Genomic DNA, 72,089 nt, shown 5'->3' with positions numbered 1-72,089 from the left:
ACATGCTTAATGAGTCTGGTTCCATTACTGATCCAAAAATTCATAATGTCCTGGGTTTTCTCCAGTCAGGCCTAGACCTATCTAACGGTCGGCTCTCTCCGAGTCCAAGTCTCAGCCATCTCTGCCTTCACAGGGACTGCATGGGCAAAACATCCTCTGGTTTGCCAGTTTTTCAGAGGTGCTACTAGACTGAGACCTCCTAGGAAGCCTAGGTTCCCCAAATGGGACCTTCCGTTAGTCCTTGATTTTCTTTCATCAACGGTTTTGGAGCATGAAGATTCCCTCTTCCTTACAAATCTTTGTATGAAGACGGCGTTTCTGGTGGCAATTACATCAGCTAAACGTGTTTCTGAAATCAGTGTTTTGGGTTGTAAGGAACCGTTCCTGACATTCTTCCACGATCGGGTCATTCTGGTGCCTATGCTGGGATCCAATCCAAAGGTAACATCAGTCTTTCATGTCAACCAAGAAATTGTTTTACCTACATTCAGATCTCAGGATGACCCGAGTACCCATCCATTGGATGTGGGTGAAGCCCTTCATTTGTACCTGAGGATCACAGCTCCTTTTGGCCAATCAGACCATCTATTCGTTCTCTTCTACGGGAAAAACAAAGGCAAGCGTGCTTCTTCTAGATCTATAGCGAGTTGGATAGTTCAGACCATCCAATGGGCATATAGATAGAAAATTTTCAGTTTTTGTAATTACATTTTTTTTTTTTTTTACGATTTTCTTTTTACATTTTGTGATCACAGCATCATAGTGCTCAATAGTAATACTACTACTCTGGGGATTTTTTTTTTTTTTTTTTTTTTACACATGATCACTTACAACTGTGATTATTTCTGTTATAAACAAACATTTGTTGTGAATTAACCCATTCATATCAGTGTGTATTGTTGTGATTAGCTGTGATTGGCCACAGCTAATCACATGATACAGAATGGCTGTGATTGGCCCTGTCTGTACCATGTGATTACTGTGATGAATCACAACAAGCAGCACAATAGTACCCACTGAGTGGCTATGAATGGAAGACATTGATTGTGTACAATTGCCATGTCATCTGGTGTGATTGGTCACAGCGATCACATGATACTGACAGACTGTCAGTGTCAGCTGTCTGCTCCTACCTCATACGAGCAGACAGTTACTGAATGGCAGCAGCCATTAATGAACTACCTTGAGTGCTCAACAGCACCCTGGTAGTTCATAGAGAACTGCAACCCAACATCTGCAAGGACAGTTGGTAGTTGTAGTTCTCCCATTCACAGAACTCTGTGAATGAATGATGCAGCTAGTCCGCCACATAGCCAAGTTTTTTTTTGTGGCAGCGAGATCAGGGAGAAGGTCCCCGGCTTGCTGTCACTACAGGCGGCAGATTGAGGAGACATTGCAGCAGTGGGAACATGTTACATGTTCCACCCCAAAAACTAGTGGAACATGTAACATGTTCCCAAAGGTGAACTTATCCTTTCATAGAGTGTCAGTTCTTTTTGTTCGCATTCTTAACGTTTTTTTTAATAAGTCTACTGTATGTTTGTGTGTTTGTTTGTTTTTTTGGAATGTTGGGTTGGAGAGCAAAATTGGGGGGGGATCAAGAAAATGTTTGCCCATAGTCTAATTCTAATAAAGATGGCCCTGCTCCCCCCCCCCCGTATTTCATGATTTATGTTCATGTCATTGCGCCTGTTTCAATTAATCTCTACATAATTCATCAATTTATAACCAGCACAGTCACAATGCACCTGGTGAGAATGTGCCTTCAGCACAATCGGTTGGCATCACTGGTTCCTGCTTAAACCAGCTGCTGCAAGAGTCTTTGGTCCCACGCCTGCCTAGCTCATAGAAGAATCTTCTTCCTCCAGTTAGAAATTACAACCATGGATCTCATTTACCCTTACAATCATAGCTTTAATATTTCATGGGAATGCAGGCTGCACCTTATTCCCTCACTCAAATACAAAAAATAACCACTGAAATATTGGCCGCGGCACATATGGAGTGGATTTATTAAATAAATTAACATATTTTAAAATTCACTTCAATCATTAATAAATTATATTTAATTTTAAACTTCAAAACTTTACAACATAATAGCTCAGTCATAAAGGACTCGAGCTCCAATAAATTAAATACAACACAAGTCCACCCTTACATAGAAGGGTGACAATACCACATAAAGTGCCTGCGACAGGGAAGGGGGGGGGGGGAGGTATCTGGGCTGACAATAGACCAACTGGCACAATTTTCTCTTTGAGGGGCCTTTATATAATAAGCCCCCCGGATTCTAGAATATTTCAACATACCATGTGACATTCCAGAATTTTCTCCTATGTCACATGGTACATTTTCCCTACTAAACTATACTTAAATCACCCTTAAAGTAACAGTAACTGTATTTAAATTCTTAAAGCGACAGTACCGCTACGTCTGAGAAAAAATTATTATTATTTATTTATTTATTCATTTATTTATTTTGAGGGCCACATGCCCATGTAATCTGCCCTACTTATTTATTCTTTCCTATTTTACTTACAGCTGACATATATTTGGCATCCTAACTAGCTCACAGTCTTTTTTTCATCTTAAAGGTAACTAACAAACATTCATTTGCTACGCTGAATAGTCTTTTGCAGCTATTGGGATTGATTTACTAAAACTGGCGAGTGCAAAATCTGGTGCAGCTCTGCATGGTAGCCAATCAGCTTCTAACTTCAGCGTGTTCAGTTAAGCTCTGAAAAAATAACCTGAAAGCTGATTGGTTTGAATGCAGAGCTGCACTAGATTTTGCACTCTCTAGTTTTTGTAAATCAACCCTATTGTTTTTAATACTCATTTATTATACATTGAATTTTTCATGTCGTTTTATACCTTTTTCATACCTTACCATAATTTACAGAAAAAAAAAAATAAAAAAAAAAAAAAATATATATACACGTAAAAAGAAGAAAAAAAAAAAAAAAAATATATATATATATATATATATATATATATATATATGTGTGTGTACAGTACATATATATATATATATATATATATATATATATATATATATATATATATTTTTTTTTCTTTTTACGTGTACCACACATTCTGTACCTATTTAATTTTTATGTATACAAATACAGTATGACAGGCCTACCACCCTATTAGAATCATATGGAATATTCATATATTTTGTAGTGTATTGGTGTATGTGTTGTATCATGGTGTCTCAGAGGGAGCCTGGAAAGGTCCTGTTTAGGGTTTACACATTTCCCAGGTTTCTCTCATAGACTTTTAGAGATCTCTGATTTTCTGTCCAATTCTGGTTTTGTTCCTCTCCCTGTGGCAATTTAGACTCTCTGGAACATGCAGGCAGTGCTCGAGAGCCTTGGGGAACAGACAGGTTGTATCTATTAGAGCTACAAGGTTGGTGAAAAGCAAACAAGCTGTAGACATGTGCGGTTAGTTTTGTTCCGAAAAAATATTTGGACTAATTTTTCATTATTCGGAGATTTAGATATAGCTGAATAACCGAATTACAGTATAAACTAAATTAACCAAATGCTCCAAACATTGAAACAAAATTCATCCGAATTTCAGGAATTCGAATTGAAGTTTGAATCAAATTGTATATCAAGTTCCATTCAAATTCAAACTGTAAACTAATTTATGAAATCAAAGAGTGTGTGTTATTAGAGTACCATTTCGAAATAATGCTGTAATGCCAAAGGTGATTTAAAGAGTCATTGTAATCATTTGTCGAGGTTTATCTTTTGTTTGTTCACTTTGCCACATTCAAGTAAAAAAAAATAAACATTTTAGTTTGATTCAATAGATTCAAAATCTATTGATTCGAACATATTGAATAGAATTTTTTTTTAAAAAAATCATAAAACGAATTCCCAATACAAATTCCGAATATGAATCCCGAATACTAATTGAATGAATCAACTGAATTTAACAAAATTAAACATCTAGATTAACAATTCGAAATGAAATAAAACACATTTTTTTCGTCATGCACATGTCTAACAAGCTGTGTATGTGGAGTCTGACAAGACTTGGACACACTGGGAGTCAGGATTTTTTTGTGCAGTTAGTGCCGCAACATAGCTAGGATTTTATTTTGGAAGTTTTTGAACTCTTTCTCGTTTACCTCACTGTACAACACTTGTAAATAGATTTGTAAATAGCACCAATAAGCACACCACTGTTTACCACTACTCATCTGGACTGGTATTGGTGCCTGAAAGTGTGCTCACCTCCAGGGATCATTTGTACCTGCTACCTATCCACATTCATATTTTCATATAACCGCAGTAAGGACTTTGCAGTGCATTTTTATTTTTATAGCAGACTTTCTATAAATTATATTTCATTAATAACTATTGATTTTTGTTTCCAAATTCATTAGTATTAGAATTTTTTCAAATTATATATTTTATTGAACAGGTCATATCTCCATAAAAATACAGTTTACCAGTTTTAAAGGTTTAAGATTAGCAATGTCACATCCTTCTCCTTTTGCATAGCCATCAGACTTTTTTTCGAAAATAGTTTACTTGTTCCCTCAAGGAAGATCAACTTTGCTTTACTGAGAGCAATATAGATATGAGGATCTATGATACAGCTGACACTACCGCATATTGCCATCTCACAATCTCATGTGAAAGGAAAGAACCATTTTCAGATGCTGTAAAGATAAAGTACAAATGTACAAAAACAGTATTTTTCTATTCTAGTGCTAGAATTATTGCTCTCGCTCTAGCGATTGCGGCGATACCTCACATGTGTGGTTTAAACACCGTATACATATGCGGGAGCAACATGCGTAATCGTATGTGTTTGCTTCAGCATGCGAGAGACGGGGCGCTTAAAATTTTTTTTTTTCTTAACCACCTTAAGACCGGGCCTATTTTTGACACTTGGTGTTTACAAGTTAAATCAGTTTTTTTGCTACAAAAATACTTAGAACCCCCAAATATTATATTTTTTTTTAGCAATCAAAAAATTTTAGATATTCAAAATGTGGATGGTATAAATACAAATTCAAATGTTTAAATTCATATACTAAAAGAGAGAAAGTGCTGTTACACACTATTGGCCGGGAATATATCTCCCTCCCCTCAAAAGATGGGTGTAGTGGAGGGTCTAAACCATAAAACAAAATAAAACTAATAAATTCTTATACTTATAATAATACATAAAAGGTACAGTATATGTAAAAAACCTAGCACTCTTGCACCAATAGTATTATATGTTCTATGGTCCAGCACATTTACCCATATGCATATATTTCCCTGACAAAATAGGATCAACACAAACCGTGCAGTTTTGACACAATTCCACATGTATAACTCTCCGTAAAGGAATAATCTTATGTGCCCATTTTAAAGCAATAAGTCGACATATGATTATTAATGACAAACATGAATATCCAGTGAGTGTAATATCTATCAGATGGTAAATGCTCCAAATGGATTATTAAAATTACAAAAATTACAAATACAAAATTTGTGAAGAATATATAAAGTCCAGTGTGAATTTATTTCCGTGCTTGCTGTAAATAATCCTAGTGCTCCACCATGTGCAAATGTGAAACCGCAATGCACTCACCAAAGGCCCCAGGCCCCCAGGGACCATTAGGCGTTTAAACAACTGAAACAGTGCTCCTATAGATGACTGCGTCCACTCATCAAGTCAATTGAACATGGAAAACAAATGGCATACTAATAGTGCAACACCCTTTATTTTAAATCAATAACAAATCCAAACTCTGCAGTAGTTGCTCTTACGTAAAAAGTGCCCTGACCTGCACCAGCTCTGTACGCCAATAACTGTCATATAGGGCCTAATTCATAGTACCGCAATTTGGCTAACACCGGGATTTTTGCGAACCGGCGAATCTGAACGCATGAAATCGGTATTCAAAGTACAGCGGGCGGCCAATAACGTCTAGTGTTAGATTCATTAAGATGCTACAAGGTCAGAGCGCGACTTAAAAACAGGTCAGCTAAAAGCTCGACTAATGTTTTGCCAAATTTTTTGTAGTACCCCCAAAAATCCCAAATCACTGTGGAAGGTGTGGGAGATCATTTGGAGATGAATAGCTTTTAAACTGTGTCAAAAACTGACCTAGAAAGAGAGATATCTGCAAAAGTGTAGAAAGTAAAAATAGATCCTCAAGTCCCGAGCTGCAAGAGAGCTCATGTGTGCATGCGCAACGCCAACTAGGCTCAAAAAGTTCAGTTTTCACCAATTTGAGCACGCGGTTTGTTGAATGCGAACAAAAAATCCGCTGTATCGCCCATGTAAAATGGAAAGAACTGGCGGATTTGAAAAACATGCACATAGTTCATACTTCTACCAAGTGATTCCTTAGTAAACACCATCACATTACCACGTTCTATACACCTTTCCTGCTCAATCATATTTCACTATAACAATATTATATATAGTTATTAAATCGAAACTCCACATTATCTAGGGTATCCCACAAAATATTCAATTGGGAAACACGTACCCACATGGAAGAAAAATAGATTAAAAACAAATTTAAAAAAAATAATTTTAACATTTACCAAATATATAGGAAATGTTACAATTTTGCCCATATTCAATGTATTTCAAATTATTTTTACTCTAATTATATTGGAAATACATTTTCATCCATATGGGTATGGCCAAGCGTTAGCATTTTAGTACACATTTTACTGCAGGTATATCCCCATACTTGGCTATTTAGCAAAGTATGGGCAACAAACAAATATAGCTTTATCTCTCAATATTGCTAGATATTGACTTTTTTGTGGCATCTTTGTATTTAGTTCATGTCTTTATATTAAGAGTTTGGTGATACACATGCCTGAAACAAGAGCAAAAGTATTGATGCTAACATTTGGAGGGTTGGAGACCTCCAATTGTTGCCCATACAGAGGGCGCATTCTGGATTCGCACTCACAAACCGACAGCAGGAAGGCAGACTCCCTAATCATTGTGCTATTTCTCAGTCCTTACTGCCAAAAAAGAAGCTCATGTCCTCTTTTGAGCGTTGGGCGTTTTGCTCACGGCGTCAAAATGCTCAGATGTGAACAGGGGCCATTGAAATTAATAGGATTTGTCTTTTTGGGCGTGTTGTGAGCTTATCCTAGAGCTGAAAAAATCCCCAAAAGCACCCCAAAACGAGCTATGTGCTTTTGGGGATTTTTTCATCAATTGGGAAGTAAGTATTCTACATGTGTTTGTGTGTTCAATGTGTCCTGGTAAATATAAGGGCTGTAATATATATATTTTGCCATTGGGGTTATGTAGCAGCTGACATTGAGGATGTTTGTTGTGGAGGACTGGGGAAGAGGGGCCGCTGCTTACCCAGTCCACTGTAACTACTACCTTCAATGTTTAGGGACTACTTTCTGTGTGCCTTTATAAAATAGCTGTTGTTCAAGGATTGTATTCTTGTCTTTGTGTTTCTAGGATCTCCAACACCATCACCCTATGAAGGGTCTCCCCGATCCTCACCCACTCCAGGGGTGGAGGATGATTCCTCCACATTTGTGGCCGGCTCCCCTGAACTAGACAGTAAGTACATTAAATGTGATTATCACATGTATTGTGTGTGCTAGGATGATGTGTATCTGTGATAATCTAAGTTGTAGTCAAAGCAAGTGCAGTTTTGCTACATGTGACAGGAAGGTTGATAATGAAACACTATTGCCTAACCTTCATGTTTGGAAGGTGGTATTGGGGAGCATTACTGGACAGGTTAGTATTTCTAAGCTTTCTCAAGCCACCCTCCTCTAAATTTGTGTTAGTTTCCCTACATTGGAAATGGTGTGTTTTGGACCTCTAAATTCTTTGGGGCCATGTTAATTAACTCATGTCCTGATTTAGTCAACACTTAAAATGCGTGTGGCTTGGCTTGAACATTGTGTGTGTTTCACAACTTTTAATAAATGCTCTTCCCCGGTAATGTCCCACATTCTAGTTCACAATTTGTGTTATTTTTGTGCAGCTTCTCATGACCAAATGCCATCTGGCTCTGTGGGCCCAAAAAACCTTGTTGATGGTAAGTTATTTGTGCTTTTGCTGTAATGTGTCTACTTAGTAAGTGGAGAAATGCTACATGTGTATGTCCCCGATCAGGCTTCAAGTAGTTCGAAAGGCAGCAGGTTCTTTATGTGAATGCATTCTATCCATTAGTATTCCAAGTGATTGGTGTGCATATTCCCCCTTAGACTTACCAGGCCCATTTTCTTACTGGACAAATTTTCCCCCAAACACTTGTCTGGTCCGGACTCCCCCTCCTCCTTAACTGAGGTGAGAGCATGCCAAGATTGCCTCCTGATGCTGTCACTCCAAATCATTGAGACCATCGGAAGGGAGGGGGGCCAGGCTGGCTCACAGCCTAGTGCCTGGACAGGCACAGGGTGCTTGGCTTCATCTCATGTGCCTTCATAGCAAGCTGCCTGCTGTGGGGTCAATCAACAGGAGGGAGGTGCCTAGAGGGGTGTACAGGGGCCATTTTAAGAGGAGGATCATGACTGCTCTCATCCCAAAAAAAGCTAGAGCGGGTAAGTCTAAACTGATTTGTTTTGCCCAGCCATACAAAAAGGAGATGTTCCCAACACTTTGAACAGGCAGGGCTTAGGCAGAAACAACATCTGAGAAACACAATCAGCACAAAAGCATGGAGTACGTATCCTTAAGGCTACAAGCTTCACCCAGAAGCATGAAGCTTTCACTATACAAATCAGCCTCACCACCATATAAATGTCTAAATAAAACTTTCAGGGAAGTGTGGAGGGGGAAGGAGTGGGTGTTAAAGTGTTTTCATGACTGCCTAACCTACAGTTAGCGTGAATCCATTCCTTGAGAAACTTTTTATTCTCTCTTAACACAGCTGGGATGGAGCAAAGGGGATCTGGGGAGGAGAGGGATCAACCCCTGCCATCAGTCGTCGTCAAACTTCCAAGGGGTGAGTCTCTACTATGTGTATGTTTCAATCTATAGACAGTAAGAGGGAGAGAGAACTCTACACAAATTCCGATGGTGATAGAGATAGATGTGTGTACATGTATCGTGTTGACCAATTGAACACAACACCTTACATTCTTCAAAATTATTGGTTGTGTTGACATGAAAAGCCTTTTACTTAGCTTTGGTGGAACTGCTACTAACATTCCAAGCCATCTTGTGTAACCTTTTGAACAATTTGCTGTGGAAGTTTGAGTTCAAGGTTTACAACAGCAATTTATCATATTTGCTTCAGAGTGTTGAGAAAAGCCACCCAATAGACTCCAAAGCATATTTGTTGAGGCACATTAATTACAATCTTTGTTTGCGTCATTTTGCATCAAACTAATTATCCTGTCTTTTTCTACCCAGGGCACACCCACCTCACCGTGGAGGTGGCCAGTAGACATCTACGGTGGTGTGCGGCTCGGATAGCCCTCTTGGAGTGGCGATTGGGGGTTGATCCTGACCCTGAAGAGCCCTTTCTTCGTGATTGCACCTCATTGAACTGATGTTTTGTCCATGTTTTTTTTTCTTTATGTTGCCCGTTGAAACCCACGTTTCTAGAGTTTTATATATTGAAATAATATATTTTTAACGTACAAATTTTTATATACCAAAATTTTGGAGGAAAATAAATATTTAGGTTTTCTTACAAAATTAATTTGTTTGGTGTACACATCGAATCTCTTGTGTGTTGTATTTGTTTAGTCGATTCAGAGTGGTGTGGTCTGTAATTGTTAGCATGTTGGCTTTGGTTTATGTTATGCATGAGACTTGTTTTGAGGCTACATTTGAAGGGAGACCTTTTATTGGGTCATTATGTGAACATTGAGTTTAGAAAATGGAAATGAAACCATATGTTTGGAGATAGATAAGCACGTGTGTAGAAACGCCTACATTAACCAGGGCTCTTACTTGGCCACCAACACTCCCAAAATACCAAAGATCGAACACAAACTAATTATTTTCAAGATAATTGTATTGCATCACAAAAAAAAAAAAAAAAAAATCATATCCTGCCACCCTCAAATTTTAAAGAAAAATGGCCCCACAATTTGGCCAATGGTCACATGTATAAATCACTAATATATAACAAAAATATCACAAAACACTAAAACAAATATAAAATTAAGGTGGTGGTTGATGAGGTGTGGTTGACCCTGGAAAATTTTCTGAAAGCAATTGTTGTGAATTTGTGAAATTTGTGCCATTTGAACAAGGTGCTGGTGTTGTAGCTGTGGCTGAGGCTGTTGCTGCGGCTCTGGCTGTGGCTGCTGCTGTGGCTGCTGCACCCAGGCTGTGTGGGGACTTGTGCTGGATTGTTTGACGGTGTGGTCCACGGTGCGGGGGAAAGAGAGATGTCTGGTGACAAATAAGGGGGATGGCCTGGGGAGGAGTGAATCGAGAAAGGTGTGGAGGGAGTGTAGTCTCTTGGAAGGGGTATTGTGGAACCAGTTCGCAATAATGTTGTGCAGGAGGATTGCTCATTGAGGGGTGTGAGATTCCGAAGGGACTGTGAAGTGCTGGGAGTGGCTACAGGAGGAATTGTCCCCTCCCCAGCTGCCTGCCAAGTGGCCAACACTGGCATCTCCCTCCCACTACCACAACCTGCAGTGGCAGGTGATTGTGATGTTTGGGAGGGCTCTGCCAATGGGGCATTTTCAGCTCCAACCAGGCGTTTGCGTGTGGCCAGCACCTGAGTGTCGACACTTTGCAGATCCCGTTGATGCTGGTCTGCTAACCTTAGCAAGCAGTCACGCATATCCTGTTGAACCTGTACCAAAGTTGTCTGATTTCTGGCCATCGTTGCTACAGATTCCTGTATGAGCCCTAGCAACTGTACTACCTCACTAGATTGATCAACAGGCCTCCTTGACTCATTTTGGAGCCAATACTCGGCAAGCAGCATTTGGGCCACATCCAGCAGAGATGGACGAGGTGGGGTAGGTGACAATCCCGCTGCATCCAATGCTGCCTGAAATCAGAAGAAAAATACCAAATATTTAGAAAACATCATTACAAAAGAGTTCAGATTAGTTTGACTACTTAACACCCCAAGCAGAACTTAGAACAGTTGGATGTGCTTCTAATAAGTACTTGTTCATTGTAATGTTATCCAAGCTAGCAACACTTCTGATAATGGGTACATATTATGTTTGTATTACTAATATGACAATGGCAAAACAGTTTCGACATGAAGCTGTTCACAATTAACCCTGGTCTGGTAGGTTGATTCTGGTTTTGTTAAGTCTGTTACTACACCAATGACTTTCAACATCTACGTAAGTTGTCTAAAATCTCGCCATAAATAGGCTACAGGACAACCCAACAAAATGATACACATGAATTTGGACATGGAAAATCAAAGACTGGCCGGACTTTAAAGGTCCAGGATGTTTTCACAACGTTTGTGGCCCCTGAAATTATACAATAATTCCCTGATGTTCAGGATCTAATTCTTGTGGTGCTGGTGCATTGTCAGACTGTCCTTGCACAAATTTAACACAGACAATGTAAGCCACATCTAGCCCAAAAACAGTACTACCATTGAAATGTTACATTTGCACCTTGTTCCCTTATATCACATACCCCAGCATTGGATGTAGAATCATCGCCAGCTCCTGATCCAACTCCAGCTGCTCCTTCAAGAGGGGCCTGATGTTCTTTGAAAATAAAGAAAAAAAAAAGGTTTAGTAAATAACCTTATGCAGTAATGATTAGGGGCAGGGTTCCATCCTAGCTTCAGGAATTAAGCATTGAGGCCAAACATTCAAAAGTGTTTTCCTGGGCTCATAGGACACTTGCTAAAACCCTCCCAAAGGATAAGAAGGCATGGTCTGAATACTAATTACGGCACCCATTAATGATCACAACGGTGTTTTGCAGGGTAAACATCTAAAAGGCAACACTCTTTCTAAAGAAATGACATGTGCTTCAACTGGGTTAATAAGATTCCTAAAAAGATACATTTGCAATACATACCAACACCTTCCTCTAGGCCTTGCTGCACTGGGGGGGGGGGGGTTCCCTGCTGCTGATCTTCTGTTAAGAGGACATAGCAATATGAGCTATCTTGGAAAGGATAAAATATACATCTACATTGTTTTGCACAGTACGATATGGGACCTACCAGGAGGAGGGTCATCACTGATGTCAGCAGCCGTGAGTCTGTCCGGGTCGCCAAGCTGCATGGGCTGTGGAGGGGCTGAGATCCGTGCTACAGAAGAACAAATTGCAGGTTGGGAAAAAGAAAAAAGGACAATTGGAAGGCCAAGTATAAAAGTCTATTCATGTCACACATAGGATAGTAGTTCATCTTTTCACAACAACTCACACAATTTACATCCAAGTTAATATCCTACCTTGGCGCAAAGCATCCGAATCTATGCCCTCTCTGGAAAAGATGGTATCGGGGCCAAGAATCCTCAAAAAAGGTAATTGGTAATTCCAAAGAGAACCTTGTGCACTTGCATCCAGCCGACCTTGTCGGTCATAAAGACCCTCCGCAGCCCATGCATTTAGCTTCTTCCGAACGGACCCACGGATGTCGTTGACCCTCTTCCGCACACTGTCAGTCGAGCGGCGTAGTCCACCCAGTGCATTTACGGCATCCCGGATTTCATCCCACAATCTTAACCTCTCAGTGACAGAGGTAGTCTGGGCCCTGGTCCCATGTATCCGATCATATCTGGCCATATAGGCCTGGACCAGGACCCAGCTCTGATTGCAGGAGAAACGGGGAAGTCGGGGGAATGTGGACAAGCTGCCTCTGGTGGAAGGACCCTCTCCAGGACTACTGGGAGAAGAGGCAGCTTGTCCACTTGGTGTGTTAACACCTCCCCTGGGCTTCCTCCTCTGGGTTGGAGACGGTGGACTCCCTCCTGGATACAGCTGAAGCCTCCCTCACACCAGAGCCAGACGATCTGCCCCCCCCCCCTGGCCACCCTACCCGCTACCCTACTACTTCTCCTCCTAGTCCCTTGAGTGGGTAGGGCCATGGGAGCACGAGGTGGGCAGATAATCTGGCTGTCCAGCAGCAGCAAATAGCCTCATCGCCACAATGTGAAATAAAAAAAGAGAAAAAAGGAAAGAGAAAATAGAAAAAACCATGAGTTGCAGAATGCTCAAATATACAGTATAATTAGTGAACAGTTACAGAACACACTTACCAAAGCTAGCCACTGCTTGCTTTCAAAGCCGCGTTGGTGGTGGTGGTGGTATTGGTGGTAGTGGTGGTGGAGGGATTGGCAAATCAGGGCCTAGGAGGTTGCAAAGAAAGGAAAGAAAATAGATAAAAATCACATATGGTCAAACATCGCACGAGGACCTCAAAACACTTACCTAAGGGCACGAAACTGGCTATTATTAGTAGTAGTAGTAGTAGTAGTGGTGGTGGTGGTGGAGGGATTGGCAAATCAGAGCCTAGGAGGCTGCAAAGAAAGGAAAGAAAATAGATTAAAAATCACATATGCTCAAACATTGCACGAGGCCCTCAAAACACTTACCTAAGGGCACAAAACTGGCTATTAGTAGTAGTAGTAGTAGTAGTGGTGGTGGTGGAGGGATTGGCAAATCAGAGCCTAGGAGGCTGCAAAGAAAGGAAAGAAAATAGATTAAAAATCACATATGCTCAAACATCGCACGAGGCCCTCAAAACACTTACCTAAGGTCATGAAACTGGCTATTATTAGTAGTAGAATAGTAGTAGTAGTAGTGGTGGTGGTGGAGAGATTGGCAAATCAGAGCCTAGGAGGCTGCATAGAAAGGAAAGAAAATAGATTAAAAATCACATATGCTCAAACATCGCACGAGGCCCTCAAAACACTTACCTAAGGGCACGAAACTGGCTATTAGTAGTAGTAGTAGTAGTAGTAGTGGTGTTGGTGGTGCTGGAGGGATTGGCAAATCAGAGCCTAGGAGGCTGCAAAGAAAGGAAAGAAAATAGATTAAAAAACGCATATGGTCAAACATCGCACGAGGCCCTCAAAACACTTACCTAAGGGCACGAAACTGGCTATTATTATTAGTAGTAGTAGTAGTAGTAGTAGTAGTAGTGGTGTTGGTGGTGGTGGTGGAGGGATTGGCAAATCAGAGCCTAGGAGGCTGCAAAGAAAGGAAAGAAAATAGATTAAAAAACGCATATGCTCAAACATCGCACGAGGCCCTCAAAACATTTACCTAAGGGCACTAAACAAGGCTTGTAGTGGTGGTGGTGGTGGTGGTGGGAGAATTTGGAGGCAAAAGGAGGCTGCAAACATTAAACATACATGAGAAATCGCATGACCTACATGCGTGCACATAATAAATTACACTTAGCAGGAAAGCAAAAAGGGGGTCTTTGGAAGCTGGTAAGGTAAGGGGGCAGGTTTTCACACCAAATCTAGACTGCTAACATTTACCAAACATGAGAAAACACATGTAAAAACAACATGCACATGGGGCCAACTGACAATGATTAAAAGACACTTGAGCAGTTCTCAAGGTATTGTGGGTTGGAGGGGATTCACCATAGACAACTAAGGCACACCCAAGATAAGTAAAAATTATCTCCTTCAGGAAGCAATAACGGTGAGCAAGACCACACAGACAGACAGACATATCTATATATATATATATATATATATATATATATATATATATATATATATATATATATACAGTATATATATATATATATACTATATATATTGAGAGAGAGAGATACAATAGTGTTACCCAAAGATAATGGACGTTGTGGGTTAGGGGGTCTTGCTAGCAGACTTCACTCTGTAACATCCATCAGCCATATTGGCCATGTGCTTTTTTTATAGCTGGCTCACAGGTGTGGCAATTAGCGGCCGTTTGTATCTATATCTGCACATGTGCGAATTACCACGCTCAAAATGGAGAACCAAAACTCAAGCGTTTTAGAAGGTGCGATGTTAGCATTTATCGGTGCCCTGTTTAAGGAGGCCATAGCACAGGAGGCAGCAGAAGGTGGGGAAGCAGGTGCTGGGGAAGCAGCTGCAGCAGCACCTCCAGTCCGTGTGCCCTTACCTCGCCATCCTGTCATGGTCTTACCTTCTTGCTGTTCTCCTTCGTTTGACATGTGCTGGCGGCCATCTTGGTTTCTGGGTTTCTTGTAGCCTTCCACCCTGCGGCTCCTCCTTCCCACTGGGAGGAGCTGGATGCCTAGCTCATATATATAGGAGGTCTGTGGCTTCAGTTCCTTGCTTGGTCCTCCTGTGTTCACATGCTTCTAAGACTGCTGCTGCTTCTGGTCCCTGATCCTGGCTTCGTCTGACTACCCTGCTGGTTCCTGATCCTGGCTTCGTCTGACTACCCTGCTGGTTACTGATCCCGGCTTCGTCTGACTACCCTCCTGGTTCCTGACCTCTGGCTTCGCAAGGACTCTGCCTCAGTTTCGCCTTCCGTTTGGACTTTTGCTTTACAGCTTGATTTTCAATAAAGCCTTCTTATTTTCACTTATCTGTTGTTGTACGTCTGGTTCATGGTTTTGTGACATTAGGACCAAGCCATGAATTCTGACGGTACAGGGCCATCCTCGCTACCCACGCTGGTTGCCAGACTTGATCAGCAGGATCACCTGTTGGGTCGGTTCGCCGTGGCGTTGCAAACCCTGCTTGAACGCACTGCTCATTTCGCTCCCATTGCCGATGGGTCGGTTGTCGCTCCTGGGCCCGCTCCTACTGCCGCTCCGGTTGTTGCGCCAGAGTCTACCCCGACACCTGTTGTTGCGCCTGCGGCGTTTCGGGGTATGACCGGTTCTGCCCCCCTTCCACAGCGCTTTGGGGGAGAGCCAACTCAGTGCCGAGGTTTCCTTAACCAGGTGGGCATTTATTTCGAGTTGCTGCCACATGCCTTTCCTACTGAGAGATCAAAGGTGGGCTTCTTAATTTCGCTGCTCTCGGACAAGGCCTTGGCCTGGGCCAGCCCTTTATGGGAGAACAACAATCCGGTGGTTGCCGAGTTTTCCAGTTTTGTTGCTTCTCTTTGGAGGGTATTCGATGTGTCGGCTCGTGCTGCCTCTGCTGCGAAGCTCCTTATGTCCATCAGACAGGGTTCACGATCCGTAGCTGAATACGCCATTGAGTTTCGTACCCTGGCAGCAGAGGTGGGCTGGAATAATGAGGCTCTGGTCGCTGCTTTCTCTCATGGTCTCTCGGATGCCTTGAAGGATGAGGTTGCAGCTAAGGACCTACCAGTGGAGCTCGAGTCTCTTATTTCTTTCTTGATTTTGATTGACACCAGACTCAGGGAGAGACCTTCCTTTAAGGAGAGTTTGCGGAGACCTCCTAACAGATTGGCGCCTACCTTTGCTGTCCCACCCGTGCCTCCCTCTCCTCCCACGCCTCCTGGGGATGACTTGGCTGGGGGTGAACCCATGCAGCTGGGCTTTGCTCGCCTGTCCGAGGGGGAGAGGGTACTCCGAAGACGCGAGGGTCGATGTATGTACTGTGGTCTCGGTGGGCATTTTCGGTTGGCATGTCCGAACCGTCCGGGAAACGCTCGCACCTGAGATCCTGTCGGGGGCAGATCTTGGGTGGAGTCTCCTCGTCCCCGGTTTCCCGTGTTGACAAACCACTGATCACTGTTGTCCTCTCCTGGGTCGGGGGCTCAGTGACGACCCAGGCGTTGGTGGACTCTGGTGCTGGTGGTTTGTTCATTGATAGTGTGTTCGCTGCCGCCAATTCCATTCCTCTGCAGGCCCGAGGTTCTCCACTGGCTCTTGAGGCGATAGACGGCAGACCCCTTCTGCCGCCACACGTGACTCATGAGACCCTTCCAGTGGGGATAGCCATTGGTGCCGTTCACAGAGAGTCGGTCTGCTTCCAGGTTATTTCGTCTCCACACTACTCGGTGGTCTTGGGGTACCCCTGGCTCCAGAAGCATAATCCGACTTTCGATTGGAGATCGGCCGAGATCCTCTCGTGGTCACCGCAGTGTGGGGCTAGTTGCATCCATGGGCCTGTCAAGTTGCTGTGTACTTCCTCGGACTCTCTGTTGCCTCCTGAATACGAGGAGTACCGGGATGTATTCGATAAGGTGCGCGCGGTTGCCCTACCTCCGCACCGCCCATACGATTGTGCCATCGAGTTACAACCTGGTGCCGTTCCTCCTCGTGGCAAGGTCTATCCACTGTCGGTAGCGGAGAATGAGGCCATGGAGGAGTACGTGAAGGAGGCGCTTTCACGCGGACACATTCGCAAATCCTCGTCCCCGGCAGGGGCTGGATTTTTCTTTGTGAAAAAGAAGGGCGGTGAGTTGAGGCCTTGCATCGATTACAGGGGTCTCAATCGCATCACGATCAAGAACGCTTACCCGATACCCTTGATTTCCGAGCTGTTCAATCGCCTTAAAGGGGCCACGGTCTTTACCAAACTCGACCTGAGGGCGGCATATAACCTCGTAAGGATCAAGGCGGGCGATGAGTGGAAGACCGCGTTTAACACCAGGACCGGTCATTATGAATCCTTGGTTATGCCCTTTGGGTTGTGCAATGCGCCCGCAGTCTTTCAGGAATTCATTAACGATGTTTTCCGTGACCTGTTGCAGCAGTGTGTGGTGGTCTATTTGGATGACATCTTGGTATATTCTGCATCCATGGAGACCCACATTCTGGATGTCAGACGAGTGTTGCAACGGTTACGAGAGAACAAGCTGTTCGGTAAGCTTGAGAAATGCGAATTTCACCGATCCCAGGTAACCTTCTTAGGTTACATCATTTCCGCTGAGGGGTTCTCCATGGATCCTGAGAAGGTTTTGGCTGTCTTACAGTGGCCCCAGCCCAGTGGTCTTCGCTCCCTGCAGCGCTTTTTGGGCTTCGCCAATTATTATCGGAAGTTCATCAGGGACTTTTGCATGCTAGCCAAGCCTCTCACGGATCTGACCAGGAAGGGCAGTAATTCCCAGGTCTGGCCGCTCGAGGCCATCCATGCTTTTAAGGCTCTAAAGTCCGCCTTTGTGTCGGCTCCGATTCTGTCGCATCCCAACCCTGGGTTGCCCTTTGTCCTCGAGGTGGACGCGTCTGAGACGGGAGTAGGCGCCCTTCTGTCTCAGCGTAGAACACCAGAGGGTCCTCTGCTTCCTTGTGGGTTTTACTCCCCAAAACTGTCTTCCGCGGAGTGCAACTATCAGATTGGTGACAGGGAGTTATTGGCCATCGTACAGGCCCTTAAAGAATGGAGACACTTGCTCGAGGGTTCGGTGGTTCCGGTCCTCATCCTGACGGACCACAAGAATCTGACCTACCTTTCTGAGGCCAAGAGATTGACACCACGTCAGGCCAGATGGGCTCTGTTCTTGTCACGTTTTAATTACGTGGTCTCCTACCTACCCGGTTCCAAGAACATCAGGGCGGATGCCTTATCACGGCAGTACTCCGACCTGTCCAGGGAGGAGTCGATTCCGACTTCGGTCATACCTCTGAATCAGATCCTGGCCGCCATTCGCACCAGCCTGACCTCTCCCCTGGGTGAGCAGATTTTGGCGGCTCAATCTGGTGCTCCCTCTGAGAGACCCAACGGCAGATGTTTTGTGCCTGAGGAGTTGCGCACTCGGTTGTTGCGAACCTACCATAACTCCAAGACCGCGGGGCATCCTGGAAAGAATCAGCTGTCCTGGGCTGTTTCACGTCTCCTCGGCACCTTCCGTTGGGCCTTCTGCAACCCATAGCCACCGGGGAGCGCCCATGGTCACACCTGGGGATGGATTTCATTGTGGACCTCCCTGCATCCCGAGGTCATACGGTCATTCTCATGATTGTGGATCGATTTTCCAAAATGTGCCACTGTGTTCCTCTCAAGAAGTTACCCTCTGCACAGGAGTTGGCCACGATTTTTGCCAGGGAGGTCTTCCGGTTGCACGGTTTGCCCAAGGAGATTGTGTCGGATCGGGGGAGTCAGTTTGTGTCCAGGTTCTGGCGCGCCTTTTGCTCCCAGTTGGGGATTCATCTCTCCTTCTCCTCGGCCTACCACCCTCAGTCCAATGGGGCCGCAGAACGATCCAATCAGGCCTTGGAACAATTCCTTCGTTGCTATGTCTCCGATCACCAAGACAATTGGGTTGACCTCCTGCCTTGGGCTGAGTTTGCCAGGAACACGGCGGTGAACTCTTCCTCTGGGACGTCTCCCTTCATGGCCAACTATGGGTTTCAACCTGCCGTGTTACCGGAGGTATTCTCTCCCCAGGATATTCCGGCTGTGGAGGATCACCTTTCCGTCCTACGTGCTTCTTGGGTACAGATCCAGAAGTCCCTTGAGGTTTCTGCGCAGTGCCAGAGACTCCAGGCTGATCGCAGACGACCGCCTGCTCCTTCCTACCAGGCCGGAGACCGTGTATGGTTGTCCACCCGCAACCTCAACCTTCGGGTGCCCACTCCCAAGCTGGCGCCTCGCTTTGTGGGTCCCTTCCGAGTGCTTCGCAGGGTAAACCCGGTAGCCTATGCCCTTGCGCTTCCTCCTGGCATGCGGATCTCCAACGTGTTTCATGTCTCCCTGTTGAAGCCACTGGTGTGTAATCGTTTCACTTCCTCGGTTCCTCTGCCCCGTCCGGTCCAAGTGGGCAATCGTGAGGAGTATGAGGTGAGCAATATCCTGGACTCACGCCTGGTCCGCAGTCGGGTGCAGTTTTTGGTTCATTGGCGTGGTTATGGTCCAGAGGAGCGTTCCTGGGTTCCCTCCGCAGATGTCCATGCTCCTGCCTTGCTCCGAGCCTTCCACGCCCGCTTCCCTCAGAAACCGTTCTTTACTCCGCGGAGGAGGGGCCCTTGAGGGGGAGGTACTGTCATGGTCTTACCTTCTTGCTGTTCTCCTTCGTTTGACATGTGCTGGCGGCCATCTTGGTTTCTGGGTTTCTTGTAGCCTTCCACCCTGCGGCTCCTCCTTCCCACTGGGAGGAGCTGGATGCCTAGCTCATATATATAGGAGGTCTGTGGCTTCAGTTCCTTGCTTGGTCCTCCTGTGTTCACATGCTTCTAAGACTGCTGCTGCTTCTGGTCCCTGATCCTGGCTTCGTCTGACTACCCTGCTGGTTCCTGATCCTGGCTTCGTCTGACTACCCTGCTGGTTCCTGATCCTGGCTTCGTCTGACTACCCTGCTGGTTACTGATCCCGGCTTCGTCTGACTACCCTCCTGGTTCCTGACCTCTGGCTTCGCAAGGACTCTGCCTCGGTTTCGCCTTCCGTTTGGACTTTTGCTTTACAGCTTGATTTTCAATAAAGCCTTCTTATTTTCACTTATCTGTTGTTGTACGTCTGGTTCATGGTTCCGTGACACATCCACGCATTTTTGCTCCAAGGATATATTTGGACAAGCTGCGGGATTCAGATGTCAGGAGGAAGTTCCGGCTCGAGCAAGGAACTATTCTACACCTCTACCAGCTGATAGAGAACAAAATTACATTGGACACACAGCACGGCCATGCGGTGCCCGGCATGGCCAGATTGCTGGCCACTTTGTATATCTTAGGGCGTGACAGCTTCCAAGCCACTTCTGGAAGTATAATGGGCATTAGCCAGCCCACAGTTTCAAGGGTGTTCATGTTGGTCATTGATGCCATTGTGGATATTGTGCCCCAATTTATCCACTGGCCACAGAATGAAAATCAGTGGAATGAAGTGAAGTTGGGCTTCTACCAGCGGGCACAGATGCCGCAAATCCTAGGGGCAATAGATGGCACCCACATAGCCATTAGGCCACCAAGGAGCCACGAAATAGAGTACCGGAACCGCAAGCAGTACCACTCCCTGAACGTCCAATTGGTGTGTGACGCCAAACAGCGCATAATGAGTGCCAACACTGGTCACCCAGGGTCGTGCCATGATTCCAGGATGTTACAAAACAGTACTCTGTACCAGGAGTTTGAAAGGGGCGAAATGCCAGAAGGGTGGCTTATAGGTAAAGTATTATTTTGTGACAACAACATAAACTGTAAGGTTACATAGACATATGAATAAGCTACATCGGTGTACACCCTGATTTAAGCAAAGCCTACATAAAATGTATGTGTTATGAGTTGGCAGGCTGTTTGCACACAACCAGATCATCAGCCTACCAGCTCACAACAGAAAGATTTCCAAAGTTGTCTTCGAGTCAAATGAAGGTGGTTAACCAATGTGTAAATGGTGTCCTAATGCCACACAAGCAAAACATAAAAGTGATTCCAATGGTATTGCCATATCCCAAAAGTCCTTTGCATAAGTGAGTCAATATTGGTTTCCTCACTCTAGTGTAAGATATATTCCAGAAGTAATGCCTATGCTAATGTAATAGGAACAAAATATGGGAAAAGTTGGAACTTGCAAGAGAAAGACACCACTTTTGGTGTCCTTTTTTCCATTTGGATTAGTGATTTAGCCAGTTAGACATGGTTGAGCTGTTTCATATGAGTTTTTGCACACAGATGAGCAGGTTGTTTTGAAAAATGCATCATTGTCTCCCATTTTGAGGAGTCATCTAAAGTCACATGATATAAAGAACTAATGTATATTTTGTTTTCTTTTCAGGGGATGCTGGTTACCCGCAGCTGACGTGGCTGATGGCTCCAATCAGGTGCCCCCAGGGCCGAGCACAACTGAACTACAACAGGGCCTTGCGGAAAAGCCGGAGTATCATTGAGTTGACCATAGGTCTAAAATCCCGGTTTCTCTGCTTGGCCCGGCCTGGGGGGGAACTCCTGTACTCTCCTGCAAAGGCTTCCAAGATCATCCTGGCGTGCTGCGTGTTGCACAACATGTGCGTTGCCTGGGATGAATCCTGGGAGCTGACGGAGGAGAGGGAGCCAGAGGTCCGTCAGCTGGTGGCCCCCAGGCGGCGGAGCACCGCTGCAGGGATGGCCACCCAGAATACCCTGGTTGCTAGCCACTTTACATGTAAGTACTGTAACCGCTCGAGATACGGCATGTGTATTAACTTGCTAGTTTGCAGAGTTGACACTCACAGGGAGACAGATGCATTATCATCTGCCAATGACACTTGCCATTCTAGATAAAGTGTAGTCAACATTCGTAAACTGAGCAAGAACACGCACCTCAAACCATAAACATGTTGGTATTGTAAATAGTGGAGAGGGCTGAGAAGAGCTGGCAGGTGTTCAGTTGTGTCTATGCCACCTGTGCAGTTATTGATAAAATGAAAGGCTGCTTGGTATCTTATGGTGTCCTAATTTTTCAGAATCTGGACATCTTGTATTGGAATCATGGCACGTACCATGAGAAGCCTGTGGTGATGGTCTGTCTGGCGTCAAAGGTGTGTATTCAAATGTTTGCATTAATGATTTCTGGTTTGTGTAAGTTGTGAGAAAATGTGTTATTTCACTCGTGATGTATAAATTATATGAAGTTCAAAATGAAGCAAGCGGGCAGTAAGATGTGATTTTCATGATGAAATGGCTTATCCTTTGCTTTATTTTTCCAGGAGTGGTACTGCTTGCGGTTGTAGCTGGTAGAAACCCACCTTCATGGACTCCACTCGTCTTCATTTGTCAGTGTATATTTTGGGAGGCACATGCCAAGAACTGGCATCGATGACCAACATGAACACCCTGGAACTTCAGAAGTGGCTTGGAAGCTGAACAGCAACATGGCCATGCCTGTCCTCTATGAGCTGGTAGAGGTGCAGAATTGCTTCTTGACTCTGCATTAAGTTGCTGAAGATATCAGAATCCCGTATCCTTGCCTAACGTAGCCATGTAGCAAAGATCGTGGGCTGGCGCTGTAAAGGCACACGGACTGGAGACTGTCAATATTACCTTGCTGCATCCCTCCTTATGCTGTAATTCCATGAACAATAAATACTTTTGAACAGAACATGTCTTTATTTTTTTGTGGGTGGCTACAGACTAAAGGGCCATACACACTATAAGATTTTGAGAAGACATTGTCCTTCAGATTTACCTTTTCTATGTAGTGCAAGGGCCTGCCTGATTGCATACAAATTGAAAGTGTTTAGGTTTGACCTCCTATTATATGGTTTTGGTAAGTCTAAAGGAAAAAGTCTTGATAAAATCTTATAGTGTGTGGCCCATTAAGCTGCCAAGGCCGGAGCTTTTCACTTTGCATGCTGCTTGTACTGGTGATGTGAGGGGTTGGAATGTAGGGTAGGGATGGGACAGTGTGTAACGCTCCTGTGTTTTTGTTATAGTGAGCTGGATTTGCAGCTGCAGAATTTCCACTCAGTAGTCATGTAGAGATGTGTTGAATTACCAGATCCAACTCTCCAGACTCATCACTGTGGACCCGCCTGCTTCAGCATACAAATATACATACACTCAATAAGATGTTCCTGGAGTGATAGGATGTATATGACAGTATAGAGGTGATGTGCTGAAGGGACAGGCGTGAGCAGTGATAGCAATGATAAGCACTTGATAGTAATGTTCAGGAGAGTGGTAGATGGTAATAGGTAGAATGCAGATAGGTTAGTAATCATGTATAGTAACAGGTGGTAAGGACAGCAGATGACATATACAGGAGAGACTAACCCAGTGCAAGGATAGATGGTAGTAGACTCAAGAGCTAGCAATCTATGTAACAGTGCAGATGATAGGATTAGTAATGCATAGATAGTAACAGTCCTTAATGTGCAGAAGTAGATAGTGTAAGTTTGTTATGAAGGAATCCCCTGTGGGGTACTTATCACTAGTGAGGTTAGTAAGTAGAAGGGTCCGGTAGTAAGGGAGTGATCCGGTAGCGAGATATGGGGATCAGTAGCGAGGTTCCGGTCTGTTCCAGGTAAAGAGAATAGCTGGAGGCTCCGGCAGCATAAGACAAGGCTGTTAAGCATGCGGTTTGAGCGAACAACCTGTGAGAGAAAGCCGGCGATTGAAATAGCCGCTCAGAGCGGCGCTCAGTGATGATGTCATGCGGCATAAAGGTATATGCGTGCCACCTAACTGAAAAGGTGGGACGCAATATGCAATGAAAAATGGGCAATAAGGGTACCAAAGGTACCAGAATCTTACACAGTGTTGTGTTGAGGTGTGAGGCAAAGTGTAGTGTTGGACTATGAGGGTCTGTGTTGTTAAAATATGGAGACGAGTCCAATATGGAGAGAGTTATATAAGAGTATCATGTGCATGTACTGACAGGTTGAGTTTAATTTAGGACTCAGAAGTACCTGTGAAACCTGCACAAGAACCCACTGAGGTCAGGGCCGAAACTAGGGGGTGGGGGGCATCTGCTCGGGTGTCGCTTTAAGAGGGGAGGCTCCATGGCCAGATTTCTCCTTCTCTTTCTTCACCTGGGCCGCCCTATATCTCTGCTATTTTCTTGCTAAAGCTGCTGCCAGCTCCTATAGGGGAGGAGAGTCAGCATATAACCTGAAATTTGCACAGAAAGTAAACCAGGGGTGGCCTGGAATCTGCACACACAAAGGCATAGATGTGCACTCTGTGCAGCCATAAAAAAAGTCCCCCCCCCCCCGCACGCAGTCCCGCAGTCTGTGTGGCTGGTGTAATGTACAGGAAGGAAGAGGGAGCACCAAACACCCAGGAATTTCCAAAACCCATGGCATCTCTCCAGGCTGACTGTTGCCTGTGTAACAGAGCCAAGGAAGCTTCCACTAGGCTCCTCCTTGGGTCTACCATGTCTCGTGACAGACCACAAGGAGGAACCTGGGAGGAATAACATCTCCCGCCCGCATTAAAACACACTGTATCTGATATCTGTGTTGAGAGGGGAAATTTGAGGGGAGGATTTTTAAAAAAATATAGTGGCATTTGTACAGGTGGGGGGGGGGGGGTTGTGATGGCAGGGGAAAAGGATTTACACTGTATGAGGGGATGTCAATCCTGTCAATGATGGGGATTTGGGGGTGGGAGTACTCTGTACTAGTGGAGGGGGGAGATTTCGGGGGAAAAGGAGGTGTCATTTGTGGTTCAGGGTGGCCAATGAAATATGCACTTCTGAACCCTGAACTCCTTGCATAGCGCACCCCTGGACCCTGCACACTGTACGTAGCACACCCCTGAACTCTGCACTCTGTACGTAGCATACCCCTAAACCCGGCACTCTGTACGTAGCACACCACTAAACTCTCCAGTCTGTAAGAAATGCACCCCTGGACCTTGCATCCTTTACATAGTGCACCCTTGAACCCTGCACTCTTTACGTAGTGCACCCCTGAACCCTGCGCTCTTTACGTAGTGCACCTCTGAACCCTGTACTCTGTGCATAGTAAACCCCAAACTCTGTAAGCAGCACACTCCTGAACCCTGAATTCTTTACATAGAGCACCCCTGAACCTTGCACTCTGTACACTGCACACCCCTATACCCTGCCCTCTTTACACAGTGCACCCTTAAACCCTGCATTCTGTACCTAGCGCACCACTGAACCCTGCACTCTGTATGCAGCACACCCCTGAACCCTGCACTCTGTACACTGCACACTGTACTGCACCCCTGAACCCTGCACTTTGTATGTAGTGCACCCTTGAACCCTGCACTCTGTACATATCACACCCCTGGACCCTGCACTCAGGGGGTTGGTTCTTGACAGAGAGGGAGAAAACGGGAGCAAGGGAGAAGTGGTGCCTTGACTGTAGCCAGGGGGTGGTGAAGGAGATACAGAGTGGCGCAGGATGAGGAGCCCAGCTGCAGGGAGGAGTAGGAGGAGGATCAGGAAATCTTCCATGATTGTACAAACCACTGTTTACCCATCCCTGATCTACCATTCCTGATCACCGGTTGGGAATAGAGTAGATGAAGAGTTCGGCTATCCTTTTTATCCTGCCCGGTGACTGCTAAAAGTGGACTGCAGGCCCTGCTGTCGGGTTGGTGCAAGGATTTTTTTCTAAATCCTTGCACCAACCTAGCAGCCCAGCTTAAGGTCTGCAGTCCACTTTTAAGGTAGCTAAATTCATATTTTGTGCATAGCTCTCCTTGAGGCACCCAAAGGCATCCCAGATCTTTTACAATTCCTATAGTTTCATGCTTTACCTCTGCAGAAGATTAGGGAGGCCGTCACTGGGAAGGAAGAAGAGCGCAAAGAAGCAAGCCCTGGCTCACTTCTTCTTTTTCCAGTGATGCCCCTCCTAATCTGCTTTGGAAGTGAAGCTTGAAATTGCTAAAACCTCACCTATGGGGGTGATTGTGTAGGCCTTCTCTCTCTCTCTATAGAGAGAGAAAGAGGGGTGGGAGCGTGAACTGAGTCTTTACCCCGGGTGAAAGAATGTCTAGGTTTACCACTGACTGAGGTACACGTACAGGCACACTGTGCTCTGTATCAGCAGGAGCTGGGAGACTATGACATCTTTAGCTGATACAGCCTAGCAGCAGAGTAACATTAGCACAAAGAGCATGCTGCCACGATGTACAATGGCATAGATGTGAACACAGAAGTTGATAAAAAAAAATAGTCTGTCACATATTATCATATTGGCTTCAGTGTGGTCTAAAAAGCCATCAATAAAATATGTGGTTTATCTAAAAAAAAATCATATCTGACATTTGATAAGATATCACTAAATTAAGTGTTGTCAAACTGCCTTTTAAGTGTAATCATCTGGTTATCTATTAACTTTTAGAATCCAATATGTTATCATAAACTTTCACAGGGTGTTCTGAGCAGTGTCGGCAAAAATATCAAATTATGACTGAAAGACAGTCAGTTGCTATCACCAGTGCAGAGCAGTTCTTGGGTAAAAGCAGTATTTAAAGCAGCCTTGTACAAAAGGTTCGCACAGGGGTGTTTTATTAAATTACTAGGCCCGTGTGCAGGATCATAAATTGGGCCCCAAACCTGGGGAAAAAGAAAATGAGGCACGCGTAGCATGCCGCAGCAAAAATGTGTGTGGCTTACATTGCATTATATATTGAGCATGGCTTAACCACTTTAATACAGGGCACTTCCCTCCCTTCCCGCCCAGGCCAATTTTCCCCTTTTAGCGCTGTTGCATTTTGAATGACAATTGCGCGGTCATGCAACACTGTACTTACACCAAATTTATATCATTTTCCCCCCACAAATAGAGATTTCTTTTGGTGGTATTTGATCACTGGTGCGATTTTTACTTTTTGCTAAACAAATAAAAAAAGACAGAAAAGTTTGAAAAAAAAAAAAAGTTTTTTTGTTTATGTTATACAATTTTGTAAATAAATACGTTTTTTCCTGCACCGATGAGCACTGATGAGACTGCACTGACAGGCACTGATGAGGAGGCAATGATGGGGTGGCACTGATGGGGTGGCACTGATGGGGTGGCACTGATAGGCGGCACTGATAGACGGCACTGATAGGCGGCACTGATAGGCACTGATATGTGGCACTGATAGGTAGCACTGATATGCAGCATTGGTGGGCACTGATAGGCGGCACTGCTGGGCACTGATAGGCGGCATTGATGGGCACTGATAGGCGGCACTGATGGGCACTGATAGGTGGCACTGACGGGCACTAATGGGCACTGATAGGCAGCACTGGTGGGCACTGATGGGCACTGATGGGCGGCACTGATCGCCACTGACGGGCGGCACTGATGGGCACTAATGGGCACTGATAGGCGGCACTGGTGGGCAATAATGGGCACTGGTGGGCGACACTAAAGGATGGCAATGATGGGCACTTGTGGGCAGCACTGATAGGGAGGGCACTGGTGGGCATCACTGATGGGGAGGGAAATGGGGGGCTCCCTGAGCCCTGATTGCCATCCCTGGTGGCCATAGTGGGCATCCCTGGGGTCATAGTGGGCATCCCTGGGGTCATAGTGGGCATCCCTGGGGTCATAGTGGGCATCCCTGGTGGTTCTAGTGGCATCCCCCCCCCCGAGGGTCTGCACTGGTAATCAATGATCTGATTACCAGTGCCGACCCCCCCCCTGTCAGGGGAGCCGCCGATCGGTGCTCCTTTACTCGTGCCTGTCAGGCACGAACTAAGGAAAGCCGATCAACGGCTGTTCCTGTTTTACTATGTGACCAGCCGTGATTGGACACGGCTGATCACATGGTAAAGAGCCTCCGTCAGAGGCTCTTTACCGAGATCGGAGGTGCAGGGTGTCAGACTGACACCTCGCATCACCGATCGCCGCTCTGCGCGCCCCCGGGGGGCGCCCAGAGCGGTGTTATCCTGCCGCCGTCATATGACGTCCGGTCAGGATAACACAACCACATTCCCGCCGTCATTTTGTAATAGGGCGGGCGGGAAGTGGTTAATGGACGTGATTAAACAAAGTCTTAGATGACTTACATTGGGTAGAATATGGTAGTGTTGAATAGGGAATGTACAGCACAGTATACAGAGGGGCTAAAAACATAAACTTGGGGGCTAAAAACATAAACGCAAACTACTCACTAGGGGGAGAACCTCTGGGGGAATCAAGGATGGAAAAAGATTTGGGGGTCCTAGTAGATAACAGACTGTGCAATAGCATGCAATGTTAAGCGGCAGCTACCAAGGCCAGCAGAATTTTAACATGAATAAAAAAAGAGTATTTACTCCAGAGATAAAACTATAACCCTGCCACTTTATAAAACTTTAAAGCTTTAATGTCGGTTTAAATTTCACTTGCCACATTCCAGCCTGATCACTGCCAGACCTGTTGAATCGAGAAATCACTTTAATATAAGCTGTCTAACAAATCGAAGCATGCTAAAAGAGCCCAAAAAGCAACACATCATGCTGCGATCTAAAGAAATTCAAGAACAGATGAGAAAAAAATGTAACTGATATATATGTAAGGCTTTGGGACCCCAGCAAACCTCAATGAAAGGCATTATCCACAAATGGAGAAAATGTGGAACAGTGGTGAACCTTCCTAGCAGTGGCTTGCCTACCAAAATTACTTCAAGAATACAATGACAATTCATCAAGGAGGTCAAAAAAAAACCGAGAACAACATCTAAAGAACTGCAGGCTTCACTTGCCTCAGGTAAGGTCAGTGTTCATGATCCAACAAGAAATGACAAACATGGGAGAGTTCCAAAGCGAAAGCCCCTGCTGACCAAAAAGAACACAAAGGCTCATGTCACATTTGCCAAAAAAAGCATCTTATTCCCAAGAATTTTGGGCAAATTTTCTATGGAATGATGAGACAAAAGTTTAACTTTTTGGAGGTGTGTGTCCCATTACATCTGGCATAAAACTAACACAGCATTTCATAAAAAGAGCATCATACCAACAGTCACACATGGTGGTGGTAGTTTGATGGTCTAAAGCTGCTTTACAGCTTCAGGACCTGGATGACTTTCCATAATTGATGGAACAAGAATTCTGTGTCCTACCAGAAAATCCTGAAGGAGAATACCCGGTCATCAGTTCCTGACATCAAGCTCAAGTGCACTTGGTTATGAAACAGCACGATTATCTGAAACACACCAGCAAGTCCACCTCTGAATGGCTCAAAAAAAAAAAAAAAAAAAATGAAGGTTTTAGTGTAGCCCAGTCAAAGTCTAGACTTGAATCCGATTGAGATGACTTTAAACAGGCCATTCATGCTCGAAAACCCTCCAATATGGCTGAATTAAAACAATTCTGCAAAGAAGAGTGGGTTAAAATTCCTCCACAGCATTGTAAAGGACTCATTGCCAGTTATTGCAAATGCTTAATTGCAGTTGTTGCTGCCAAGGGTAGCACAACCAGTTATTAGGGGCAATTACTTTTTTCATAGGGTCAGGCAGGTTTGGACAGATTTTTTCCCTTTTTAAATGAAATCATCATTTAAAAAATGCATTTTGTATTAACTCGGGTTATCTTTGTGAACAGTAATAATATAACTAGTTTTATATAGATTCATATCGAATCATTTAAAAGTGAAAAATATGCAAAAAATAAATGATCAGGAAGTGGGCATATATTTTTTACATAGTTACATAGTTGGTCGGGTTGAAAAAAGACACAAGTCCATTTGGCTCAACCAATAAAAACAAAAAACATTAAAGAAAACCCAACCATACAATCCCATATACACAATTCTATACCTGCAGTTGATACAGAAAACCCCAGTAGAGCATGATCAAATTTGCTACAGCAGGGGAAAGTATTCCTTCCTGATCCCCCGAGAGACAATTGGATATTCACTGGATCAACTTTTCCTATAAATATTAGTACCCATTTATAATATGTACATCTAGGAAATAATGCAGGCCTTTTTTAAAGTTAGCTAGCCAGAACCACCTCTGGAGGGAGCCTATTCCACATTTTCACAGCTCTTACGGTGAAGAAACCTTTCTGAATTTGGAGACGAAATCTCCTTTCCTCTAGGTGTAAAGAGTGCCCCCTTGTCCTCTGTGTTGACCTTAAAGCAAATAACTCAACACCAAGTTCACTATATGGACCACTTATGTATTTATACATGTTGATCATATCCCCCCTTAATCTCCTCTTCCGTGACCACATAGGTTTTATTTTTAGCCTTTTAAATATATTGCCCATGGGAATATACAGTGAGTTGCATGAAGTCTTTTTGAAAAACTCCCATTTCTGTTCTGTGCTCATCAATGCCAATATTCCCGCCAGTCTAAATTCTGGAGAGCAGCCATCATCCTTGGAAAATTTGCTCTCTTAATGCAAAGTGTTTTTATATTTCCTGTATGCGTTTTTTGCTTACAGCTAACATTAAATGAAATCAAATTATGGTCACTGCTACCCAGATGTTCTTTTATATGAACATGATTAAACTCTGCATGGTTTGAGATTACCAGGTCCAGCAGAGCATCATTTCTAGTGGGGGCTTCAATAAACTTCACCATAAAATTGCCTTGTAATAGGTTTATACATTTTTGCCCTTTAGCTGTTCCAGCAGTCCCATTACTCCAGCCAGTGTATGGGTAGTTAAAATCCCCCATTATTATCACTGTTCCAGCCCTTTTTCACAGCATTGTAAATATATATATATATATATATATATATATATATATATATATATATATTACTTATGTGTAGTAGACACAAATGGTATTGTATACTTAGTCTCTTTATTGGATAAGGATTGATAAGATTTTTGTATTGTGGTATTTCTTCATAGGTAAAGAATTCTTTCCTTATACATGGTCCCACTTTTCTGCCACCAGTACAACATTTAAACCAGCAGATGGCATGGACACCTAGAATCACCTAACACCACCAGGTTTACTCTGAGACCAGGTAAAAGATGATGTCACTCTAAGCACCTGTAATATTACATACAGTATATATATATAGATATATATATAGTTCACCTCTTAGTAGTGTGTGAAAAGAGGAAGCAACTCACACATGGCAGCCAGATAACTGCTTATCTTATTGACTACATGAGATAGTAAATACCTGTCCAAGGAAAAGAGCCTCACTTCATCTATTCCAGCACTTAGACTGCATTCACAGTTCAGTCCCGGTTCACAATAGTGCAATGTGGAAAACCCTGCCATTTAGTGCTGGTTCCTGCATCGCACCTGAATCACACACTGGTTCACACTGACATCTGCAAACTGCTGGGGGTGTCAATGTAAATTTAATGACATCCCCCAGATCGGTTTGCAGATCGCAGTCCAAACTGTGAAATGGTGCAGGATTTGGAAAGCATAAATGTGAACAGCCATGCGATCTGATTCCAAAAAAGGGTCTTGCACCATTTTGGTGCGAATGCAAAGCAATTTCAACCATACAGTTTGTATGGCTGAATTCACATCGCAGAGACATCGCATGTGATCTGCACAGCAATGCGGTTTGAATCACATGCAATGTCTAGCATCGCACAAGTGTGAACCCAGCCTCAGGGTTTTGTATTGCGGGCAGATTTCAAAGTGCTGATGTGTGAATGACGAATCATGGGACATTCATTTGACTGACACCTAAATTTGCGGTGCAGTTCAAAGCGCTGAAGTGTGAATGTAGCCTTAATGTTGAGGTAAAAATAGTCTGTGCAAGGAAGCATGTAACTATGTGATGTATCAATGGCGTAAACAAAATTATATTTTATTATTTTATATGTGAACTAACTAAAAATATGCAATCTCTCTACTAGTATTTATATTAGTATTTTAATTATTTTAATACAGGATTTCTATAGTGCCAAGAGTTTACGCAGTGCTTTACAATACGAGAGCAGACAGTACAATTACAATACAGTTCAATACAGGAGGAATCAGAGTACGCTGTTCATTAGAGCTTACAATCTTAGATGGAGGGTCAAGAGATACAAAAAGTAATAACTGTGGAGGGAGAGGGGCTGATGGAGAAAAAAAATGTACAGTTGTTAGGTGGCACCAGGATAGGCCTCTCTGAAGAGATGAGTTTTCATGGACCATCTAAAAGTGGACAGAGTAAATCCTTATAAGAGAAAGGACCCAATCTTCAATGTAAAAACCATAAACAATAGCAGGATATAATTGAAAGATATGCAGGTAAAACCAAAGATTGTTCAAATCCTATATCTCTATAAATTTTTTATTACTGGTCTTATAGCAAAAATGAAAAGACTATACATTTAAAAACATTTAAAAAACATTCAAATATGTGAATTGCGAAAGTATTAGGCCCCCTTGAACTTTGCGACCTTTTGCCACATTTCAGGCTTCAAACATAAAGATATAAAACTGTAATTTTTTGTGAAGAATCAAAAACAAGTGGGACACAATCATGAAGTGGAAAGAAATTTATTGGATATTTCAAACTTTTTGAACAAATAAAAAACTGAAATATTGGGCGTGCAAAATTATTCAGCCCCCTTAAGTTAATACTTTGTTGTGCCACCTTTTGCTGTGATTACAGCTGTAAGTCGCTTGGGGTATGTCTCTATCATTTTTGCACATCGAGAGACTGAAATTTTTGCCCATTCCTCCTTGCAAAACAGCTCAAGCTAAGTGAGGTTGGATGGAGAGCGTTTGTGAACAGTAGTTTTCAGTTCTTTCCACAGATTCTCGATTGGATTCAGGTCTGGACTTTGACTTGGCCATTCTAACACCTGGATATGTTTATTTGTGAACCATTCCATTGTAGATTTTGCTTTATGTTTTGGATCATTGTCTTGTTGGAAGACAAATCTCCGTCCCAGTCTCAGGTCTTTTGCAAACTCCATCAGGTTTTCTTCTAGAATGGTCCTGTATTTGGCTCCATCCATCTTCCCATCAATTTTAACCATGCTCCCTGTCCCTGCTGAAGAAAAGCAGGCCCAAACCATTATGCTGCCACCACCATGTTTGACAGTGGGGATGGTGTGTTCAGGGTGATGAGCTCTGTTGCTTTTACGCCAAACATAATATTTTGCATTGTTGTCAAAAAGTTTGATTTTGTTTTCATCTGACCAGAGCACCTTCTTCCACATGTTTGGTGTGTCTCCCAGGTGGCTTGTGGCAAACTTTAAACAACACTTTTTATGGATATCTTTAAGAAATGGCTTTCTTCTTGCCACTCTTCTATAAAGGCCAGATTTGTGCATTATACGACTGATTGTTGTCCTATGGACAGAGTCTCCCACCTCAGCTGTAGATCTCTGCAGTTCATCCAGAGTGATCATGGGCCTCTTGGCTGCATCTTTGATCAGTCTTCTCCTTGTATGTGATGAAAGTTTAGAGGGACGACCAGGTCTTCGTAGATTTGCAGTGGTATGATACTCCTTCCATTTCAATATTATCGCTTGCACAGTGCTCCTTGGGATGTTTAAAGCTTGGGAATTTTTTTTGTATCCAAATCCAGCTTTAAACTTCTCCACAACAGTATCTCGGACCTGCCTGGTGTGTTCCTTGTTCTTCATGATGCTCTCTGCGCTTTAAACGGACCTCTGAGACTATCACAGTGCAGGTGCATTTATACGGAGACTTGATTACACACAGGTGGATTCTATTTATCATAATTAGTCATTTAGGTCAACATTGGATCATTCAGAGATCCTCACTGAACTTCTGGAGAGAGTTTGCTGCACTGAAAGTAAAGGGGCTGAATAATTTTGCACGCCCAATTTTTCAGTTTTTTATTTGTTAACAAAGTTTGAAATATCCAATAAATTTCGTTCCACTTCATGACTGTGTCCCACTTGTTGTTGATTCTTCAAAAAAAATTACAGTTTTATATCTTTATGTTTGAAGCCTGAAATGTGGCAAAAGGACGCAAAGTTCAAGGGGGCCGAATACTTTCGCAAGGCACTGTACATTATATGCTGTCCAAGAGTTATTAATTCTGGAATGCTGAAAACTTCTCTAATGTATCAGGATAAAAATTCAAAAAATATATAGGATGTGCTAACTACACACGAGAGGCAGCACCTAGAACTTCCTGAATGGATATGTCCACATCATTCATGTTTAGTATTTTTTATGACTCTTTTTTATTGAATGGCAATTACAATTCAAAGGGCCTGTGATATATGGTTTCTCTTTGTATGTTTTTTAAATTTTTATAATCATATGGTGATTTTATTGTTGTTATAAGATTAGTAACAAGAAATTTACAGAGTTATAGGCTTTGAACAATCTTATTTGGTTTGACCCACATATCTTCAGTTTACCTACTCATGTTTATTATTTGTGTGGATCCCATGGATAAATATGAGTATTATCTCCAATCACAGAGAGTTCACATTATGTTAACATTGTATTGTATATGAAGCTAAAAACATTGTTCCTGTGTCCCTGTCCAGTGATGTATTTTGGTTTTGTGCTGCCATAGAGACCCCTCTATGTAAATGTGCCCCACTCCTTTCTTTTTAAGACCCACCCCTTCATCTATAAACCCCACCCTTTACTCTTTAGGCTCCACCTCTTCCTATTTGAGCGCCACCTCTTCCTCTCTGTACATTAAAAGCAGGGTCTCTGGTGGGCTGAATGGACTCTCAGATGGCTATTTGGGGTCTCTGGTGGCTATGTGGGGTCTCTGGTTGCAAGTGGTGTCTTTGGGAGCTATGTGGCATCTCTGTTGGGCTGTTTGGGATCTTCCGGTAGCTATGTGGGGTCTCTGGTAGCTATGCGCTTCAAGCATGGATAAACCCTGGGTCCTGAGATCTAAGGGGTCACATCCTTAGATCTTAGGATTTCATGCTTGGACTTGTAGTTCTTTACTAGTTGGGGGGGTTTCACACCTTCAGCTCTGAGGAGTTCATGCTGGGGTTTGCAATCCTTCGCTTTTGGCAAGGTTCCAGCATGACACTCTGAGATCTAAGGATGTGACCCCCTTCCCCAAAATTGAAGGACTACAAGTCCCAGCATGGACCCCCTAGATTTAAGGATGTGACTCTCCCCCAAAAGTGAAGGACTACAAGTTCCAGCATAAACCCCTTAGATCTAAGGGTGCAACTCCCTCCAAAATTGAAGGACTACAAGTCCCAACATGAACCTCTGAGATATAAGGATGTAACCCCTAAGATCTCACTGTACTGTACTGGGCACTTTAGAGCCAGAGGCCTATACAAAGAGGAGGGGTTCATGCTGGGACCTGCAGTCCTTCACTAGTTGGGGGGGTGTCACATCCTCAGATTGGAGGGGCTCATGCTGGGACCTCTAGTCCTTAACCTTTGGGGGGGGGTCACATCCCCTAAAAGTGAAGGACTACAAGTCCCAGAATGAACCCCTCCTCTTTGTATGGGCCTCTGGCTCTACAGTGCCCAGCTTCATCTTGACACTGCACACACAGTTCCAATCTGGCACCCGGCCTCACCTCAGAGTTTGGAGAGTTCCCTTCCCTCAGAGGATGCCGGAGAAAAGCATGGATATGGGGGATCTGGGTGGAAATCCCTAGGCGTGGAGCAGCGGTGGAGCCAGCTACAGGTCTTAGCCAGGGATTAATAGGGTTAGTAAAGCAGCACTATCAGTGCCTCTGCGGCGGCCGTTTTTGAGGCATGAGATCGGTGGACCAGTCTACCCCTGTTCCTTGCAGTCCTCGGCAAGAGCACTCCTTGTTAGTGTCCCTTGTACCTGGCCCCTGTAAAATGCCACCAAGGAAAATTATCTTGCACCTGTCTAAAGCTGGCCATACACTAGCAGAAAAATCGTTCAAACTCATTTTCGAAAAACCAACACTCGGCTGTGAGAGCAGACAATTGTGTAATGACCAAATTTCGAATGATAAATCGTTCAATGGACATAAATGAATCAGTTTTTCATTCAGTTTGTCACATATGCCTAGTGCAAACAGTCCGGGCGAGAAACACATTAACCTTTCAATTTATCGTGCGTTCAGCAGAATTTTCCAAACTGTTCCTTCAATTTTTCGGCTCTGAAAAGTTAAAACCGATTTTCTATTTGTGCCCATTAAAAAACCAACGAACGGACCAAATGACAGATTTTCAAACGATTTTTTGGCTAGTGTATGGCCAGCATTAGAGGACATTTACTTCAATGTGGACAGTTTTTTTTTTTACTTTCTTTTATATTTAGGGGACTGAGAGTTAAGGAAAACATCCCCAGTGGACACAGATTGTGAAAAAAACACTGTTTTTAATGATTTTCTACTCTACCCACAGTTTGATATGTACTTTAATTTTTAAATCTGCCAGATGTTTCCTTATGAAGCAATGCTTCACTACCACCACTGTACCCAATAGTGCTTTGTAACAATTACCTGGTCTAAGTCACATAAAACAGGAACCAAAAATGTCTTCAGCATAAGAGATTGTACATATTAGCTTCTATTTATAGACTGGACTTGGGCTGTTAAGAAGAATTGATGCATGAATTGGAAAAAAACTACCCCTTAAGTGCCCCTCCTTCCCCCATCTTGCACTGCAAGGCTTTAATGCTTATTGTTTCTAGGGTGGTTGAAATAATGAAAAATACTGTAGTCACCTTATGCCAAGCTTCAGCAGGGTCCCTACAACAGTCCCCCCTAGCCTCCTTTCTAAGTAATGGTCACACACTCGCCCCTACCGTGTACAATGCAAGGTTAATAGCCCTTTTTACACGCTAAGAGTGACCACTCACAGACTGGAGCTTAAGGAAGAAATGCACCAAAGAGGGTAATAGGGTAAGTAATCCTGCCTGTTCAAATACTCCATACACATAACAATCATTTAGCCATTGTGGTGCAGAAGGGCCTGCTGCAAGGGTAGATTCTTTCTAATTCCTGGAGTTGGGCTTCATAGTCCTCTTTCAGAAAGGGGTTTGTAATAACTCTAAAACATTGAGTAAATTGGATTTCTTTTTCTCAGCCTTATTTTGTACCAAGTATTTCCTATATGTATATGTTTGCTACATCTTTTGTACATTGTTGCTCAGTTGATCATACACGAGTACTCCGAGTCCTTATATCTTCTGCCCCTACGCGTATGTAGAAATACACACTGTGGTGACGTACCAGTACAAGTAGATCCTATTTGAATTTGTTTGTATACATTTGAGCTATCTATGTATTCTTACTTTTTGTACTAATATATTATTTTTGCAAGTAAATTGTCTGGTGGGTGTACTTATTCGGTTTTATAATAAAAAATAATGAGGTTGCCTAGGGTGATTGTAAACCACTATTTTTCTTTAGTATAATGCTATAAATCTGTTTGTTGTGTGAAGTGCATATTCAGTTATCATGATCAATGTAGACCTATTCAATTCATTGAAAAAAATAACTTGATATTATTAAAAAAAAAAAATGCTGCCCAAGGACTAGCCAAAGGCCAGTAACATCCCTAGTGATGAATTTATTTGAGTGTTTGAACTGGCCAAGTGTCTTTTATTCCCCTGCAGATGAACCAGATATGGTTGAGCAAATAAAAATATAAAAGAAGCCATGGTTCAAAAGTGCCATTACTTCAAGCAAAGTTTAACCAGTACCGGACCACCCACCGCATATATACTGTGGCAGGGCAGCCCTCCTGCATGAACCAACGTAGGGCTATGTCAGTCACACGCTGGCAGCTAGAGGGCAAGTGCGTGCCACCGGCGGCATGCTCCAGCCCCCACTCGGCAGCGGGGACTCAGATGCACAGTTCAGGTGACTCTGATTGCCGCCTGACACCTGCGATCACTCGCCGCTGAGAGAGAAGAACGGTCAGCCATTGTAAACACAGCTGACCGTTCTTCTCTCTGGAATGATCACAGAGCGCCTGTGATCCTTCTATGTAGGAACACAGGTCTCTATCATCATTCATTCAGCCCCGCCCCCCCACTGTTAGAATCACTCCCCTAGGCTCACATTTAACCCATTGATCACCCATAGTGTTAACCCTTTCCCTGCCAGTGTCATTATTACAGTAACAGTGCATATTTTTAGCACTGATTACTGTAGTAATGTCACTGGTCCCCTCCCCCAAAAGTGTCAAAAATGTCAGTTAGGGGTCCGATCAGTCCGCCGCAATGTTGCAGTCCCACACAAAATTGCAGAACGCCGCCATTACTAGTAAAAAAAACAATAAAAATGACATAAATCTTTCCCGTAGTTAGTAGACTTTTGCGCAAACCAATCAAAATTATTGCGCTTATTGCGATTTGTTTTACCAAAAATATGTAGCAGAAAACAAATTGGCCTAAAATGTTAAAAAATTTAGATTTTTCAATTTTTTAAGGGAATGTTATATAGCAGAATGTGAAAAATATTGTTTTTTTTTTTTCAGAATGGTCGCTCTTTTTTTGTTTATAGCGCAAAAAATAAAAATCGCACAGGTGATCAAATACCATCAAAATAAAGCTCTATTTCTGGGAAAAAAGGACATCAATTTTATTTGGGTACAGCGTTGCACGACCGCACAATTGTCCATTAAACTAACGCAGTGCCAAATCGCAAAAAAATGGCCTGGTCATTAAGGAGGAAAATCTTCCGGTCCAGAAGTGGTTTTAAGATGTCTTTCGTGGAAATGATATATGCATATACATTTTTAGATTGCATGTATGAATCATCTAGACTTCACAGCGCAAGATAATCTGCTGAGCAAAAATTACTAGAAATGTTCAGAAGCCCTATAAAGAATCTCCCATTGCTTGGAGCTGCCTTGAAAACCCAAAGCCTGTCAATGGGTTTTCAAGGCCCAGCCTTGTTGGACTAGGGGAAGCTGATATCCAAGTGATGTTAGCATCTCAGTTGTCCCATAACACTGTTAAACTAATGGATGCTCAAAGCAGTAAAACCCTCATCAATGAAGGGTCCTTGTATATAGCTTTGCCAATTTCTTTATAAAAGATGGAAAATCTATTTAATGTATATCAGATATTAGTGCTCCTTTTCACCTGCAATCCCCACACACAGAATTATAGATGATGGTAATGTGATGATGGATACTGCTGGGAAAATATACAATTTTGTTGTGGGTAAAACAAACGTGGTTCTTTACTGTTGGTGCCCTTGCCCTATATTTCATACACCAAATTTGGGATACCGGTGGAATGCAGGGGAAAGGCAGTAGAAATGCTCATTACTGGGTCCCCTAGGTATGTAAGTAGTTGTGGACTGCAATCAGTAAATAAATGAGATGCCATGGGGTAATTGATCTTCTTTATTTTATATCCTATTTCACATTGTCTATTAAATAGAAAAGAAAATCAGTCTCATTTCCTTTTACATACAGTAAAAAAATATTAAACAAAAATGTAATATTTTCATATGAATAAACATAGGTCCTCTATGATTACAGACTTTTTTAGGAATTTTCCTGGAAATGTCTTTTAGCTTAGTAATATTGTTTTTCACAGTTCTACCAAATTTTTTTGCTATAAAGTATATATAAAGCACTAACTTTTTTTTTTTTTTTTTTTTGGATAAAGGAATGAATAAAACACCTGTCAATTACATTGGTGTCCATTGAGGAGATTCCAATCACTTCCTATCCCATAGACACATCAGGAATTGTGAAGAAATATCTCCAAAGTAAGGTATATCTTCTCTGACATAGTGGTTACTGCAATAAGCATTTTCATTCTAAGACTCCCCCTCTATTCCTAGTCCAGCAACAACTCAAAATTTTGGATTTTGCCATAGTTTCAGTTCTGGTCATAATGGTCACCAGACTAAACAGAGAGGGTGTATTTCTCTAGCCAAGACACAGAGAGCAATTTCAATCTGACACGGTTGCTAATTCTTCCCCACTCTATCCAAAACACACAAAAAAGATCTGGGATTTAGATACACTTTAAATGTATGCTTGAAAAGTCCTATTACAGCCTGGTTTCCAATATGATGTTCCCCACCAGCTTTTCTTCATCAGGAGAGTTTTGTTTAATCAATGATGCCACATCTAGAATGGTTGTGTTGGGATCCAGTAGTTTGACAACAGGAACATTTACTTCTTTCTCTTCAAAGATACGATTCTGTAATGTCATTGCCAACATGGAGTCAATCCCCAATGAATTCAGAAGGCTGCTCATTGTGATGTCACTTATTGTGACACTTGTGAGTTCACTTACTAAAGACAAAACGTAATCCTCTGATTTTTGTTTTATAACTTTGGATTGCTTTGTTTGGTTTTTGTCATCCAAATTGTTGACATATTCCATAACCAAACTGGAGAATCGCCTCTTCATAGCTGGAATGCGTGAAGCCAAACTGTCATACATCAATTTAAAATCAAACTTGACTATTGCCTGTTGACAATTGTCTATAAGGAGGCTTCTCTTCAGGTATTTATGAATTTCCGGTACAGTTAATAGAAGTAGTCCTTTTGCTTGCAAAATGTTATGAACCTGTGTTCGATCAAGTAACAGCCCGGTATTCAGAGCTCCCCAATTAATTGATTGGGCAGGAAGGCCAAGATTTCTTCTGTATTGGCAGAAGATGTCCAAGAAAGAGTTGGCAGCAGCATAATTAGCTTGTCCAGAGTTTCCAACAAATGATGCAACAGATGAATAACAAACAAAATATTCCAGTTTTTGATTTAATGTGGCAAGATGAAGATTGACAGCTCCATCGACTTTTGGGCTCAGGACCTTCTCAAAGAGTGACAAATTTAACATTTCTAAGATGCTGTCATGCAGGACAACGGCACTGTGAAAGACACCTTTGACTGGAATATTTGGAAAAATCTTTTGTATTGAATCAGTTGCTTTTTTCACGTCAGCATACTGGCTTATATTACATTGTAGAGTTATTATCTTAGTGTTCTCATTTTCACTTCTTGCTTTGGCTATTTGTTGTTCCATTTCATTGTTTGGGTTTCTTCTTGAGAGAATAACAATGTGACCACCTCCATTGTGTAGAATAAATTTCACTGTTTCAAATCCCAACCCAGTCAGGCCACCTGCCACAATGTAAACAGCATTGTGCTTAAAAAGAACTGCATCAGAGATAGACATTGGTATCTTTCTAATTGTGTTATTGTCTAACTCAATGAGTGGTAAAGATTGTGCTTTAAAATAACTAGACACTGGATGGCTCAAATTGGAAGTACTGTTGGAAGCCTGAATTATAGATTTAGGTAAGATGAGGTGAATATCTGAAGACAGTGACCGAAGCCATTTGTAAATGTCTTTGGCAAACTCTTGCAAGTATGCTCTTTGGAAAACAGTTGCAAGGTCAAGTATGTGTATGTGAATGTTTTGTCTGCAGTTACTTGCTAAACTGTGGAAATAGGTAGAATGTTTTTGGTCACAAATGATTACCACATCTTTAAGAATTGAAAGCTGGGCAAGGTCTTCTCCTGATATTATTTCTGATGTAGGAAGTATAATCATGGCACTGCACTGCTTGCCATTAGCTGTAATTCCTGGAGATATTGTTGTTTCCCAGCCTCTTTGTTTTGCTGCCTTTGATAAAAGTGTACTCAAAACAGACTTTTCTTCTGTTGTTACAATTGTGAGTTTAGGTTTATTTTTTGCACGTGGTAGTCTCTTATGTAATATTTCCCAAGCCAAGACAAACAGAGAAACAAAAGGTGCATCTCTTAGCATTGGAAACTTCTTAGTTAAACAGCAAACCTTCTCTGGAATCCTCACTTTGGAATTTGCAACTGTTGGATAACACGAAGCAACTCTATCCCCAACCTGAATTTTCTGCACATCTCTTCCTATGGCTGTTACAGTTCCTGCTAAATCTAGAGCAATTAGCTTATGTTTATCAAAAACCACACCATTCCAGTACAATGTGTTTCCATATTGCCAGCTAGAAAGACTAACAGGAAAATAGTCTTCAGTGTGGGCACCTATTTTGTCAATTCTTATCTCTATATCTTTACCTGCAAGCTTATTGATTCTAGAATTATTTGGTTCAGCAGAAAGGTCAGCTATAGTGTGAATATCTGAAGTGCACAAAGTAAAATTATCAGACTTCTCCAAGGGTGCTGATAGTTGTCTACTGGCTTCAGTGTCTGTATTTATAATTTCACCTGTGTAAATACAGCCTTCTTTTATCCATATTTCTGGGTGGTCATTTGGTTTGTAATGAAGGAGAACTTGAGCAAGTGCTGCCACATCTTGAGGACTTGAAGAGTCAATATCGATTAGCTGAAAGGCAATGTTGTGCACTTCAGTTATACAAGCTCGTGTCATCCCAACAAAAACAAAACCAGGATTAATGTGATCTACAGTATTTTCTGTTGTTCTGAATGTGACTGTCTTGATAGATGCTTCAGAGCCTTTCTGTCTTACTGCCAAAATCAGTTTTCGGTAGACCTCACAACATTTTGCTAGGTATTGTGTTGAATTGTTTGGAATTGTATCACTGAGTCTATGGATCCCCCACATAAACACAACATCTTTACATTCACTGCTGAGGAGTTCGTGAAATTGGATGTCTGAATCCCAGCTGCTAAAGTTAATGTAGCTCACTCCCTCATGTATGTATGCAGATAATTGCTGACTTACTCCAGAATTATCTGCATAAACCAGCAAGCTTGGCTTCTCATTTGATTCACTCTTCAAGCTTGGTATTTTTGTCCAATTAATTTGAAAAAAGTCATTAGTTTGTGTTCTTGCTGCATGTTTCATGTAGGCCATCCTGGCACTTTTTATTTCTGCTAACACCAAACCATTGTTATCAGAAAAACATCCACAGACTTCAGCATAACTTTCAGTGATTCTTATTGTTTTTATGTAGATCACCATTTCCTCCTGAAGAGGTTGGAAAATTGTTAAATTTCCTATGGAAGATGGAAAGATCGCTGCAGCTTCTTTTATTTTAGAACCAACCACACAAACAACCATTTGAAGGAAATAGTCCAAAATCACTGGGTGTATGTGGTATTCATACATTGTTTCTTTGACTTCTCCCATTTTAATCTTAGCAATCCCTTCATTCAGCTCTTCCCCATAGTGAACATCACACAGTTGTTTGTAGATCTTCCCATAGTCAAATCCAAAAGTAGCTAGTAATTCATAGACATCTTCCTTTTTGAAAACAGTTTGACATCTCTTGACAATATGCTGAATGTAAATTTTTTTGTCTCCGTCTGTTCTACTGTTATGTTTTTGCACATGCCCAGTTGCATAGACATGAGATGTCAGAATTTCATAATGAATTACTTCGTCTTGTTGGTGTATCTTGACATTTAGGTCCTGAGATTCTTTTTGAAGAATACAGGGATTCAAAAATTTTGCACTGATTTCCAGGGAGTGCAAGGGCACCCTGGGCTTTAAGCTTATAACTGTAGCTGCCAATGCAAGTTCTACAAAGAATGCACCAGGAACAAGGGTGGACTCTAAATTTTTGTGCTCATAGACATATGGTGTCAGTGATTTTGACAGAGTGCATTTAAACTTGGTGAAATCTGCACTCACACTGTGCACCAGTGGATGAATGAGAGAGCCTGCAGTTTGGTTGCCTTGCCTAATTTCATCAAAACGGATATCTTGCTTGTTGTGCTCAAACTGGTATCTTGGAATGCAAGATGGAGAGGATTTGTATTCAGAAAAAATATTGTTCCAATTAGGATTATAACCCTTTTTGAAAAGAGCACTCAGCAATGAAAAAAGAGTTTCATGCTCATTTTTCGGATGTGCTGCAGGCATAACAAATGTCTTTGATCCAAGGATGTCAACAATGTTTTTTTGGAGTGCTCTGCGTGGTCCAATTTCTATAAAAACAATGTGTTCTTTTTCATTTGCAGAAGCTTTTATAGCTTGTTCGAACTCAACTGGATCACGAATATTTTTGGCCCAGTATTCTCCAGTTGTAAAATCTCCTTTTGTTGCTAGCTTACCAGTTACTGTTGAAATCAACTCACAATTCTTACTCACATTATTTGCATGTAAGTTCGATAAAATGTATTTTATGTCATCCAGTATTGGGTCCATCAAGTGGCTGTGGTATGCAGCTGGGACATCTAGAACATGGAGAAATATATTCCCTTTCTTGTAGTGTTGAGATAAGTGATCACTGATCTGCTGTATAGCTTTTCCATCTCCAGAAAGTGTACATGATGAGGGACTGTTATATGCAGCAATGCATGCTTTTCCATTGCTTGACAAGACTATATTTGATATTTCTTTTATTGGTACATTTCCAACCACAAGCATTTTCCCTCCAGTGACTGTACACTGCAATTTGCTCCTGTGATAAATAACTTTAACAGCATCTTCAAGCGAAAGAAGACCAGAACAATATGCGGCAGCAACTTCACCTACTGAATGTCCCACAACACAGTCTGGATTTACCCCCCAGTGTCTTAGAAGATCCACCAGTGACACCTGGATGGTAAAGAGCAACAACTGTGCAACATCTGGACTGGAAAAGTCATCATATTCATTCTCTAGCAATTGTACAACAGAAAGGGAAGTGTAAACTTGAATCATCTTGTCTACCTCTAAACATTTAGCTTTAAACACTTCCTCATTTTCTAGCAATACCTTGCACATTCCTTTGGAAAGGACTCCATTCCCACAAAACACAAACACAATGTGAGGGATTTTTGTGGCTGGGGGTGTCTCTGTATTTACAGACTGAAGTTGTTGTTGCAGATTAGGCAAAGAAGAGGCCAGAAATGCTGCTCTGTGTTTGAAATTAAGATGACTTCTTCTGCAGGCAGCAGTGTACACCAGGTTTTCCAGAGATAATGATGATGGTATTTTGCTTAGCTCTTGCTTTGTGTCTTCAATGCTGAGCTGAAGTGATTTGCTGGAGCATGCTGAGAGAACAAATATTTCAGAAGGTCTTTTGGAGAGATGTTTGGAGTTTTTCTCTTTGTATTGTTTAATGACAACATGAGAATTAGTTCCCCCAAAGCCAAAGCAATTAATGCCAGCCATTCTTCCAAATTTTACATCTTCATGCCAATTTTCAGGAGCTGTTGGAACAACTAGTTTTGATTCTTCAATTTGCTTAATACCAAGTTCTTTTGAATAATGTAAAGATGGAGGAATCACTTCATGACGCATCATTAGTAGAACCTTTATCAATCCAGCCATTCCGGCAGCTGATTCCGTGTGTCCAATATTTCCTTTAACGGATCCAATCTTCAAAGCTTTCATTCCACTTGGACGTTTTTTCCCAATGATGTTTCCTATACTGGTGACTTCTATCGGGTCCCCAACAGGTGTTCCAGTGCCATGAGCCTCAACATACTGTAAAGAACATGGATCTATAGCTGTGTAGATACGCTTTAATAGTTTCTCCTGCTGGTCTTGAGATGGTTTGGTAATTGGTGTTACTGACCGCCCATCCTGGTTAACTGAACATGCACATATGACTCCCCAGATTTTGCTGTAATCTTCTTTAGCCTGTAAAACAGAAACAAATATGAATATGTAAAAATAAAGTGGAAATGAAGTAAAGTAGAAGAGTGGGTGCCCAGTAAAAGCCAAATTATGTGTATAAGGACTTTATATGTATCGTGACATAATGTAAGGATTTCCTGTGCACCTCAGATTTTTTGCTAGACATAAAGTATAATTCAACTTTTTTGATTTGAAGTGGTCTTATTTTAGCACATTACAGTGCTGGTTTCTAAAAGTTTTCTTATAGTCTACCATGGAGGAGTCTTAAGAAAGTTGGTTTAGAAGTATTAACCTGATCAAGATAATGTTTTTTTATTAGCCCATTTAAATATTAAGTCCACTCAAATTGTGTATTGTAAATATTTGATGGACTTTAGATTAGCCTCGATCATTTTGTAAGTCTTGTGGAGTTTAACATACATTTTAGGGTCATCAATAATATCTTAAACTGTTAGGCAAGACTTACAAAAGAATGCTTAAACTAATTTCTAGACAAGAGAAACAAACTGGGGGGACAAACTGGTCGGTTCTCCGCTGCTGGATGGCCTAGGATCCTCCATATCAGTGCTGCCACTGACAAAGAGACTCCTCACATGGACATAGCCCACTGGACACCCTCTGGACACCTCCTGGACACCGCTGTGACTCACTGACTTTGATGACTCTGACGAGCCTTTATACCTACTGTTTATAGTAAGTGTTTTTATCTCCTTGAGGCAATAGAGCACCTGTAGCTACTGCACTGAAAAGCGCCTTCTTGTGGTTCCTTTTTGTTAAAACTAATTTCTGAGTGCTATAAATTAGCAAATAAACAAAGCAGCACAGCATTTTATTTTATATATAAGTATTGCTGGACTTTTTGTATAACTTTTTTTTTCGAACATGGCTTGACTACATAGCATTGTAATTCTAGGTTAATACCTCAACATGTAAGTAAATATCAGAATAATGAGCGAATATGATAATGCATGCAATATTATGCTCAGAAAAATCTGTGAAAGATAAATCATGACAGTGCATGATATGTTTCCCCTGTTGTCTGTCTCTGTTGGCTGCAAAAGTATCCTTTTGCAAAGATATGAATCATTCTCTTGCTTGCCTTCTTTTTCTTCTTAAAGGCTAAGTATACCTTTTCCAAAGAATAGCCCATATGCAGTCAAGGGGCCCTAGTGGATAATAAAAACTGTGCAACTTTGTAAAATGTTAAATAATATTATTGCCATACCTGTAGGTCATTTGGTGGCCTGAAAACTTTCAGTTAGCAAACCTATTGTCTGGCCTTGTAGCTAGGATATGAAAACCATTGGATGCTCACTCCCAGCATTGCAGCAGTGAAAACCAACAGTTTTCACATCCTAACAACAAGTCAGACATTCCTAGATATCAATGAGGTTTAAAAAATGAGGGAAGAACCATCCAAACCTTTCAGCAAAGAGCAAACAAGAACAGATCTAACATCAGATGTGGACACAGCTTGTTAAAGGGTAAGTTTGGGGTATAAAAAAAACACAAATACACATACTCACCTCTGGTGCAGCATTGGTGTGATACTGCAGCTGTCCCACGTTGGCTCTAAGGCCTGAGAACTGATCAATCACATGACCGCTGATCAGTCAGTGCACGATCTGCTTGAAGCAGAGAGCAGCAACTGGCACTTATCTTGCATACTAATTCAGTCCAGCACACAGTCTTTTTTCATCTTAAAGCGTAACTAAGCCTGTTCATTTTAACTGCTTCCAATAACTGTCAAGGTGCTTGTGATCTCCACTAGACTGTCAAATCATTAAATGGCTCATGTCATGACTGATCACATGTGCAGCACCATGGCAACTGCACATCAAACAGAAGCTAAGATGGAAGCTTCATTGGCTGTAAAGGTAACAAATATTCATTTACTTTTGTTATAGTAAACAGTCTTTTACAGCTTTTGTTTTAACACTCATTTATTATACATTGGATTTTTCTTTTAAAAAGTTGTAGTTTTATAAAATTTGTATCTCATACCATACCATATACCACTATTTAGAAAAAAAATGCTTTTTTGTTTTTTTTTTTCTTGTACCACACATACATACTTTTTCATTTTGATTTTAATAAACATAGCATGACATTTCGCTCACCCTATTAGGATTTTATAGTATATATTGGCTATATGAAAATAAAAATATACACACACTTACGCTGGTAAAGTGTGTTTATATTATGTTGGATTTTCATACAGCCGTGGTAAGGAGATTGTTTTACATTATTATTTGCATTTATCTAATATTAATAGCAATCTAGCTATATATTTTTTGTTTCAATTATGGTTATTAATTATTGTTTTTAAAATTCACTAGTATTAGGTATTTTTCAAATTATACCTTATTTTATTGAACAGGTAATATCTTGGTAAAAATGCACTTTACCTGTTTTAAAGGTTTAAGAACGACAATGCCACATCCTTCTCCTCTTCCATAGCCATCGGCCTTTTTGGAAAATGGTTTACTTGTTCCCTCAGGAGAGATCATTTTTGCTTTACTGAGAGCAACATAGATATGAGGATCTATGATACAGCTGACACCCCCGCATATTGCCATCTCACAATCTCCTGTGAAAGGAAAGAACCATTTTCAGGCGTTATAATATTATAAAGTACAAGTCTGGTTGTAAGAATATGTAATGTAAGTACGACGATTACTGATAATGAAAGTGTATCGAGTGGCAATCATTCTTTTAACATTTTGGATAAAGGGAAGCATAAGGCTTTAAAGGGAAGACAAGGCTTCACTGCTGGGTTCCCTTACCGGCAATGGCGGCGGCAGCACCCATCAGCCGATGAAAACATCGGCTGGGGTGCCGACATTACTGGATTCCAGGACAGGTAAATGTCCTAATATTAAAAGTCAGCCGCTACAGTATGTGTAGCGGCTGACTTTTAATTTTTTTTCTGGGGGTGGAACTCCTCTTTAAGGAAACCCTGTGCATGTTAGGTCATGGATAGGCAGAGCTTGCTGCCTGCAATATCTGTCCACCTTAAATTTTTTTGTACTATGACAAATACTTCAACTGTTGCTATGCAATTGGCTAATTATTATTTTTAATTATTATTATTATTATTATTATTAACAATATTATTGCATTCATCTCATGCAAACTGAAAAGATCGTTCTCTTTTCAAATGATAAAAATCTGTGTCTAAGCCCTCGATCACACTGAACATGGCTTTGAAATTGTGCGACTTCCCCTGAACTTGCACGATCTCAAAGCTGTATTTCAGTCCAACTTTGGGGACGACTTGAAAGACATCTATGTGGGTTCATGCACAGATTTCTATTGAGTTTGCCCCCGAAGTTGCCAAAAGTAGTGCAGGAACTACTTTTGAAAAAAGTGCGGCACCACAAAGTCCGGGACGCTCCAATTGCCAGCAATAGGCTATGATTTGACATGTGATTTGACCCGTCAAGTTGCATGTCAAGTCGCGCCAATGTGAATGGGTGCTAATACACAAATTTTTTCTATTATTGGTTGTTTATTCCTAGAGATGTCTACATGTATCTTTGATACAGAAAATCTGTTGGTATACACTGGAACAGTGCTTGGGGATCATTTAAAAAGCTAAAGGCAAATGAACTGTTAACTTTGTAGGCAATTATCACTTTGCGACGCCATGATTATTTTGCAAAGAGTACCTACAGTATTCACATGCAAGGAAAATAAAAAAACAATGTATTTTTGTTTGCACATAGTTTAATGATCGAAGTCAGCAGAGCTTCACTTTATTCACTAATGTTAAACCAAAACAAAAAAATCTTGCGCCAAGAGACCGGGACTGACGCTCCCTCCATGATAAAGCACAAGATCGGGCAGGGGGCCATTAAGCAGCTGTGTGGAGAAAATGCACCAGGAGTGATGCTTAAAATCAAACAGTCACACCAAATATAACCACAAGAAAGAACTGAATAGAGCCACTGATGTGGATGGTGGATGGCAACTACGAGCAGTGTAGTCACTGTTGATGACACCAGTGTAAATGAAAAAACATTAAAAAGTTTATTGGGAACAAACCCATAGGTGGACAGTTACGCCATGATAAAAGTGCAGTGATAAAATATGCAAAACTCCCCTTAGCCACACTAGTAAACCATAATGGGGCAAAGACTCACGGGATAGATCTCCTCTGGCGTGCTGTCACAGGTAACTCAACCAACCAGGGCGGTGGTTGCGGTGCAAGCTTCCCTGATTTAATCCAGCAAACAGAGGTGGACAAATGGAGGAAGCCCCGATGTACTGGGGGGGGGGGGGAGACACCACCATACCAGGCTGGGGAATGGCAGAGGATAAAACAAACAGCAGTGCTACTGCGGAGGCCAGAGGAGCTGACAAGCAGTTTCGTGGACAGCAGAGAAACAGCCTGGGCAAGACGTCATACACTCGAGGAGTCTCCATCTGAAACGAGGTTTGAGCCGCTTTGCTGGATTACATCAAGGCAGCTTGCACCATAACACTGTCCTGATTGGTTGAGTTCGAGTAACAGCATGCCAGAGGAGATCTATCCTGTGAGTCTTTGCCCCATCATGGTTCACTAGTGTGGCTAAGGGGAGTTTTGCATATTTTATCACTGCACTTTTCTCATGGACTAACTGTTCACCTATGGGTTTGTTTCCAATAAACTTTTTGATGTTTTATCATTTACGCGGGTGTCATCAAAACTAACTACATTGCTCATAGTTTTCATCCACAATCCACATCACTGGGTCCATTCAGCATTTTCTTGTGGTTATATTTGGTGTAACTGTTTACTTTATTCACTAAGCTAATGGAAAATCCCCTTTCAAAGTGGAAATTACCTTGCCAAGTAAACAGCCTATTTGACTTTCGTAAATCAACGCCCCCACATTTATCATTTCATGGAGACTTTCTGAGGTAAATATGTACCCACAGACATCAGGTATAAGTCATCAGAAACATGCCTTTGGTATGTTTAAGATGTTTTTGAAATGCAAATGACAGTTCTAAAAAACTATTTGCCCCAGTATGTATGCAAATTTTCCAGGATGGATTTTTCAGAAATTTGAACTAAAGTGTTTGTAAACCTCATGAAATGTGAGCAAAGCACATATATCTGAACTGTGTTTACTTATCTCTCTCAAAAAGCTCTAAGTGTTTTTTCTCTCTGGTGCTTTGTTCCTCTGTTACCAGCATGAGTCACTTCTGAGAGGTTTTCCCAGCACACAAGATAAAATTTGTGTTGGGGGGGAAGAGCTCAGCACTCAGCTTGTCTATTCAGAACAAGCTGAGTGAAGGGAGGTGTGTTCCTCTCCCCCAATCAGCTCTTACACACTGTACCTGCAGTCTCTCCACCCCTCCTCCTCCTCCTCCTCCTCCTCCTCCTCCCTGCTCCTCACAGATGCGGAAGGTCATATTTATATACATAAATGTAAAGCACAGTAAAAAATGGATGATCAACTAGAACTCCACCAAGGCTAACAATAATCATTACTTTATTATTGTTACCATTAAAGTTATAGAGACTACATAGCTTAAACCAACTTGATGAAAAAAAAAGCATCTGCAAAGAAGCAAGTGCCTACTTAACTCTCTGACTGCCTATGCCAATAATTACCATTCCATTGAGGAGAAATCACCAGGTGAAGTTTCTTCTGATGCAGATACTTTTCGGGATTGTGCACCCCACTGTGCTGAGTGGTGCGTCTAGTCAAACTCTGCCAGTATTGTGCTCTGTAGTGATGTGGGGGTCAGTGGGAAGAACATCTGTGCACAGAGAGATTGGCACTCTCGAAGGTTTGGGTTTCTGAAGGAACTTCACCCAGTGACAGACAGCATGAGTGGTAACTATTCACTTGTTTACAGACACTTATTTTTTTTAAAAAAGCTGTTTTAAGGCTTACAAAAATTCTCCCTTGTATCTGACATACCTGTCCGTAGTCAAAGTATGTAAAACAATACTGAGGGGCACAGGTAAATAGCACATTGCTTGTAAGCAAACCTGTCATATCACTATCAGACACAATTATATAAGCCAAAAAAGTGTATGCATTAGGCTGCCTAATAAAGTACAACTCCCTATTGGACAAGTTGGTAATTCAAGTTTTTATCACATTCAATGTGTGGAGAGTCACATAGACCGATGCATCTAGCATTTCACATGGATAACAGATGCACTATAGTAAGTGAGTGGTACCTTGCCATTTTTAAATTCAGTTGAAGCAAATAACAGTAATTGTCTGCCACGATTATGGACTCATGGGCTACACAAAAGCTGTAGGTTTACAGCCTATTTTATAAGAGTTCTGGTTTGACTCTAATTAGTACCTTGTCTGATGGCTTGGCATGCTAAATGTAGTGCAACAAGGGAGGAAGAACAAGCGGTATCCAGTGATAAAGAAGGCCCAGTCAGATTGAATTGATATGATATCCTGTTTGCTGCTATGCACATTGATGTGCCAGTTCCATTGAAGTGATTGATGTTTTCAGGATAATTATTGTATATAAATTCTCCATCCTTGTTCATTAAACCTGCGAAATAAGGACAGATATAATGAAAGTTGAATCTTCTTAAACCTCTTTGTTGGGTCAAATAACTCTATGGTCTAACTCAGCCCACTCTTCCACCAAGTGCTTTTCTACTAATGCAAATGAATGGTTCTGCTCTTTTACATTCTCCATAGTGAAAAGTATAAAAATAACCATCAATAATAATCATTATTCCTCATAATGATCCCCAAAGTTATATAAATATTAGAGGTTAAACAGTTAAATCGATTGGGGCTAGTAAGAGTTAGTGGATCATCTAATTACTAACATGGCTGTTTGATATCACTGTGGGAATTTATTAGAATGCAAATTAACTTTGTTTCTTGTGTTCAACAAAGAATCAATAAAGTATAAACAGTAGAATTTCTAGGAAAACAGAATTCATCACCCCCTTATTCCTGACTTCCTTGATTTCTGATTTGGTTACCACAGATTCCTGCACATTGTACATCATTGTTCTTTGTGTGGCCAACCTGAACTACTACTGAAATATCAAATGTTGACAAGATATTTTTGGCAGGATACATTTTTTTTATTGTTTACCTATGTAGACTCCAGTATTGCTTCCACTGATGCTCTCCATGGCATAACCAGCATCTTCCAGAGCCCTGTATGTACACTGCAGCAGTAGTTTGTGCTGTGGATCCATGTGATCAGACTCGGAATTATGAATTCCAAACAGTTTGTTGTCAAACATGTGAATTCTAGGATACAGAAATTTGTGTCATTTTAGTGGTGCTTATTCATTTTAGATAAAGAAGTGGTAGAGAGCTTCTGGGAACAATTATAAACACAAAGTATCCAGAAGTCAAGAAGTACGACTCAGGCTTGTATTTGGAAGAGCAAAGATGAAAGACCTTTAAATTAACTTCAAAAGTACTGATGTGTCTATAAGTACACAATGAAAATGATCAAGGGCTATAGTATTTTTTGTCACTCTCTATGGATGTGAAAGATGGACAATGAAAAAAATATTTCGAGGAATATTCTAAGAATATCCTTGACAGCAAGGTAAACAAACAAATGGTTCCTTCAAAAACCCATGCCCAACCTTTCACCGGAAGCTCAGATAACTAAAGTATAGCCGATCTTTTTTTGGACATATTATGAGAAGAATAAACTCGCTGGAAAAGACGATAATGCTTTGAATTGTTGCAGGGAATAGAAGAAGATGACCAGCAATAAGGTAGCTGAGTACAGTCACAAAAAGTATGTCATTGTAAAGACCCAAATTGAAGGTCAATCATTTTGGAGAGCACTATCCATGAGTACGCCAAGAGTCATCATAAACTTCATGGCAAATAATAAAAATACAATAAATTATTTAAAAATATAAAACATATGACTTTCTCTATAAGTGTAAAGCCCAGTATACAGTGGGTACGGAAAGTATTCAGACCCCCTTAAATTTTTCACTCTTTGTTATATTGCAGCCATTTGTTAAAATCATTTAAGTTCATTCTTCTTCCTCATGAATGTACACATAGCACCCCATACTGACAGAAAAACACAGAATTGTTGACATTGTTGCAGATTTATTAAAAAAGAAAAACTGAAATATCACATGGTCCTAAGTACTCAGACCCTTTGCTCAGTATTTAGTAGAAGCCCCCTTTTGATCTAATACAGCCAGGAGTCTTTTTGGGAAAGATGCAACAAGTCTTTCACACCTGGATTTGGGGATCCTCTGCCATTCCTCCTTGCAGCTCCTCTCCAGTTCTGTCAGGTTGGATGGTAAACGTTGGTGGACAGCCATTTTTAGGTCTCTCCAGAGATGCTCAATTGGGTTTAAGTCAGGGCTCTGGCTGGGCCATTCAGGAACAGTCACGGAGTTGTTGTGAAGCCACTCCTTCGTTATTTTAGCTGTGTGCTTAGGGTCATTGTCTTGTTGGAAGGTAAACCTTCGGCCCAGTCTGAGGTCCAGAGCACTCTGGAGAAGGTTTTTGTCCAGGATATCGCTGTACTTGGCCGCATTCATCTTTCCCTCGATTGCAACCAGTCGTCCTGTCCCTGCAGCTAAAAAACACCCCCACAGCATGATGCTGCCACCACCATGCTTCACTGTTGGGACTGTATTGGACAGGTGATGAGCAGTGCCTGGTTTTCTCCACACATACCGCTTAGAATTAAGGCCAAAAAGTTCTATTTTGGTCTCATCAGACCAGAGAATCTTATTTCTCACCATCTTGGAGTCCTTCAGGTGTTTTTTTAGCAAACTCCATGCGGGCTTTCATGTGTCTTACACTGAGGAGAGGCTTCCGTCGGGCCACTCTGCCATAAAGCCCTGACTGGTGGAGGGCTGCAGTGATGGTTGACTTTCTACAACTTTCTCCCATCTCCTGACTGCATCTCTGGAGCTCAGCCACAGTGATCTTTGGGTTCCTCTTTACCTCTCTCACCAAGGCTCTTCTCCCCCGATAGCTCAGTTTGGCCGGACGGCCAGCTCTAGGAAGGGTTCTGGTCATCCCAAACGTCTTCCATTTGAGGATTATGGAGGCCACTGTGCTCTTAGGAACCTTAAGTGCAGCAGAAATCTTTTTGTAACCTTGGCCAGATCTGTGCCTTGCCACAATTCTGTCTCTGAGCTCTTCAGGCAGTTCCTTTGACCTCATGATTCTCATTTGCTCTGACATGCATTGTGATCTGGAAGGTCTTATATAGACAGGTGTGTGGCTTTCCTAATCAAGTCCAATCAGTATAATCAAACACATCTGGACTCAAATGAAGGTGTAGAACCATCTCAAGGATGATCAGAAGAAATTGAAAGCACCTGAGTTAAATATATGAGTGTCACAGCAAAGGGTCTGAATACTTAGGACCATGTGATATTTCAGTTTTTCTTTTTTAATAAATCTGCAACAATGTCAACAATTCTGTGTTTTTCTGTCAGTATGGGGTGCTATGTGTACATTCATGAGGAAGAAGAATGAACTTAAATGATTTTAGCAAATGGCTGCAATATAACAAAGAGTGAAAAATTTAAGGGGGTCTGAATACTTTCCGTACCCACTGTATACTGGAGCAAGAAGACTGTTGCATGCACATGCGCATGCTCGTAATTTTGGGCAGAGGTTTATTGCAGGATGTGCACTAGGACATGCATGCAAACATATTAGCCTGCATGCTAATCAACGCATGTGCACGCATATGTGAACACGCATTGGCAATAAATAGCCTATTTAAGCTGGATTGTGATATGAACAGATTGCTGAGTGATCTTAACTTAGTCCCTGCTTTACCGGTGCCCTGACCTGCTACAGTATATGTTCCTTCCTGGGCACAACCCAGCTTGCCCCTGACCTGTCTCTGGATTCCTGCCTACCTGTTGTGACCTAAGCATCTACATTCCTGTACCTTGCTGCCTGGCTGTGTACTGATACCAGCTTGTATCCTGACTCTGCCTGATGTTCCTGACATCACTGCCTGGATGTTGATTACCTTTTGGCGTGTGTCCTGACTACACTCCTGTCTGCTGATCAAGTGTCACCATGGTCTGGTCACTAGTCCCTGTCTGAAGAGATCTACAGTCATCTGCAACCCGCAAACCAACAGCTGGCGTTGCCCACTACAATGGCCCTTATGCCGCTCTGTGTCCTCACACCTTCTGTCACCACTACTAAAGTTGTTGGATAAGAGGTGCAAGAGAAGCCCCCTCTCCAGCTAGATCTCCACCAGGTACGTGACAAAGGTTTTTTATGCATTTAAACCTATTTGGGTTACCATTTCATCCGATTGCTCCACAAGCTTCTTAGGTTGGAAATATAAGTGAACATTTAGAATAACTGAAATGCTATCCTTGTTTGTCTAATTACTAGTATTAAAGTATAACAAAAGTCAAAACTTTTTTTAAGATTTGGATAGAGTGGTGAGAGGTTAGAACTACTGTCAAGTTTTGATTGCTGTCTGTGTCCCCATTAGGGAGATCTACTCTCTTTTATTGTCCTGACCACCAATGTCACTTCCTGTTTAGTCTAAAGGACAAAAAGTGAATTAAAATATCTCTAATGAGAAACAGATAGCAGAGAAAAAACTGACAGGACAAGGGTGTTTACTGAAAGCAGTTGGCCTATGTGCATGATCTGAGTTGGGCCCCCTGTTAGCCTACAACAAGGGAGAGCCATGCCTAGCTCCAGCCACCTACACAAAGTAACGGTGGAGCGGTGCAGCTATTGTTCTGGGACGCCTTCATATGACGACGCACCAGAACAGCCTCTCTTGCACGCCCCCCGGGGGCGCGCGGAGCGGCGACCATGGCCGTGCGTGTTGCTATGATACGGCACGACCCCGATCTCGGTAAAGAGTCAATGACATGACTGTTTACCCATGGGATCGGCTGTGTCAAATCACTTCCGGTCACATGTAAATGAGGAAGTGCCGTTATTCCGCTCGTCTCACACTGTCAGAGTGTGAGGCGAGGAAAGCCGATCAGCGGCTCCTCCTTATAGGGGAGACAAGTAAAAGTAATGAGGGCAGTGATCATCAGTGCCCTGATTACACAAAATGTAAATAAAGTTCCAATTACTGCCCACCATCAGTGCCCACAGTGCCCGTCATCAGTGCCAAAAATCTGTGCCCATAGTGCTGCCAGTCAGTGCCCGCCAGTGCCTGCTCATCTAGGCACTGATGGGCACTGACTGGCAGCACTATTGGCACTGATTGTGGACACTGATGGTGCTGTCCATCAGTGTCCATCACTGCCGCCCAGCAGTGCTCATCAGTGGCACCTGTCAGTGCCCATCAGTGCCACCCTTCAGTGTCCATCAGTGCCGCCCGTCAGTGCCCATCAGTGCCGCCTCTCAGTGCCGCCTCAAGTGCCACCTCTCAGTGCCCAACAGTGCCACCTATCAGTGCTCATCAGTACCACCTATCAGTGCTCATCAGTGCCGCCTATCAGTGCTACCTATCAGTGCCCATCAGTGTGGCATAGCAGTACCTCCTCATCAGTGCCACCTCAGCAGTGCCCATAAGTGCAACCTCATCAGTGCCCATCAGTGCAGCCTATCAGTGCTGCTTCATCAGCGTACATCAGTGAAGGAGAAAAATTATTTATTTTCAAAATGTACTCACAGAAAATAAGAAAAACATTTTTTTTTTCAAAATGTTCTGTCTTTTTTCTTTTTTTTTGTAAGAAGTAAAAAACCCAGAGGTGATTAAATGCCACCAAAAAAAAGCTCTATTTGTGTAAAAAAAATGATAATTTCATATGGGTACAGTGTAGCATGACCACGCAATTGTCATTCAAAGTGTGACAGCACTGAAAGCTTAAAATTGGCCTGGGCAGGAAGGGGGTGAAAGAGCACTGTACGCAAGTGATTAAGCTTTTATTATTCTATATTTGGAGGCGCTGTATTATTTTCTTTGTTTATTGCAAGGATTTCCATCCGTCCGGATTTCACAGACAGGATCGGAGAGCAGCGGGTGTCAGTGGACATGTCTCCGCTGACATCCGCTGCCCCATAGGGATGCATGGAGCATCCGATCAGGTCCGCCTGAAAAACTGACAGGCGGATCGGATCGCCCGTGTGAAAGGTCCCGACTCCACACTGAAACTTTGCTAGATTGTATCACAATATCTATCTGACACAGCCATTTTAAGGCTGAGTTCATTATATTTACAGAAGGCACTTACCCCTTTACAATAGCTGCACGACTGGTGCATATTTTGCCCGGCTTGCTATAATCGGAGTCATACCAGTGTTTGGTGTTGAATCTTTCTTCAGGTATCTCAACTGTGCAGTTCCTTCCTTCAGCAATAACTTTCCAAAAGTTATCAATTCCTTCCCCTGGTACAAAGAAAAATCAACACAACAGCATAAACAGCATTAGAAATCAAATATACAATTTAATGTTTGACCGTTTTATTATAAACTCTACATGGGCTGTAGACCCATATACCCCTATAAATACACCCATTTCTGCTGAAGAGGATGGATTTCACAAGAATAATTTGCCGACATAACACATCTGTCTCAGTAGGCATAAACTAAGGAAGGCAGAATCTCAGAAACAGTGTAGGCAGAAGCTCGACAATAAGTTTTCCCCACAGTCATGCATCAAATGGCCAAGCACCATTACTGAACTGTACATTTATATATAAATAGATTTCAGAACAAGATGTTAATGAGCAAGAGAAAAGTGTGTCTTTTTCCTGTGTAGATGTCAAAACAATAGCTTCTTTTCAATTTTGCAGTATCAAACCAGTTGTGGTATAAAACAGCTGCATTTTTTTACCAAAATAACTTATAAAGTATTTTTAAATTAGCTGAATTAAAGAAAAGTTTTAACTGAATTGAACGTGTTCGTGTTGTTGGCTGTGATGTGAGAATGTTTGACTATCGTCATTTGAAAGTTACAAAGAATATAATGAAATATGTAATAAGGAAATAAAGATATGCATTTTGGGGGCCAAAAACATGCATGCATCATACACACTAACAGGAGAATAGCTGGGGGAGTCAATGGCGGAGAAGGATCTGGGTGTTCTGGTATTTTATCGAACTTTGTTGTAGATTCCTACCTTTAGTTATTCAGAAGAAATACCTGTGTCTATGTGGAAAATCAAATCTAATGGGAGTGGTTTCCTAATTATAAATCAGCTGCTGCACCTGCAGGGCTCTAATGAGGACATTGTCAGGGTCTGCATCCTTTTAGACCTGATTCCCTATTGGGGGTATCTCACCTAAAATGACATTTTTATTGGAGGGGATGCTGGAAATCTGACTTGTATCTTAGTGCAGACTTCTGGGAAAATCAGTGAGCCAATCACACAAGCAGGAAATTATGTTTCTAGGGTGTTTAGTACACATTCTGTGTACAGAACACCTCCAGGTTGCCATATTGCATTGCATTTACTGAAAATTACAGCGGCTGTAGATTGAAAAGGAAATGCCATTTTTAATCATTTTCAATTACAATATGACGTGTGTCGCAATTGTATACGCTATATAATTACTATTTTTTTTTTCCCTACGAAAGTGGAGTTACCCATTAATAGCATGCAATGCCATGCTGCGGTTTTTACAGCTAGGAAAATAGTTTCTTGTATTAAAAGAGGCATAGACTCGAGAGAGAGACATATTTTTGCCCCTGTACAAAAAATTTGTAACACCTTCTTTAGAATATGCAGCTCAGTTTTGCGCACCAGTTCACAAAACGGATATCAGTGAACTGGTAAGAGTGCAGAGAGGGGCAACCTAACTGATAAGAGGCATGGAGGAATTCAGATATGAGGAAAGATTAGAATGTATTCTCTTGAGAAGAGGAGATAAAGTGTTACTAAACCCACAACAGTAAAATCAGTCTGTATATGCAGTAAAGCATGCTTGTTATAATCACTGTGGAACCTAAGGGGTTAATCCTTTGCATTGTGTATAAAGGCTGTTTGATCCTGTCTTCCCTGAACCTCCTCTTCTTTCACTGTCTCCAAAAAATAACCTGATATTTACAGAGCCAGGGAACGGGTTGTATATGCTCAGTTAGGCATGTATTGCCAGAGAGTTTTTTTTTTTCTTGGGAGGATGCATGTGATTAGCACAGGGCCAATCAGCACTGTCCAGACAGAGGATCAGGGGAGAATGAAAAATCCACCTACAAGCCTTACTAGGAACTAATACAAATCACAAGGCTGCTATATACTGCTAATTAGGAAAAGGTATTTATCCATATATTTACTAAAATAATTGCATTTTCATGTTCTGTGTACTGTGGGAGACCAGATATAGTGAATGCAGGTTCTGGGTTTAATAACAGTTTAAGGAGGGATATGATTAGCATGTATAAATAAATAGGTGGTCCATATAGTGAACTTGGTGTTGAGTTATTCACTTTCACCTCATTACAGATGACAAAGGGGCACTCTTTACGTATGGAGGAAACTAGATTTAACCTTCACATATGGAAAGGCTTTTTCAAAGTAAAAGTTGTACAAATGTAGAATAGACTCCCTCAAAAACTGGTTCTGGCCAGCTCAGTGGATGTTTGATAAAGGGCTGGATGCATTCCTAAATGTTCAAAATATTACTGGATATTACTATTTAGAGTAATGACCACAGGGGTAGTTGATCCAGGGAATATCTATTTGCCTCATGGGGTATCAGGAAGGATTTTTTCCCCCACTGGAGCAAATTGGATCATACTTTATTGTGTTAGTTTGCCTTCTTTTGGAACAACTGTGGGTATATGATTGTGTATATGGAGGTTTTCTATTTGTGTGTGTTGTTTTCAATTGGTTTAACTAGATAGACTAGTGTCTTTTATTCAACCTCACTAATTAGGTAATTATGTAATACAGTTGCCTTCTCCTTGTCACCAACTTCCTTCAATCATCTTTTATGGGGCTAATATGTTCTGACCTAGCCTTCTTAATATATAATACATTTGAAAAAAAAAATGTTTTTTTTCTTTACTTTCCTCAGCAATGTGTCTGTCATAATCTATTTTAAAGAACATTTGTGTTTCATTAATATGCCTTTTACCTTTTTTTTTTTAACCACCTTGGTTTAACAAGGTTTTTTTAAATATTTGCTTCCCCGTAGAATGCACTGACAAATGTCATTGTTTAACATGTCTTTAAAACCACTTCCATTATTCTTGTTGTGTTCTTAGCTGCAAGAATTTGATGTCAATTAGTATCATATAACATGGAGCTCAGTTTAATGAAGTTGACTATTTTGAAATTAATTGTATTTATCCTTCCCTGTGTCTCTTTTTCCTATAATTTACAGACAACATAATTACTCTTTGATCACTATTGTCTAAATGATCCCTTACTTCCACATCTGCAATCAGCTGTGCATTGTTTTAATTAGTAAGTCCAGCAGAGCATTATCTCTAGTTGGGGCTTCCACCGTTTGACACAGGAAATTGTCCTGCATTACATTTAGGAAATGACGACCATTAGTCGAGTGTTCAGTTCCATCTGCCCAATCAATATCAGAATAGTTGAAGTCTTACATAAGTACATGATAACTTCACCCTGCCTTCTAGCCATTTCTAACTGTAAAATAAGTGGGGTCTCCTCCTCCTTTTTAAGGTTAAGGAGACTATAGCATACACCCACCATTAATTTAACATTTGCTTCGTCCCTTTAAAGCCCCCCGCTGCAATGTCTCCACCTCTTCACTAGCCCCATTGGTAATGTTTTTCCTCATATTCACAATCATATCACTCTTCACATACCTCTCCCCCCTCTTCTGCCTACCCTCTCCCTCTGATATAGGGAATACCCTTGGGTAGTTTCAAGCTAATCATGTGAGCTATCAAAAAACATGTAGAATTGTCAGGCAGCACTAAAACCCCAATAATAAATAAATATCAATGCAAAAAAAAAAAAATATATATATATATATATATATATATATATATATATATGTATATATATATATATATATTTTTTTTTTCATAGAAAAGCTGCTGCAAAACCCTAAAAATATAATATATTATTCACAGCCAAAATCGTAAAGTGCTACAATGCATAAAGTTCAAAAACAAAACTATTGGTGCAAAAAAAATCTTAAAGTGCTTAAAAGTTTCCATTCTGCCATGCAGTAGCAAAATATGTTTTCCATAATAAATAATCAGATGACAAAATGAAGTTCGTTAAATATGCACTCAAAAGTGAAATTTCATTTGTGATCCTTCCACACCAAAAATAATTAAAGTCGTGTGCACACTCTTCTAGACAGCATTAAACTCACCACAAGGGCTGGACCTTTGTCAGATAAGAAAAGGTCAAAAGCACATTATAAAATTATGTATCCTCCCCTTCACAGACCTGGATAAGCTCCAGTCATAGAGAGAAACGGGGGGAGACTCAGAGTGGAGCTTATCCAGCTCTATGAAGAAGAGGCTACATAATTCCATAATGCGCTTTTGACCTTTTGTTATCTGACAAAGGTCCATCTCTTGTGGTGAAATTATGGCTGTCCAGTAAAGTGTTAATTTAACTTTTGAGTAAAGCACATTTATGTGAGCTATCAACCCAGTTTCTGATATTTGCACAGTGTCCCCCCCCCCTCCGCCCCCCAAATATCAGAAGTTCTATTTCTTCCTTTATATTAACCAGGCTTCTGGCATTTGTGTACATACCCAATGTGACATCTGCGCAGGTACGGATGCAAGCACCCTTGGTACGTTTGGAGCCATGCACCCACACAGTTGTCACATTGGGAGCATCAGGTGTGTCCATGCAGCTGCTGTGTCCCAGTTGACGACAATGGGATTGCAAACTTAGAGATGCATGGAACATCTGTGCATCCCCGGCCATCATACGGGACAAAAATTCATATGCCCCTTGAGAACAAGGCCGTACTTTGACCCAACTACACTTCTTACTTCATTTTTTTTTATGCATATACATTTTCTGTTCAGTAATTCTTAAAGTATATGAAAAGGCAAAATCTATTTTTCTAGTTTTGGATGTATTGGAGAAAGTTTGACCCACTGACATGTTTATACTGATATTCACCCTGTCTATTTGTGCTGGTGATGACCAAAATTATGGCAAGTCAATGTTTTAGGGTCCTGTGGGATGGTGACTCTGAGTCTCTTGAATCATTCATCTCCATACTGAATGATAATGACAGAGGCATTAGATTGGCGCACGAAAGTAGTAGATCTGAAATTCATTTTTTAGATCTTAAAATTAAAGTGGTTGGAAGTTCCCTGGAAACCTCTACTTTCTTCAAGGAGACTGACAGGAACGGATTTATTGACACATCAAGTTGCCACCATGTGTCGTGGCTTAGGTCCGTTCCTGTCAGTCAGTTCCTCAGACTCAAGAGGAACTGCTCTAATAGAGCTGACTTCCTGCGGGAGGCTAGCACCTTGAAGTCCAAATTTTTGGAGAAGGGGTACAAGGAAGAGGAACTTGAAATGGCCCTTATACAGACAGACTCCCGTAATAGGGCTGACCTGTTGGTACACGAGAACGCGAGAGCAATGATGATTTTCAGTTTGCCTTTTTTTCATCATACTCCGTTCAGCATTTCTCTGTAAAAAAAACTGATTAGGAAGCATTGGCATATCTTAAATAATGACAGCCCTGTATTACCTGAAGCCCCTAAGGTTATTTTTAGGGGTGTGCCTCCGTTGAGGCTTAAAGTGGCTCCCAACATTGTGGATCCACCTAGGACCATCTCTTTTTTTCAAGAAAGGGGTGGTTTCTATCCATGTAGAGGTTGTGCTATCTGCAAGGTCAATGCTTGCAGATCTAGGAGAGTTGAGACGTTCTTTTCCAATGCTACACAATGCAGTGTTAAGATTAAGCCGTTCATCACATGTTCCACACGGCACGTCGTCTACCTACTGCGTTGCCCTTGTGGCCGCAAATATGTGGGTCGGACGATACGGAAATTACACGTGCGGTTACAGGAACATGTGGCGAATATACTGAAGGCATTCCCAAAACATAGTGTCTCACGGCACTATGATGAATGTCATGGGAATGACCCTAAAGGTACTGTCTTTTTAGGCATTGATAAATTTTCAGGCAGTTGGAGGGGTAGTAACCGTACCAGAGGCGTCTCACAACTAGAGACGAGCTGGATTTATCGGTTGAAAACCTATGCCCCTCACGGGTTAAATATTGATTGGGATATCAATTCCTTTATCAATAATGCCTGATAAATTGGGATGTCAGTATATTCTACACTGTTGGTTATCAGATCTTTTATCCTGGTTTTTTACATTTGGGGAAAGTTTTATTTGTTTTTATTCCATTTTTGTGATGCTAAAAAACTGTCATATTTAATACATATTATTTCATGTAGTTCACATTTTTAGTCTTTTTAATAAAATTTCCCTTTTCATGTTAATGTATACTATATAATGGAGCACTCTCAGGAATTTTTGTTTCTGGCCGCTAGATGGCGGTGTTTTCTTGTGAGGTCTAGTGCGACTGAGTAGAGCATTGTTCCCTTGGTAACCTATTGGTTTCCCCTATTTGAAACTCTTTATAAATAAGGTTTTCTTTTTAAGATCAAATATTGATTAGAAGCTCTTTGAAATTTAAGGTATACACATATATACAATTCTATTAATATTTGATTGGTCTATCGCCGCTTGCGGGGTCCAATTCCGGGTTTAGTTCCGGATATTGGCATGCAAAAGGCATACATCCGGTTCCGGGTTTTTGGTTAAGTCTCCTTCCTGTTGAGGGTTGGGGACGACCTCTTCCTGATGGCTCCGGATTGGACGCAGTGCGTCCCACCCTGTCTCACCCAGCATATAAACAAAGACGTTCTGCCGTAGGCCACACCCCCTGACGACGTCACGTGTTGACGAAACCGGTCGGAGGAGGAACCTGCGGTACGTCGTGCTGAGGCTAGCAAGGAGACATGGCGGCCATTTTATCGGTTGGAAACAAAAGTTCTGAGAGTATTGCTCCGAGACATGCTGTGATTTCTTCATGTAAACGTGAGTTGCCACTCTGCTTTTACTAAATAAACTTGTGAACGTACTTCACTATTGGAGTTGTCCCTCTCTTTCTCATGTGCACTTGTTCCGGTTGGAGCTGCTGAGGGAATACCAAGAATCGGTACATGTCGATCTGGGCACCGGTTTGTTCACACAGGCTGACTTTGATCCTTGTAATGGGGGTCATTGCATATTGGTAAGGGGCCATTTATTATCTTGGTGGCGGTTCCTGCACTCGGGGCTTTTTCCAAGTTTGAAGTGGTGGACAGTTTCCCTTCTTTTTGGAGCACTCTCTGATGAACTTTGTTTTACTGCATTTTATATTTGATCCATCCGAACATATGTATGGACTGAGGATTCCATTTAATTTTGTTAGCGCTGCACCATTTCCTGTCAGAGAAACGGCCATGCTGCAACTGGCAACTCCGCCATTACTTCCAATGGCCGCAATGGACTCAGGCCATAGACTCATTGTAAGTGAAATGGCTGTGCTGCAACTGGCAACTTTGCCAGTACTTCCCATGGCTGCAATGGACTCAGGCCATAGACTAATTCACTGGCCTATAAAAGGACTCTGCTCAGCCCATCTGATTGCTGGATTGTCTTCAGCTCTTCCTGTTTCCTGTGTATTGTTACTTCCTGGATTCCAGTTTGACCCGGCTTGTTCCTGACCTGTCTGCTCTCTCTCCTGGCTTCGACCCTCGGCTTCATCTGACCATCCGATCCTGCTCCAGTGTTTGACCCTCGGCTTGTGTGACCATCCCTGCTCTTTTGCCCTCTGCCTGACTTCTAGTGTACCGATCCCGGCTTGCTCAACGGACTTGCTTCTGCTCAAATCCCCTTGTCTTGGCGCCTGTTTGGACTGATACCTGTGTATGACCCTCGGCCTGGCTTTTACCTGCACATTGCTTGATTCCCTGGAGTTCCTGTGAGTTGTTCCGGATACCCTTGTGAACCTCTACCTGCACTCCACAAGCATCCAGTGCTCCTTGGGACGCGTCACCTCCTGTCCCACTTCCAGGGGTGATTCGCACCGAGCTGCAAGGGAAGCCCTCTCAGCATTTCGGCCTCTACCAAGAAGGGATCTGACAGTACAATCCAGCCATGTCAGAGGCCGACAGAGGTGCTTCCCAGCTCGAGACTCTTTGTCAGCAAGTCTCCTCTTTAACACAGGCAGTCCAGAGACTGCAGGACGGTTACTTTCAATTAGCGGGTCGAGTGTTGAACCTAGCTGGCGCACCCTCTCCTTCCGACCCCAATCAACCTCCTGCCAGCTCCGGGGGCACCTCCACTCAGCAAGGACCAGCCAGCCCTGCTCAGGCAGCCATGGTTTTCCCACCTGAACCCAGGATACCTACACCTGAACGCTTCCGTGGGGAACGGAGAAGGTTCAGATCCTTTAAGAATGCATGTCTCTTGTATTTAGCCCTTCAGCCCAGAACCTTCTCTTCAGAGACTGTCAAAGTAGGATTTATAATTTCTCTGTTGTCAGAAGAATACCAGACCTGGGCCCATAACCTCCTTGAGCAAAAGAGCCCCTCATTGAACTCTGTAGACTCCTTCTTCCAGGCCATGGCCCAGTTATATGAGGACCCCCAACGGACTGTTACAGCTGAATCAGCCCTACATGCCTTACAACAAAATAAACGTCCTGTAGAGGACTATACCATTGACTTCCGCAGATGGGCTGTGGATACAGACTGGAATGAGGCAGCACTCAAGTACCAGTACTGTCACGGATTGTCTGAAGCCCTTAAGGACGAGTTAGCTCGGGTAGAAACCCCTACGTCTTTGGAAGTCTAATCTCACTGGCAATCCAACTGGACAGGCGCCTGCGGGAGAGACGCTCAGAGCGCCTTCAAGGGGCCCAACCTACCTGGGTACTCCCGAAAGTCCCCCTTGCTGCTTCACCCCATCCTGGGCCTTCTGTCTCCGGGGGATCAGAAGGAGAACCCATGCAGATTGGTCTAATCTGTTCTGCCTTGACCCCTGAGGAAAGACAACGTCGCCGTCAAGCGAACCTCTGCCTTTATTGTGGGGAATCTGGCCACTTCCTACGCAATTGTCCTGTGAGACCCAGTAAGTCCTATTCACGACCTCTGCTGAACTGTCAAGTCGCCGGGTCATCCCCTACTCATCTTATTCTCCCTGTCTCCCTACAGGTAGCAGAAAAGAAGATTCGGCTTCTGGCGATCGTGGATTCCGGGGCATGTAGTTGCTTTCTGGACCGTTCTTTAGCTCAAAGACTGGGTGTCCCCATGCAAGCTAAGGAACAGCGACTCCATATTCTTCTGGCTGATGGTTCTTTGCCCAGTTCCGGGCCTGTTACTGAAGAAACGTGCCCCATCTTCACCACGACAGATTCCCTTCACCAGGAATTCCTCCGATTCGACGTCCTTTCCTCACCAATGTTTCCCATTATTTTAGGACTTCCCTGGCTACAGGCCCACAACCCACAGATTGACTGGGTTAAGAGAAGGATCTCCTTCACGTCTAATTACTGCCTGAACCATTGTTTCCCACCCGGATCTGATACTTCTGCTGCTTGCCTGGCCGTCCAACCAGTACATGATCTCCCGGAAAATGTCCCCGCAGTTTATGAGGAATTCATGGACGTATTTGATAAAAAAAAGGCCGAAGCTCTGCCTCCTCACAGGCCTTATGATTGCCCTGTAGAACTTCTGCCCGGAGCCGAGATTCCTTTCGGAAGGATATTCCTGTTATCTGAGAAGGAGCTGGAAACCCTCCGGATTTATATTAACGAAAATTTGGAAAAGGGTTTTATCCGCCCTTCCTCCTCACCAGCAGGGGCCGGGATATTCTTTGTCGAAAAAAAGGATGGCACACTAAGACCTTGTGTAGATTACCGGGAGCTTAATAAAATTACTATTAAAAACCGGTATCCTCTACCTCTTATCCCGGAACTGTTTCAACGTTTCCGGGCAGCTCAGATCTTTACCAAATTGGATCTCCGTGGAGCTTACAACCTTGTTCGCATTAGGAAAGGAGATGAGTGGAAGACGGCGTTCAGAACACGGTTTGGCCATTTTGAATACCTGGTCATGCCTTTCGGGCTGTGTAACGCCCCTGCTACCTTCCAACATCTAGTTAATGACATTTTTCGGGAATTCCTGGATCTCTTTCTGATTGTCTACCTAGATGACATACTAATTTTTTCCTCCACTCTGGAACTCCACCGGACCCATGTTAAAAAGGTACTATTTACTTTAAGGAAACACGGACTTTATGTGAAACCAGAGAAATGCGAATTCGAGAAGGACTTCATTCAGTTCCTGGGTCTCATTATCTCAACAAGCGGCATTTCCATGGATCCACAGAAAGTGCAGTCAATTCTCGATTGGCCAGCCCCCTGTGATAAGAAAGGAGTTCAACGCTTCGTGGGGTTTGCTAACTTCTATCGGAGGTTCGTGAAGGGGTTCTCTATGATTATCTCCCCCATTACCCAATTGACCCGCCAACAGGTCCGTTTCCATTGGTCACAGGAAGCTCAAACGGCCTTTGACAAACTGAAGACGTTGTTCACCTCAGCACCTATTCTCCAGCATCCTGATCCAACCCTACCTTATGTGCTTGAAGTGGATGCTTCAGAAATAGCCACTGGAGCAATCTTATCTCAAAGACAGGGACCAAAGACTCTTCTGCACCCTGTGGCTTTCTTTTCCCGGAAGATGACACCTCCGGAGAGAAACTATGACGTAGGGGATCTGGAACTCTTGGCCATCAAATGTGCCTTGGAAGAGTGGAGATACTTGCTTGAAGGGGCTACTCATCCCATTTTGATATTCACAGACCACAAAAACCTGGAATATCTCAGGACAGCAAGACGCCTGAGACCCCGCCAAGCTCGATGGGCCTTGTTCATTTCCCGGTTTAACTTTCATCTGACTTACAGGCCAGGGTCCAAGAACGGGAAAGCAGACGCCTTGTCCAGAATGTTTCCAGATACCCCAAACACAGCTGAACCTAACACCATCCTCTGGGCTCAAAATTTTTTGCTTATTCAAACGGATCTGCAATCAGCAATTAAGCAAGCCTCAGTTCAATGTCTCGATCTGGGACCTCTTCCTTGGAAAAACGCGGGGGATTCTTGTGGTTCCAAAAAAGGATTTTTGTTCCTTCACAAATCAGACTACAGGTCCTAAAGACTTTGCATTATCACAAGCTTGCCGGGCACTTTGGGGTCAGGAAGACATGTGAACTCATTCAGCGCCACTTTTGGTGGCCCAATTTAGTTCAGGACTGTAAATCCTATGTGGGTTCTTGTATTACGTGTCAGCGTAACAAGGGGGCTAAGACCAAGTCCTGGGGCCTGTTAAGGCCATTGCCCATCCCGGAACAGCCCTGGAAGCAACTATCCATGGATTTTATAGTGGAATTACCACCTTCAGAAGGTTTCACTACTGTCCTGGTGGTGGTGGACCGTTTCTCGAAGATGGTGCACTTTTTGCCTATGATTGGCACACCTTCTGCCGTGGAAACAGCTAACATGTTTATTAAAGAAGTGGTCAGGCTACACGGTCTCCCGGACAGTATAGTATCGGACAGAGGCGTCCAGTTCACCTCCAAATTCTGGAAAGAGCTTTGCAAATCCTTGTCCATTGAGATATGCCTATCATCAGCCTACCACCCGCAGAGTAATGGTCAAACGGAAAGGACCAACCAGACCCTTGAACAATACCTACGTTGCTTTTGCACTTGCTCCCAGGATAACTGGGTCTCTTTACTTCCGTGCGCAGAATTTGCGTATAATAACGCCCTGCATTCTGCAACCAACCAGACCCCGTTCTGGGTGAATTACGGGTTCCATCCTTCTTTTTTGCCCAGTGCTTTCTCAGAAACATCAGTTCCTGCAGTGCAAGACCGGATAATGGCTATCAGGGATAACTACCGGGTGCTACAGGACTCCATATCCAAAGCCCAACAGGAGTACAAGAAATTTTATGACCGCAAGAAAAAGGAAAATCCTATGTATAAGGTCGGGGATAAGGTGTGGCTCTCCTCTAACAATCTACGACTATCTTGCCCTTCTAAAAAATTGGGACCAAGGTTTATTGGGCCTTTTAGAATCAAAAGGATGATAAACCCTGTGGCTTTCGAACTAACTTTACCTAATTCATACAAGGTCCACCCTGTATTCCATGTTTCCCTGCTTAAGCCTGCAATTTCTAGCCCCTTCCCAGGGAGGGAAGAATTGCCTCCACCTCCAGTTTCAGTGGAGGGTGAACCTGAATATGAAGTGGAAACCATTCTGGATTGTCGAAGAAGGGGTGAGCTCATACAGTATCTTATTAAATGGAAAGGTTACCCCCCTGAAGACAATTCCTGGGAACCCGCTAGTAACCTGCATGCCCCCAGGCTGGTACAGGAATTCCACAGGAGATTCCCGGAAAGATTGGCCCGGTTGGGCATCCGGAGGCTGCCCCTTGGGGGGGGGGCACTGTCAGAGAAACGGCCATGCTGCAACTGGCAACTCCGCCAGTACTTCCAATGGCCGCAATGGACTCAGGCCATAGACTCATTGTAAGTGAAATGGCTGTGCTGCAACTGGCAACTTTGCCAGTACTTCCCATGGCTGCAATGGACTCAGGCCATAGACTAATTCACTGGCCTATAAAAGGACTCTGCTCAGCCCATCTGATTGCTGGATTGTCTTCAGCTCTTCCTGTTTCCTGTGTATTGTTACTTCCTGGATTCCAGTTTGACCCAGCTTGTTCCTGACCTGTCTGCTCTCTCTCCTGGCTTTGACCCTCGGCTTCATCTGACCATCCGATCCTGCTCCAGTGTTTGACCCTCGGCTTGTGTGACCATCCCTGCTCTTTTGTCCTCTGCCTGACTTCTAGTGTACCGATCCCGGCTTGCTCAACGGACTTGCTTCTGCTCAAATCCCCTTGTCTTGGCGCCTGTTTGGACTGATACCTGTGTATGACCCTCGGCCTGGCTTTTACCTGCACATTGCTTGATTCCCTGGATTCCTGAGAGTTGTTCCGGATACCCTTGTGAACCTCTACCTGCACTCCACAAGCATCCAGTGCTCCTTGGAACGCGTCACCTCCTGTCCCACTTCCAGGGGTGATTCGCACCGAGCTGCAAGGGAAGCCCTCTCAGCATTTCGGCCTCTACCAAGAAGGGATCTGACATTTCCATTCTATACTGCAATTTAGATATGGTATTTCTGATTCTAGATCAGGTGCTGGCTGCTTTCATTTGGTATGTTGACCTTTTATTGTATTTGATTTATGTATGTTTTTATCTTTACATTTTAGCCCAGCAATATCCCCATTTTTATAATGTTTTAGGGTTGTCACCACAGCAAGAAATGGAGGTAAATCATTTATGTAGGACAAATATTCAGCAACAACAGTCTAAGACAAATTTCCTCTTAATTTCCTGAGATTTTTATTCTTCCATATTCCATATTCAGAACTAAAAAAAAGTTTTGGGTATGCTATACATACTGTACATTTTAAAACAATTTTATATATCTTTCTACTATCTTACGGGTTTATATGTGTCATACGGTCTTATTGGGTACTTCAGTGCCACTTTATGATCCTAGATTGTGTCAACTAGCTTGTAGTAACATTTGGAAATGTCCACACCACAGGCTATATATAGGGATGTATATTGCATACCTTGTATCCCTTTACTCGAAATGTACACCCTTTACTTATCTTTTTTTTTTTTCTTTATGTCAATGCCTTGTGATTTTTGCTGTATGTTTATTTGACACAATAAAACCTTTTCCTGATTTCTAAAAAATAAATTGTGTACTACTTGTGTTCCTTTTGCTATTTAAATATTCTAATTTTACACTTTGCCTATTTCCTGCTTTGTGATAATTGTCTGGAACTGAAAATACAAAGGAGAGCATAGTAAAATGTGTGTTTATATTGATACCAGCTTTTTTTCCACATATGCATATCATACAGCTTACTAAACATGGTTTATTTTTTCCATCATGTGTATCATGGTTTGAAATACTCACCACCAGGAAAATTGCATCCTATTCCAACTATTGCTATTGCATCTTCTGGGTAATCCATCTTCCAGTATTTCTAAATGGTAAATGCGAACCCTATATTGTATGAAAACCATAAGGTGAGGAAAGGTTTTTTACAACCTTTTTAATGCTGGGAAAGAAAAGAAAAATGCGTTAGTCTACATTGGGATATCGCTCCACTATACCTGACAGAGTATCCACTTAACATGCCCATTGCTTCAGCAATGGATACCTCCATTGTGCTCTTCTACAACCCACATATTAGCTGCCTCAGTGTCTACCAATGTTTCCTATACCCAGTATCCAGTACATGTGTTCTTTGAGGCACTAGGAGCTTACTGAAGTAGTTTTTAGGGGAAATTTGACCCAAAGAACAATAAAAATACTAAAACTTCCCTAAGCGTCCTTAACATGTAGTTTTTTACTTACATTACAGCACATTACAACATTAAACCTTCCTCACTGAATCCCCAAAGCCCATTTCTGTGAATTTGTTTTGCTTCTAGTTTTCTTGAGAACTACATGAGTATTAGACCTGCTTCAAGTCTAGTTCTAGCTTGTTTTGGGTCTGCATGCACATGGCCAATGAAAATAATGAGCATGTATTTTGCAAACTAGAGGGAGAGGGGGGTGGCCTGAGGATGG

At 42.4% G+C, this 72,089-nt stretch overlaps 1 protein-coding gene across 1 annotated transcript; it reads right to left on the bottom strand.

The window, feature by feature from the left end:
• Nucleotides 1-39,763: 39,763 nt before the first annotated feature.
• Nucleotides 39,764-71,487, bottom strand: LOC309555685 (mycocerosic acid synthase-like; the record flags this gene model as incomplete). The annotated part of the gene is made up of 6 exons (XM_082257725.1): nucleotides 39,764-45,475; nucleotides 47,881-48,062; nucleotides 51,788-51,991; nucleotides 52,553-52,713; nucleotides 57,639-57,792; nucleotides 71,430-71,487. 6 exons carry the CDS (start codon nucleotides 71,485-71,487, stop codon nucleotides 39,986-39,988), a joined length of 6,249 nt encoding a protein of 2,082 aa, XP_082113851.1. The 3' UTR covers nucleotides 39,764-39,985.
• Between the last annotated feature and the right edge of the window lie 602 nt (nucleotides 71,488-72,089).

Source organism: Pelophylax lessonae (assembly GCF_965119305.1).
Source record: "Pelophylax lessonae genome assembly, chromosome: 5".
NCBI classification, from domain to species: domain Eukaryota; kingdom Metazoa; phylum Chordata; class Amphibia; order Anura; family Ranidae; genus Pelophylax; species Pelophylax lessonae.
The sequence above is the reverse complement of the archived record's forward strand: the minus strand, read 5'-3'. Positions and strand labels throughout refer to the sequence as shown.